General features: G+C 43.5%; 2 protein-coding genes, 1 long non-coding RNA gene and 1 pseudogene across 3 annotated transcripts; 2 read left to right on the forward strand and 2 right to left on the reverse strand.

The window, feature by feature from the left end:
• Positions 1 to 27,348: 27,348 nt before the first annotated feature.
• Positions 27,349 to 49,211, reverse strand: LOC118562407 (annotated as a pseudogene).
• Positions 49,212 to 49,219: 8 nt separating this feature from the next.
• On the reverse strand, positions 49,220 to 50,759 carry LOC118562421. Its single transcript, XR_004930612.1, has 3 exons — positions 50,722 to 50,759; positions 50,128 to 50,320; positions 49,220 to 49,258 (listed from the first exon to the last, which is right to left on the reverse strand). It is a non-coding gene; the product is annotated as an uncharacterized LOC118562421 (long non-coding RNA).
• A 2,582-nt stretch (positions 50,760 to 53,341) lies between these two features.
• On the forward strand, positions 53,342 to 56,200 carry LOC118562423. The gene is given in 3 exon segments (XM_036134796.1): positions 53,342 to 53,356; positions 53,524 to 56,138; positions 56,140 to 56,200. Coding segments are annotated over 3 exon segments (2,691 nt in total).
• A 330-nt stretch (positions 56,201 to 56,530) lies between these two features.
• On the forward strand, positions 56,531 to 59,909 carry LOC118562404. The gene has a single exon (XM_036134778.1). The coding sequence runs from the start codon at positions 56,539 to 56,541 to the stop codon at positions 59,791 to 59,793; it is 3,255 nt and encodes a 1,084-aa protein (XP_035990671.1). The 5' UTR covers positions 56,531 to 56,538; the 3' UTR covers positions 59,794 to 59,909.
• The last annotated feature ends 1,039 nt before the right edge of the window (positions 59,910 to 60,948 follow it).

A 60,948-nucleotide genomic window follows, 5' to 3' on the forward strand; every position in this document is an offset into this window, starting at 1 on the left:
TGTACATAAAACGGTTTAGGAGTAGCGACGATGTAGAAAAGTGCCTCATTTGGGGAGATTGAAGTCTGATCCTGTTTTAGCATTTTCCCAAAACACTACTCCCGAACAAATTGTTCCTGCGGCAAAACCGTAACAGTTATCCACAAAATTCCTTTTTTATGAGTGCCAGAAGGGTCGGGACATTCATGTGTGAAAGTCTCGTGCCTGTACATGAAACGGTTTAGGAGTAGTGACGATGTAAATACATGTGATGTTTTGGATTTCCAGGTGTCATTTTTGAAAACTGCTCCATAGGAAATGAATGGGGAAGGTTTCGGGTTAGTGTCGCTCTGAGGTGATTTGCGAAAAATCTATAAATCCCACACCAATGATGGTTACATTTTCCGAATCCAGACAAAAATTCCTACGTTTTGATGTATAATTTATGTGGATAGGTTGAAAATTGAGCGAGTGAGAAGAAGTTGTTCGGAGAAGAAGAATTTGTTGAATTTCTAGAGTGCGCACTCTAAACGAGGCTCCTTGACGACCATAGCAACGCATGTTATTTGCTGAATTTCTTGAAAAACCAAAATTATTTTAAAGACGTACTATACGAAAATGGTGAAAGATATGAAAAAGCTGAAACATACCATAATAGCCAAAAGATATCACTACATTTCAAAAGTTGAATGACGTTTCTAGCTGAAAGTAGGCTGAAGCAGTAAGATGTCAAAAAGCTGAAATATTTGAAGAATTTGAAGGATTCTCCATTCAATTTCAATGAGAGCAAAAAACGTACAAAAAGTTAAATATTTTAAATATTATAAAGGTTATAATTACAAAAAGTCTTAGCAGTAATGTCCTGAAGGAGCTGAACGTTTTGATACCAGAATGGTTGAAATCGGTTGAAAAATGCGGAACTAGTTAGAAGTCGAAAAACGTACGGAATAATAATAATAACTAGAAAAGGCTGTTCCTGCGAAACAGCAGTGAGAATGCTAATCTGCAGAATGATTTAGCAGAATATGCAGAAAACATTGAAATCAGATTTGAAGAATTTGAAAAAATGTAAAAATTTGAAGGGATTTGAAGAATTTGAAAAAGTTTGAAGAATTGAAAGAAATAGAAGAATTTGAAGGAATTTGAAGTTTGAAAAATTTGAAGAAATTTAAAGAATTTGAAGAATTTGAAACATTTGAAGAAATTTGGAGAATTTGAAAAAGTTTGAAGGAATTTGAAAAATTTGAAGAATTTGAAGAAATTTGAAATATTTGAAAATTTTCAAAAAATTTGAAGGAATTTGAAAAATTTGAAGAATTTGACAAACTTGAAGAATTTAAAAATTTTGAAGAAATTTGGAGAATTTGAACAAATTTGAAGGAATTTGAAAAATTTTAAAAATTTAAAAAAATTTAAGAATTTGAAGATTAAGAACAACTAAAAAAATTCTGAAGAAATTTAGCAAGGCGCCTGCCTCGTGGTACCGTCAAAAATACTAACGGGGAGTAACACTGCGAATTTCAACTTCCTACGGTCTTCACAGCACCCACAGTGCCCTTCGAAAGGTGCCATGTTAAGTCAATGGACCTCCTAGAAGCCTCTGGCTAAAAGGGTTGTCATGGAGGCTCCCTCACAGCTGTAGCCCTCTATTTGTCTTTAAAGGCAGAACAACCCCGGCTAAGCAGCAGTTGGTAGGACCTTTCTAAAGCTACTTCTGGTTAGCAACATGCTAACCGTTAGCCGCTAGCATGGTTGTGTTCAGTATCACCGGGTGATTGTACTCTGTCAGTTTGGTCCAAATCCTGTGGTGGGAAGTGCCTCAAAAAGGGGTGCCAATACTTAATGTCACCAAACGTCACCAAAGTTCATGGGTCAGATTGGCCTCCTTTAGCAACTCAGCCTCACCACATCTGGGCCAAGAACTCAACATTTGACCAAAATGGTCAGTAGCGCCATTTCCCACATGTGGGGGGTGCTGTATTGGCCAATTGGGTCGTGTCTGGGCATCATGCCAGGTCCTGTTGGAAGCAAAGGCCCAATAGGAAAGCATGTGACATCCAAAATGGGATAGAAAAATGACACATGGCTGAAAGTCACTTGAAAATTTTAAAATGTTAAGAGGAAGTGACTGTGCGAATTTCAGGCTCCTACATTAATCACAGCCACTGCAGTGGATGTTGAAAGTTGCTATTCTATCCGAATGGAGCGTGTCCCTCTGGCCCCCAGAGTTTCGTCGTCATGGAAACTCACTGACACAGCTGCAGCGGCCAGTCTCCCGAAGTGCAGAGACTTTGTCAGACTCTGCCTCATTGAAATAGAATGGAGAACTTTGCCTCAAACAACGCTCCATATCTCCTGTTCTGTAAATGGTAGAGACATAATTTTTTCAGCGTTTAGTTCGTAACGGATAGGAGAACAAGAAAAACTATCGGTTTTTGCTAGAAATATTTTAATTTAGGCGTAAAAAATTATGATATAAAGAGGATTTTTATGAAATTTGAGAAATCCTCTACAAACGGTCCCGAACAAATCGCTGTAGCTGAAAAAGTATAAGAGATATCAAAATAATTCTTTCACTCTGAGTATCAGCAGGCTTTTGAGGACTATGGAGTTCATTTTTAGGTTTGTACAAAAATCGGTGTAGGCACAGCGACGATGTAAAAAGTGGATGATGTGGAAGAATGAAGCTCCAAAGCGTTTTAAGGATTTTGCACATTCGCTACTCCCGAACAAATTGTTCCTGCAGAAAAACCGTAACAGTTATCCACAAAATTCCTTTTTTGTGAGTGCCAGAAGGGTTGGGACATTCATGTGTGAAAGTCTCATACCTGTACATAAAACGGTTTAGGAGTAGCGACGATGTAGAAAAGTGCCTCATTTGGGGAGATTGAAGTCTGATTCTGTTTTAGCATTTTCCCAAAACGCTACTCCCGAACAAATTGTTCCTGCGGCAAAACCGTAACATTTATCGACAAAATTTCTCTTTTGTGAGCGCCAGAAGGGTCTGGACATGAATGTGTGAAAGTCTCGTGCCTGTACATGAAACGGTTTAGGAGTAGTGACGATGTAAATACATGTGATGTTTTGGATTTCCAGGTGTCATTTTTGAAAACCGCTCCATAGGAAATGAATGGGGAAGGTTTTGGGTTAGTGTCGCTCTGAGGTGATTTGTGAAAAATCTATAAATGCTACACCAATGAGGGTTACATTTCCTGAATCCAGACAAAAATTCCTACGTTTTGATGTATAATTTATGTGGATAGGTTGAAAATTGAGCGAGTGAGAAGAAGTTGTTCGGAGAAGAAGAATTTGTTGAATTTCTAGAGTGCGCACTCTAACAGAGGCTCCTTGACAACCATAGCAACGCATGTTATTTGCTGAATTTCTTGAAAAGCCAAAATTATTTTAAGGAGGTACTATATGAAAATGGTAAAAGATATGAAAAAGCTGAACTATACCATAATAGCTGAAAGATATCACTACATTTTAAAAGTTGAATGGCGTTTCTAGCTGAAAGTAGGCTGAAGCAGTAAGCTGTCAAAAAGCTGAAATATTTGAAGAATTTGAAGGATTCTCCATTCATTTGAATGAGAGCAAAAAACTCACAAAAAGTTGAATATTTTAAATATTATAAAAGTTATAATTACCAAAAGTCATAGCAGTAATGTCCTGAAGGAGCTGAACGTTTTGATACCAGAATGGTTGAAATCGGTTGAAAAATGCGGAACGAGTTAGGCGTCGAAAAACGTACGGAATAATAATAAAAAGTAAAGAAAAACAGGAAAACAATAAGTGAGAATGCTGTATAGCATTCTCACTTGACTAGAAAAAGCTGTTCCTGCGTAACAGCGAGTGAGAATGCTAATCTGCAGAATGATTGAGCAGAAGATGCAGAAAACATTGAAATCAGATTTGAAGAATTTGAAAAAATTTGAAGGAATTTGAAAAATGTGAAGAATTTGAAGAATTTGAAAAATTTTAAGAAATTTTAAGAATTTTAAGATTAAGAACAATTAGAAGAATTGGAAGAATTTGAAGAATGTGAAGCATTTGAAGGAATTTGAAGCAATTTGCATTGATTTACAATTGGAGCAACCAAAAACGCACAAAAAGTGAAATATTTTTAAAAGTGTAAAAGTTAGCATAACCATGAGATATAGCAGTCATGCCAGAAACGAGCCGGACATTTTGATACCACAATTGTTGAAATTGGTTGGGAAAAAAAATCATTGTCTTAACAGGGATTCGAACCTGGCCCCTCAGAGTGAAAGGCAAATGTCTTAACCATTGTACTAAACAGTACACATACAAATATAGCCAACATCTGAAGCCTTCAAACAGTTTGGACTACCTGAACAGTCTGAACAACAAGGAAAAAGGGGAAATATTTGAAGAATTTGAAGTATTTGAAGAATATGAAGAATGTGAAGAATTTGAAGGAATTTGAAGGATTTGAAGGATTTAAAGGACTTAGAAGAAGTTGAAGGAATTTGCATTGATTTCAATGGGAGCAACCAAAAACGCACAAAAAAGTGAAATATTTTAAAAAGTATAAAAGTTAGCATAACCATGAGTCATAGCAGGCATGCCAGGAACGAGCTGAACGTTTTGACACCAAAATTGTTGAAATTGGTTAAAAAAATGTTTTTTTGTTCTAGTGGGGATTCGAACCTGGCCCCTCAGAGTGAAAGGCAAGCATCTTAACCATTGTACTAAACAGTACACATACTAATATAGCCAACATCTGAAGCCTTCAAACAGTTTGGACTACCTGAACAGTTTGAACAACGAGAAATATTTGAAAAATTTGAAGAATTTGAAGTATTTGAAGAATTTGAAGAATTTGAAGTATTTGAAGAATTTGAAGAATGTGAAGAATTTGAAGGAATTTGAAGGATTTAAAGGAATTTGAAGAAGTTGAAGGAATTTGCATTGATTTCAATGGGAACAGCCAAAAAAACGCACAAAAAGTGAAATATTTTAAAAAGTGTAAAGGTTAGCATAACCATGAGTCATAGCAGGCATGCCAGGAACGAGCCGAACGTTTTGACACCAAAATTGTTGAAATTGGTTGAAGTATGTGGGAGTAGTTACACGCCGACGGAATAATAATAATAATAATAAAGAAAAACAGGAAAACAATAAGTGAGAATGCTGTATAGCATTCTCACTGATAAAAATACAGAAAAACAGGAAAACAATAAGTGAGAATGCTGTATAGCATTCTCACTTGATAATGTACATGGGTGTCAGGTTGCTGCGGCGGCTCTCTCCCTCACAGGCGGCTGACGACTGGGCGGTGCTGAGCGCAGGTGTTCAACATCAGTGCGGCTGCGGGGACGGCTTTAAAAGGAAGCGGCTGACTGCACCTCTTCGCCAGAGTGTTAACCATACGTGGTAGGAGCTCACGGCCTGCGTTTCACAAACGTCTCCTCCTTTGACTAAAGCCTGTCTTTGTGCCTCAGGTGGAAAGCTCCAAATCCCGCTACGGAGTCCCTTGGGGAACTGTCCAGTCCTGAAGCTGAGCTGACCTCTCTCTGTCCAGCTCCGCTCTCCTGTCATCTCAATAAACTGAAGATCACGCCGACCCCTGCACTTAACCGGCGCCCAGCAGTCAGCCGTCACCCCCGATCCGCAGTCCGATCACCGGAACCCAGCCAGCCCTCCACCTGTCAGCAGCCCCAGGAGCAACAGCCCCAAAGCTCCGCTGCTCATACCAGCAGCCTCCGCCCCCAAAGCTCCGCATCCTCCGCTCACTCTCCTCGGCGGTACGTCCTTCGCTCAGTGGTAAGAACCCGGTCACGTATTAGAGGGACCCTACGTTTTCTGCGGCTCTGAAGGAATCCCCGCGATCGTTTTTCATTAATTTAATAAACTTTGTTAACCGTCCTCCTGCCTATTCTGTGTGTTCTGCATGTGGGTCAAGAGACTAGGAACCATGACAATGTTTAAGGATGTTGATGATTATGATGACATGATTAATGCAGAATTTCGGTTACTGCAGAGCTATAGAGAGATAAATGGAGCTATAAATAAATGTGGAATGGCCACACCTGCGAGGGATGAAATGCATTATTGAATGTTGAAATATCTGAATATATCAAGTAAACAGATGGTATTAAGGTTGTATAATAAAGTATGGTCAGATGGTTTATTAACAGAGCAGTGAAAGGAGGCAATTGTAGTCCCAATCTGTAAGTGGTAAAGACCCCTGCTTTTTAGCTCAGCTTTTTGTTAAAGTTCATAGTTCAGAGAAGTTTAGTGGTGAAGAGGGAAGACAATAACAAATAATATACATGTGTTTGAAGATGTTGATTATGATTATTGCAGAATTTGTTACTGGAGATGTATAGAGCTATAAATAAATGAAAATTAGATTGAATTGGGAACAACATGTAACCTGAGGAGAACTTAAAATGGGTTGAAAGGAATTTCACACATCCACGCAGAGACAGCCTCTAACAGCAGGATGCCCTGCTATAGAGACTTTTCTGGAGACGCTGGAGGAGTGGGTGGCTGGGGAGACTAGCCACCATGCGGGCCACATGGAGATCGAACCTTACAAGCTGAGTAAATATGCTTTCTGTGAAACTCATCTGCCGTCGCTTCAATGGAGCGACAAGAGGGGGGAAATTCTCGTTGTCCTCTGTGGAGCGGAGGACCTGACTTGCATTGGAGGACTGAGCGAATCAGAGTTAAGTCTGCAGTCTTACACTCTGCCTCAAACGCTGGAATAAAGAACCTGTCCATGCCAAAACCTGCTTTGTTTTGCTTCCTCGGGACTCCAGTCGGAGCAGTCAGCAGAGTACCTATGTGTGGCAGTATGCCCTGTGGGCTCTGAACCCACCACACAAGTGCCTGAATCTGATTGGTTGTGGCTCTGTCTGTATATAAAGGCCCTCTCTCACCTGGCGGACATGATGTTTTCCTTCCGGTTCAGACCTTGGTGTTTGCTGGTGCTGCATATTGGTGGTGGACTCTCCGGATGGTGGTACTCTTTCTGGTTTGGTGCACGATTTTCTTTTATTCTTGTTTGCTGTGTTTCTTTTGTAGGTCACTACCCTGATTTGCACTGCCATCTTTGAGTTGTGCAAAACTGTTATTTCAATGTGAGTGGTTTTAAAGTAGTATGTTTTCTCAAATAAAATAAACAATTGGGTGAGATTGTCTCAAGCCTCATCTGCAGCGGGCCTGTGTGCCATAATGGTAACTTTATGTAGAGTTATTGCAACCTTATATTTATTAAATTAGTGGTCTTAAATTTAAATTGCCCATTTGGATCACACTGGTACTGCCACACATGTTCCCAAGCTGAGAGCAAAATCTGGACTTAAATCACCTGCTGCATACCGGGGACTCTACTACGACCCGGGGCCTGCTCAGACTGCGTTTTGGCTAGCTCAGAGCCGCATGTCTGCTGCTGAAATGACCAACGTTTTCCTGGAGTACTGCTTTCCCCTGGATGGCCAAAGTGAACCAGACTCACACCGAGGCACCGACAGGTTTGGCAGAGAAATAAACAGGGAAAGTTAAATGGTTTATTTAGAAGGTTTACATAATACACTCTCACCGTTAGCCTCGTTAGCATTATTTGAACTATGTGATTGCTGATGTAACTTGAGTGTGTTTTTATGGTTTTAACAAACGTCATCTCCACAAGGGTTTTGTACACTGATGGGATATCGATGTTTGTGTTATCCAGTCCACTCATTATGACTAAAATAAAGGCAAAGCTTTTTAAAGTTGCCGCCGAATGTCCGCTAGCATAATGCTATTAGCTTCTGGTAACTTCCTCTTCCCGGGTGTATGACTACAATTAATTTCAAATGTAAGGTTTGTTTTTTGCTTCGCTCCACCATGCTTCTGTATACTCCTAAATAACTCCCTGACTCACTCCCTAAAGGCTCTTTTTTTTCTTGTTCAACAGTTCTTTCAGGTCACTGGTGATCCAGGGTTTGTTATTAGGGAAGCATGTCACTGTTCTGGTGGGGATGATGCTGTCCATACATAAGTTCATATAGTCAGTCACACACTCAGTTATGGCATTTATGTCCTCTTCATGTGGCAAGCAAAGAGAAACCCAATTGGTAGTTTTTAAAACAACCCTGTAGGGCTCAATTAGTTTCCTAAGACCACTTTCTCACAGCCCTTATTGTTGCAGGTAGTCTCTTGACAAGTGGTTTGTAATCTGAGCAGATTGGGCTGCGGCGAGAACTCCATGTGTTTTTGCCCTGCCATTCACTATATGCACGCGCGAAAACAACAACAAAGAACCGGGTGTTAACGTCAAATAAACATGCAAGCATATCGAGTTTTTTTTATTATTTATTTATTTTATTTTTTTAATGTTGGCGAGGCGGTAGCGTGAGTTTGGCGAGGCGGCCGCCAAGATAGCACTGCGGGAAACCCTGATGTTCATACTTTCACTGTGTTATTCATTGTTTGTAGTGCCATTTTTTCCACTTTTCGTTGCGTTCGCCTGTCTGCTAAGCTCAAAACAACCGCGCCTGGCTTGACGGAGAAACCAGAACAGCTGAGCATCTTTACGACAGTGCACTTTTTTTTCGCCCTCCGGGGAGAGCCTCGCTGGAAAATCAACCCCGGTTGCATAGTATACCTTTAAAGGCAGTAGATATCTGATCATGGTGTTTCTACCTGGAATATAGATGTCTTCTTTCCATTTTCTGACACATGCCTTTCTCCAGCTGTAAATGGATGAGAGGTGGGTTCACCCTGGACAGGTTGCCAGTCTATCGCAGGGCAACACAGTGACAGAGGACAAACAACCATTTACGCACACACTTACACTTAAGGACAATGTAGACAGAACAATTATCCTAATGGTCATATTTTTGGACTGTGGGAGGAAGCCAGAGTACCTGGAGAGAATCCACGCACCCACATGGAGAACATGCAGACTCCCTCCAGGGTCAGACTTGAACCCATGACCTTCTTGCTGCAAGGCAGCAGTGCTACCCATTTTATTTACAGATGACTCAGCAAGGAGGAGGCAGTATTTTTAAATACAGATTTACTGTAGTAAATTCTATTAAATGAAGACACAGAACACGACTCAGACTAAGTCCTCAAAAGATAGGGAGCATGTTGCTGTTCCAAAGAAAAAAAGTAATATGAAAGATTTGACATGGCATGGGAACGCCACAGTGATTATGCAGGAGCTGAAACAACATGGAGTCATTGATGAGGGCGATGGAAGCTCAACAGCAGGTTAAGTCGTTACAATATTTTAAGTTTGTTCCATTTCAAAGTGAGGAAACGAGGACAGGGCTTGTCTCAGGGCTGTGAGCAGAGTCCTGAGCGGCTGAAGTCATTCTTCCAGCTGCCGCGTAAACATCAGTCTTTTAGCTCGTAAGGCGGCTCTTAGTTTGTTAGCTGGTTAATGACAGGAGCTTGTTTACATGCCCAACTTTCCCTGATTGGATTGAAACGTGTTCGGATTAAAAGGAAAGAAAGTATTCTGAAAGCACCGTTTATATGGGCTTAAAATCATAATTTCATCATGACGTGTTCATTGCACCAAGATTTATTCGTAGTAGAAACTCTCTGACGTTAGCAGAGTGGTTGAATTTTCATAAAACAACCGCAGAAGTTCTATACTTCTTCATGCAGGAAAAAAACAACAATAAAGATGAGTTCAAACTTTCAGGATGAAAGCTGAAGACGTCTCCCTCTGCTGCTGTTCCTGCATCCGTCTTTAAGGCTCCAAGCCCACTTCCTGCTGGTGGTTCTGCCCGTACGCTCTGTGTTCCCTCATCATGTTCAGGTTCCTCTAGTTGGGTCAACTAACCTCCTTCACTCTGCTGAAGACTAACAAAACTCAGTTTTTACCTGTTTTATTTTCTATGATGAAATGTGACTCTGCATGCCGTGCTGGCCTTTAAATGTTTCATTCTGAGGTTCTGGACTAGTCCAAAAAGAAAACCTATTTCTATTTATGTAAACATGAAGTAATATACTGAGGAAAAATAGTCTTTTTCTGTAAGAACCGGGCTCCTGGTGGTTTGAAGAGCTTCAGTGGGTTCATGAAGCAGAGCCGTATGGGGAGACTCTGCAGGTGATGATCTGTGGAGCAGAACCAAGAGCCTTCAGACCAACAAACCACCTCCTGATCAGCCCTCTTCCTCAGCTGGAGCTTCAGCTTCTGGCTCATTCCTGGAGTTTTTTGTTTTTTTTTACCAAAATCTGTTATTTTTATGAGACAAATCGCGCCCGAGAACCTTTTCTGGTGTGATGAGCAGTGGCTCAGAGGAGTAAGAAGTGAGCTACAGAGTCACAGGTTGCAGGTTCACCTCCTGGACTAGACCACTTCTACCTCCATTTTCCCTCTATTGGAAGCAAAAAGCAGCAAGATGCCCTCTGGAGTTGAACCTGCAACCTTTAGGTAACAGGATACCAACCAGCATGTCTTCTTATTCCCTGAGCTACTCGCTCATCTACCAAAATATCCACGTTTCTCGTATTTGACTTAAATTTCGGGGTGTTTCTGCAAAAAGAGGCATCGACATCCCAGAAAGGGGCGTCGACATCCCAAACCTTCGTCTCCTCCTGGAAAACAGCCCAGCAGGTCCAACCAGAACTCAGCAGCTGGGTTCTGCTCCACAGCTTCTGCTCTGACTTCACTTCAGAAGCAAGTTTCTCCTCAGAACATGAAAAACTGTTTTTTTTTCCCATTTCTCCCAGTCTGTCCGCACATGCTGGAAATGTTCCATGTTTTAAAATGATCAGTTTAACTCTTAAAATCTTTCCATCCAGTACATTGAGTTTGAAGCCTGAGAAGGTCCAACACTGCCTGGAGCTCAGATTCTGGTCCAGTTCATGAAATACAGATAAAATAGGTGGATATTTGCTAAATATCGAAGAGCTATTCACCTGGTGAGGAAACAGACGTGTTAAAGAGGAATAAAAGTCTAATTTAAGTCAAGTTACAATAGTTATGCATTTAAAGAAAGTTTAACTTTCTTTAAATTAGCACTAAAACAAGGGTTATGAAACTTTTCAGATAACAACAGATAGATAGATAGATAGATAGATAGATAGATAGATAGATAGATAGATAGATAGATAGATAGATAGATATGAGAATCAAGTTATAATAGTAAGAGATTACAATCATAAAATTAAAATAAAATTTAAATGTCGGTTTCACAAATAGGGAAATATTTAATCTTTTTAGCACATCATCAGGAAATCATCTCACATCCCACTCTGGAAACCCTGCTCTAAACAGGTCCAGTTTCTGATACATTTGCATCAACATAATGCAAATATAAAATAAAGTCCTGGAAGCCAGAAAACTTTTAAAACCGTTTATCTTTAGCTAAAATAATAATAATAGTAGTTGTTGTAATAGTAATAATAAAATTGAAAGACATGCAGTTAGTTTTCCATTATTTTATTAGATTTTTCTCCAGTGTACATAAATATATCTCACTGAGGCGTGGCTCCATAAATACACATGAAGAAGAAGAAGCAGAACAAACACGGTACATTCAGAAAGCTGCAGCAACACAAACAGAACGTCACACGACTCAAGGAGCTGCAGCTCAGAGCCGCTCTCATCGTCCGTGGCCTCCTGCTGCAGCGCTGTGCTTTATCACCACCAACCCATGGAGAGGCTGGTTCTGACCCGAGGACTGGAACGCTGCACAGCTTGTTCTGCTGGCTTTGGGAACCCAGACAAAGAGGAACACAGGAGAACGTCTGCAGGGCTCTTCAGAAACAACCCAAGGTAAAAACCTCGGGGTCCTGAGAGGAACAAGCCCCCCCCCCACACACTGTACCCAGCCTGTGTGGTTACTCGGTCCCAGTCACCAAAACATGCAGACATCTCACTGATTCTCTGCTGGTGTCCTCGTTTCCCAGTGAAGCAACTAAAGAGTCCCCAGGTTTTAGTCCTGCTGACTTAGTGTTTGGACATTCACCTGCTGCTCCACTTAAAGCCCTGAAGAGGAAGTTTTAATTCTGACTACTGGATCAAATCAAAGGGTTGCTCCATGTGCTTCCTCCATCCAGATCGGGTCAGGTCAAAGGTCAGACTGTCAAACAGGAAGAAAAGGCCTCCACTTCCTTTTATAGGGCGGGGCAAAGCAGGCTCTAGTAGCAGGGCTGGATTTCTGGGTAACTGAGGCCAGAACACGTCTCTACAGTCTGTCTGTCCATCTGATCCATGAAGAAACTGAAGCTGACATCAGGGGACACCAGAATCACAGCTTTGTCATCAGAACCTTCACAGTGGAGCAGCTGCTCTTTAGACCAGGCTCTCAGGAGAAACCTGTCTCTGATGGTTTTACTCTGAATGGAGATCAAGAAATGTTGGCTTTTGTTCTTCATTTGGTTGTCTGAGAACTTTACACTTTGAAACCATCATGTCCAACAATTTATCAGCAACCAGAACTTACCAGAACCATTTCAGCTTAACTTTGGTTTCATGTTGTAGTGACCGTCCAACAGGTCAACACTTGTTTCAAGCTTTTTATCGTTGCTTTTCCTTGTTAGCTTGTTAGTCTTCAGGAGCCTTCAGAGAAATGAGCCTACAGACCACACAGAATACTTTCTACAGACTGAGCTGTTTGATCACACAGCTGAAACACTTTCCCTCTATGACCAGTCTTTGTTTTCACTAAGTCACTTCACAGCGTTACAGTAAAGTGTAAAGTTGCAGGAGGTCTCACATTTAGTGCACATTATTTTACACATTTTATCAGGAGAAACATGAATGAATAATACATGTTAATCTAAACAGACTCTGCAGCCTGTGGAGGAAAATAAAGAAGGTGCTTAAAGTCTGTGCAGGGTCCCACCTCAGTTACTGTCTGCAATAACTACCCCGTCCACTAGAGGGAGCACTGATACTTCCACCAGCTCTGCTTCAAAGTTAAACAGGAAATAACTGCATTCACTGATTTTATCAGACTGTCCTATCTGTAAAACAACAAAATAAAGCTATTATTCAACTTGGTTTATTCTTTACCTATTGGTTAACTTAGCTTTTTGTCTCTGTTCTTGTTATTAAGAATTAGAATATTTATTAAAAAAAAAACAATGATAAACATATTTTAATTGGATTAAATTGGATAAAGCTTGGGATCAAAGCCTGAGAAGACATTAAGAGCCCAAGTGTGAAAATCAAAAGTCCAGAAAAAAGACAGTTGACCTGACAGCTCAGGATGATGGAATCAAGGACTGAGAACATCTAGAGTCTCCATTCAGTTCATCAACTGACCAAGACCTGATAATAATGAGTCTTTAGCATCAATTATGTTTAGTTACTTTAACAACTTTAGACATTTCTCTATTGCTTTAATGAAATTCAAGTTGACTTTAGTTGGTAAAGTTTAAAGCAAATTCCTATTAGCTGCTAAACGTCCAGATATCAGCTCCATTTATCAGATTGAGCCGATAGATCAGAGATCATGAGTGAGAGGCTTTAGGATACAGCAGAAAGACGTCTGGTTGGATAGCTCAGGGTGTTTGCTCAGATATCAGCACTATGGAGGTCATGAGATCAAGACAGATGAGCTCCTTGTTTTAAATAAACCCAAAACTGAACAATTTGAGAGAAATTTAAACAAGATAGGAAAGAGTTAAACCAGTGTCAGTCAGTAGCTCAGTGTGATAGACTGTAGGCTGGTAATCTAGAAGGTCTGAGTTCAATTTACTATCAGGCTCCTTATTGTTATGAAGAACCTTAGAGTCTGTATTTTGATGAGTCCAGGATTCTGAATGAAAACTTTAAAAGCACCAAGAGAAGAACACTGAGAGGGGAGTGGACCTGATGGTGCAGTGGAACTGTCTGTGACCAGAAGATACCAGAGGTGGAGGTCCTGGGTTCAACTCCTGCCTGTGCTGTGACCTGGAGAGGTAAGTATGTCTCAGTGTAGGGAGTGGGTGAGGGGGCCGTGTCCCCTCCCCGGCTTCTCAGGAGGTTCATGACGGGGGTTATGCTCTTTGCAGAGCTGACTTTTTACTGCTGACACACATCCACTGCTTATGCTTCCTCACTTGCTGCTCAACTTGGACACCAGTAACTTTAAACCTGAAACTGGATCAACCTGACTGGGAATGTGGAGTTACATCAGGAGAACAAGAGGAGAACCTTTGGATCTGAGGAGGACCTGCTGCTTTACTTCTTCAGCTTCTGGATCTTCTCAATCAAAATACTTTCAAAGCTTGATTCAAATCTCATTTTCTTACATGGAAACTCTAAAACAGATCATCCACATTGGTTCAACAGCAGCATCTGGTCTGAGCTTCAGCAACAACTTCCAAAACATCTCAGCATCAACATCTGAGTCCAACATGCTAAATTCAGCTGACCTGCTCAAAGAAGTTCAACAAACCTTCAGAAACTCAACATCACAACTGAACCAGAGTTTCTGAACACAGTCAAACATCTCCAAGCAGGTCAAAGCAGTTAGCATGTTCTACTCCACATGCTAGCACCAACATGTTGTGAAAGCTCCTCAGCAAACAGACCAACCAGCAAAGCTGAGCTAGAAGAACCTTGGATCTGAATGGCCTCTATTAGTGTTTCAATGCAACAAACTGTGATCTGAATCCAACCTCTGAACCAGTCTGACTGAGCCGATCCAGAAGCTGGAGAACCAAAGCAGCAGCTTCAGGTCTCCTCACATCTAAACCTTCTCCTCTTCTCTCACCATCTGAACTCCACATTCAGTCACATTAACACAGTTACAGGTTTAAAGTCACCGCTTGAGCTCAAAGTGCACTTACCCAAAGGGTTGCTCCATGTGCTTCCTTCATCCAGACCGGGTCAGGTCAAAGGTCAGACTGTCAAACAGGAAGTAAAGGCCTCCACTTCCTTTTATAGGGCGGGGCAAAGCAGGCTCTAGTAGCAGGGCTGGATTTCTGGGTAACTGAGGCCAGAACACGTCTCTACAGTCTGTCTGTCCATCTGATCCATGAAGAAACTGAAGCTGACATCAGGGGACACCAGAATCACAGCTTTGTCATCGGAACCTTCACAGTGGAGCAGCTGCTCTTTAGACCAGGGTCTCAGGAGAAACCTGTCTCTGATGGTTTTACTCTGAATGGAGATCAAGAAATGTTGGCTTTTGTTCTTCATTTGCTTGTCTGAGAACTTTACAGTTTGAAATCATCATGTCCAACAATTCATCAGCAACCAGAACTTACCAGAACCATTTCAGCTTAACTTTGGTTTCATGTTGTAGTGACCATCCAACAGGTCAACTCTTGTTTCAAGCTTTTTATCGTTGCTTTTCCTTGTTAGCTTGTTAGTCTTCAGGAGCCTTCAGAGAAATGAGCCTACAGACCACACAGAATACTTTCTACAGACTGAGCTGTTTGATCACACAGCTGAAACACTTTCCCTCTATGACCAGTCTTTGTTTTCACTAAGTCACTTCACAGCGTTAGAGTTTAAGTAATCTGAGCTAAACAAGTGTAAAGTTGTACCCAAAAGTATTGTTTCTATGTATATCTTATTACATTAGGGAGATGTTTAACTTTCAGGAAAAAAAACTTTCTTTCATCTCAGGCATTAGTTTCCTTTTGGTTTTGATAATTATTTCAAGATGTTGTCACTCTAATTCCTCAACCCTGTTATAGAAACTTTGAAGGCTCTCTGAATATTATTATAAAATAAAGTGGGATAGAAATCAACATTTTCACATAGATAAAATGTCCCCCATACTAATTCAATCATTTTAAACTGAAAGATGACATAAAATCACACATTTGTGTCCTCTTATTTACTGAAATGTGACTAATCGGAGGAAGCACTCTTGTCATTTTTCATTAAAAATGTTTTTAACCTAAGAATTGTAATCAAAATAAATTTTATATGATAGCTCTTAATATCTTAGATAAAAGTCAACAGACATTAAATAATTTTTTCAACATTGAAATTTATTTTTTTAATGAAATTGTAGGTGTGACGGGGTTGAGACCAGCATAACAGGGTTGAAGATGGTAACGGGGTTAAAGGGACAAATACAATTTTACATATTTACTTCAATGTACAGCACTTTCTCTTGGTATTATACTGTATTTAATTTGGAACCATAGCAAGGGCACCAGATATAAACTGCTGTTGAATTGAGCTTTATTGACCTAAAGTAAAAAAACAGCATATTACCAACAGTAAAACATTAAGTGAAATGATTAAATGCAACATAATGTGAACTGTGTGTGTAGGCATAAAAAAGTCTCATGGGAGATGTGCTAAAAGTAACCTCTTCCTAATTCCTAACATACAGTTACACTTGTAATTTGATATATTTATATTAATAACAACAATGATCAGACAGTGAAGGATTTTAATGTTCCTGTATCAGTGTGTGTCTGTATATATGCATGAATGTGCCTTTTGTTTCATTAAGTTCATATTGTGAGTCGGTTCCACACCTCTTTAAAGACTTCCACATGGCGCTTTGTAACGTTTGTGGGGGTGGAATAAGTTCAAGGACTTCATCAAACAGGTACCAGTGAAGATCATCCTGATATGGCCAGAAGAACCGCTTTGACCCAATACCATGCATACATTTGACCTGGACACGTGTCTCTTGTATGTTTAGAATGATTCCTGGATACAAATCATCATCTTATCTGAGAATACACCATTTACCAATCAGCTCTGAACTTTCCCACCGCTTTGTTTTCCTGTATTTCCCTCACCAGCTGGCTGTGATGCAGCCATTTCCATCTTCGGTCTGAAACTGAAACACTGGCTGTTGAAGCAAATGCAGATAAACTGCTGACGTGTTGAACTCATGCAACTTGCATCCAGAAGCATCAGTTCTCCTGGAGCCAGAGTAATGACCTGGTGGATTCTCATGGTTCCAGGAACAGCCGGTATCTTTGGCATTTCTCCATTGCTTCTTCAACATCTTTTCACAAAGAAGAGTTTAACTCTTGTGTTTGCTTCAGACAAGGTCCTGAATAACTCTTCTGCATCTAGGATGTCACGGCCTTTTGCCGCCATCTTGTCAGCTGCTCTTTTTAAGGCTCCCCCAGCACCATCTGCTCCTTTTCCATTGACATTGTTAGGAAGATGTTCTGATGTTAATACAAACAGGATTCAAACTTGGCAACAGTAAAAGGTCAGGCTGTCTTTTTCATACCCTAACTAAATCTTGATCTGACCAATCTACCATACCAGGTCTGAGATGGTACCATGTAGGGAGTGTTTGCTACCCTGTAGTCCTGCAGCTCGGTCCATTAGTGGCCTGGCTGGCCAGAACCACGCTGACCTCCACTTAAGGTAAAAAATTAACTGGTTTATTTTGTGCACAGGCTGCAGACACCATCATCCCAGCTCTGCTTCAGGAGAAGCTCTCCCAGCTGAATGTGCCTGACTCCACCTGCAGGTGGATCACAGACTTCCTGTCTGACAGGAAGCAGCACGTGAAGCTGGGAGAGAAACTCATCTGCACTTTGGGCTCTAAAATCAGAGAGAAGAGAAAAAAGGAGTCAGTTCCAGTTGCACTGAGCAGCTGAGCAGATTAGTAGATTGTTGGTTCCTGTAAAAACTAGACATCCATGGAGAAATCAGCAGACAGATCCACATGAATAAAGCTAGAAAGTCAGATCAAGGAGAAAGGCAATGGTTTAATCCAGAACACCAGACACTAGCCTTAACCAGCATAGCAGTCATTTTAACACCAAACATTAAAAGAGGCCAAAAGCTTCAATTTTAGCACATTTGGAAAGGTTTGCCACATGAAAGTGAAGCATAAATGCCAATTGTCCATGTGGTCAGCTGTCTTTAGTCTGAAATGTAGAATCCTAAAATGCTGTAAACTGAATAGTGGAATGAAGTGAAAAAAGCCGAGGTAAAAAAGGAGGCGGTGGAACGAAGCACATCTAGCATCAAAATCTGAGTCACATCTAAATGACTGAGAGATTTAACAAGGACTCATCCAGGAGGTCCCAGAGGAAGCAGAACAACATGTGAAGCTCTGCAGGACTCACTGCCTCAGTTAAGGTCAGAGGTCAGCATTCAACAATTAGAGAGAAAGTGGAAAAATGGCCTCCATGGGAGAGGTCCAAGACCAGAACCACTGCTGAGCCACAAGAAGCCAAAGAGCCAAAAACATCTGGATGATCATCAAGACTTTTGGGGAAATATTCTGGGACTGATGAGACAAACTGGACCTTTCTGGAAGGTGTGGGTCCGTTCCATCTGCTGAAGAACTAGGACAGCGTTTCAGAAGCACAACATCAGGCCTACAGTCAAACATGAAGGTGGCAGTGTGATGGTCTGGGTGCTTCTGCTTCTTCTGGACCTGGAGGACCTGCTAGAACTGAAGGAAGCATGAATTCTGCTCTTTGACAGAAAATCCTGGAGAAGAAAGTCCTGCAAGCAGTTCTGGACCTTAGACTCAAGCTGACTGAGGTTCTGCAGCAGAACAATGATCCAAAGCTCAGCAGCAAAGCCAGGGATGAAGGTTGTGGAGTGGCCTAGTGAAAGTCTGGAGCTAAAGCTGACTGAGATGCTGTGGCCTGACCTTAAACAGGCCGTTCATGCTGGAAAAGCCTCCAATGTGTCTGAATGAAAAAGTTCTGCAAAGCAGAGCGGGTCCAACACTGGTCCAGCTGATAGAAAAGACTGATTAGCAGTTATCAGAACCACTTGATGGCAGCTGCTGCCGCCAAGGCTTGAAGCAGAAGAAATACAAGAATGACTTTAAAACGACTTTCTGGATCTACTCAGGTTCTTTTTGTCTGACATTAAAATTCATTTGATGATCTGAAAAGTTTCCATGTGACAAAAACTAGAAGAAATCCAACAAATTCTTTAGATTTCTGTTGAAAACGTCTGAAGACTGAGAGCAAAGTGGAAGCAAAGTCAGATTGCTGGTTTGTTGCTCAAAGGTTGGCAGTAAAGCAGATGATTCTGATTAGTGCGGATGAAGCCTCCAGCTGTCTGCCCTTCATCCTGCTCCATGCTGCCATCACACAGGAACAAGACACCAAAGATCATGTGAACTCCTTGGCTGGAGGCAGAGACTCATCCCTAACCTGGAGGCAACAAAATACAGCAAGTCCTTTCTGTCAACTTTGAATTGACAGCTTGATGGATTCAAAATCTGGCCCAGATCAAATCCATCATTTCTGAGCCTAATTTATGACCTTCTGAGCCTTTTCTCCCTGATGCTCCCCCACATCTAACTGCAGCCCTAACCGTGACCTTAGTGGCTTTTCTGGGCATTTTAGGAGACACATGGAGACAAAGTAGCTCATCATGGTGAAGTGGAGCAAAAGGAAACTAGTTGTTTGTTTCTACGTGGGAAAGTTTTGGAGAATCTCTTTCTGCTGCCGTTCTAAAGGCTTTACAGGAGGAATCTGATCTGCTGGCTTTCAGTCCACAAACACATCAACTAACTTCTTGGTGATCTCTTTAGTTTTCAGCTTTAAAGTTGACTCAAAGCTGTTAAAGCTGAAGAACATTTGCTCTGATGCAGCAATGGAGAAAATCCAAGCTTTTCTTCTTGGGCTGTTTCAAACTAATGAGTCTTCAAAGAAATCTGCAGCACATTTCATCTTCACTTTTATTAGATGGAGTTATTGAGGGGGAAAAAGTTTCCACTAATGAGCCTGGATGTGCTGCTTTGTGTTGATCTGCCAAATCAAATGGCAGTAAAATCAGCAGAGTTTGTGGTGGTCAGCTGCTAAAAGGACTTTAATGGGGGGTGAATACTTTAGCCTGTAGGGGCCTGTAGTGGAAGTCAGTTTGCTAGCAGGACTCTGCAGCAGCTGATGGATGTTGAGCAGCTGGTGTGTGGATGAAAACCCAGAGAAAATGAATGTGCTCAGCTTTGAGGCTGTGAAAACTTTGCTAGCAGCAGAAGCTGCTGCATTTTAGGAAGAGAAGAGCTGCAGCTCTAGCAGCCCTAATGTCAGAGAAAAGTCCATCTTTAATGCAGCAACTAGAAATCTCTGCTGGTGGGAGTCAGAGGAAGCTGCAAGCTGGCAGCTTGTAGAATGGCCAGCAAAGCAACATGGAGGGAGGCTCTGAGAAATGTTTCCATCCTTCAGCTTTTCTAGCCCACTTCCAGCAGCTCAACATGAAGCCAGATGGAGATTTGGCCAAAGAGCCGAGCGCTTGTCATTGTTGATCATTTAGAGATCAGACTGTGAGGACATGACAGAGCTGCAGTCATCAGAGCCCAGCAGAAAGCAGCAGAAGCCAGAGAAGAAGCAGCAGCCATGCTTGTGTTGTGGATCAAGGTAGCGTGCTCCATGTTTGGCTCATTAAAGCAGAAGCTTCACAAGCAGACAATGGGCCACTACTGCACTTTACAAGTTTACAGTCCTAGCAGAGTTTCCTTTAAAGACCTTTGGCTTCCAGGCGCTTCTTTCTGGAGGAGTGGCACCCTGGAGTGGGTGGGCTCAGGAAGCCCACTGCAGCTTGGTGACTAGAAGCCACTTTCTAGCAGTGACTTCTGTGCTGCTGCTGGCTTGGCCTCTAACTTTTTCATCTGCAAATCTGAACAAGGATCAGATGTGCGCTGAGTCTGGACTCACATCTTGACTGAGAACGCTGCAAATGCTGCAAGAAGTAGAAAGTCACCTTCTGCATGTGGAAAAGTTGGAGCCTTTAGCATGCAGAAGTTTGAAGAATCAGTCTTTGTTCCCAGAAAGCCGTAGTGGAGCAAAAACACACAAAGACAATGAGTGCAGAAGAGCAGCTGCAAAAAGGCCTCAAAGAAAGTGAAAAGAAGAAAAGAGCAGCAGCAGCAGGAGTCCGGGTGGCCAGCAGAGCAGCACAGCCACAATTTTCCATCTCAAGCCATGAACTTTAAAGCCAGATAGGATCATGTTTAGCTTTGAAGGGCTCCACAAGCCATCAGAATCAAAGCAGAAGCAGAAGCAGGAGCTCAGCTACTTTTAGCTACTTTGTAGACGGCATTCTGGGAGAAAGAAGAGTTTTCATCCACTTTTTTCCACTCTTGCTGCTCATGTGCATTAATGCGCCACCATGAGAGACGAGGGGAAGCTTCTGCTTCTGCTGCTCACACGCTGCACTCTGGACTCCCCAGCAGAAGAGAAAACAGACTCTGCAATAGTTAGAAAAGCACTTCTCACTAACTTTGCAGCTGCACACCTTGCAGAGGGAAAAAGGCAGGAAAAAAGAGGCAAAGCAGCCACTTGTTCCATCCTCTGATGATTAGAAATGAAAGCAGGAAAATCTGCAAAGTGCTTCTTTAGGATCCTGTTCTACGGCTGCAGCTTCTAGCTGCTAAATATCTGCAGACACTTTGGCTTCAGCAGCTTGTGGAGAGCAGCTCTAAAGGAAACTTTCTCACTATGGGGGCTTTATTTTCTGCTGGAACTTTGCTGCTTTTAGCAGCTTTCTGTCCTCCAACACTTGATGCTCAGACCAGAAGCTTAGCTCTGCTTGCTCCCAGCTCAGAGGATGAAGGACGTTTGAAGGTGAAGACGTGACTTTATGGACATGTTGATGCAAATCAAGGACTATTGTGAATGAAGGAGGAGGAGATGGCTGGTCTTGATGACTCAGCATTTCTTGGATCCTTGAAGGGAGAAGAGCAGCAGTCTGTGGAAGATGTTCAATGTGCTCTAAGCAGACAGAGAAATGTTCTCTTCTAGATGTGGCTGACTAGAGGCAGCCTTCAAGAGCCACTCCCCGACTGAAGCCTGCAGCTTTCCTTTCTGCCTAGCGCTCTCTGTGCTCCTCAGCCTTGGCTCTCTCTCTCAGACTAAACACAATCAGGAGGGATTGAAGACTTTTGGCAGGCTGGCAGCACAGAAACTTTTGGAACTTTTCTATCTGAGCAACACATGATTGATTTGCTCCTTTAAATAGTCACAGTCATGCTGGGCTCTGGGAGGTCAAAGGTCAGCTAGGTGCCAGCAGGGAAATCCTGATGGCCAAGTTGCTGAATCTTTGCAGCTTTTCCATCTTTTTCTTTTTCTGCCTGCGTTCAGTTCAGATGATCTTTTAGTTGCTTCCTGCAGAGATGTGAACGTTCCACCATGATTCCTGTCTGATTCCAGCAGAGCAGCAACACACATGATGGTTTAAAGCCAAACTGAAGAGGCAGATGCAGACAGGAAGGATTGCTGGCTGCAGTTAGTTGGTGTGGACAGCAGGTGGCGCTGCTGCATGGCCCACAGAGGGAGAGCAGCAGCGCCACCTGCAGGGACACATGAAGAGCAGCCTGAAGCTGAGCTGGGAGACATGAAGCTTTAACATCTGCTGAACTCTTCAGCTCCTCTTTCCCTCACATCTGCCCTGAAGCAGCTTTAAGGTGGAAAACTGCTGCAGCTGGAGGAGATTCAGCAAAACCAACATGTTGCTTTGCTTTCTGGGCCACAAGCTCCACAGGAGGCTTGGCAGCATCAAGGTGGATGCAAGAAGAAGAAGAAGAAGTGAGAGCAGCAGCAGCAATCACCTCCACACAGGCTCTGCTTCCTTGCTGAACATCTCCAAGCAACACGTTTCCTCAGCTGTGCTGTTAGGATGCTGCTCTGAAACATCTCAGGAGGACAGGACACTTGGAGACACTTTGGAGAGGAGATCTCCTGGAATCAGACTCACCTAAAGCTGCTGAGAGCCTCAACATCTCCAGATCCTCAGCAGACTGAGCTGAGCTGCTGACCAGTCTGCTGAGCAGAACTTTACTGGACCTGCAGCTCTGACTGGGATCTTCTTCCACTTTGGCTTTCAGCACAAACATCAGCAGAAGATTCCCAGAAATCACACATGAAATCAATCTTTTCTGGGACTCCAAGCTGGGAGAAAGTGAAGCTGACTGTGGCAACATTTGCTGAACACTTGCAGATGATTTCAGGGAGAAAATGATCCCCGTAGAACCAGGACTGAATGTTTTACAGCGTAGAAAGAAAGAAAGATTAGAGTCCAGCTAAACATGGATGGAGCCTTTTCATTAGCAATTTTTCACCTAGCATAAGAGCAGCTAAACAACTGCTAACACACTTCTATCACTGTTTAACAACCTTTAAATGCTCCATAGATGATTATTTTACAACAAGAAGCATCAAACTGTCACTTATTATGCTTCAAATCCACTTATTGAAGACAGAAAACCAAACTTCATAGCTTCTCCCACGGAATGCGAACAAAAAGAGCGATGGAGAGCGTGGGAAACCCTTCACAGACTATAATGGTACGATCCGTTAATTTGTCTTTTTAAACTCAGAACTAACACTCAGAACAACAATCCATCAACTCAATAGGTTCACCAGGAAAGATAATTATTTACATTTTTATTCGCAACACCTTAAATTTGAACAGAAATAATAATTTAGAAACAGGAAGTTACCTGCTGTTTTTCAACGGATCTGTCGTCTTTTCAAAATAAAAGCTGCAAGTGCTCATATAGTTTCCTACCGGAATAGCTTTTCACTCGACAATCTAGTGTAATAACATCACACTGCTACATTATGGATGTGGAGAACTGTTCAATAATGTTTAAATAGTATAATAATATCATTATTTCCTGGTGGTTTGTGTAAAAGTACTTTGGAGCTAGTAGAGTCACGTGTGACATAAACACAGAGACTCAAGTTCATGCCAGCTGACCAAATCTACCTTGTTATAGTGTTACTGTGAAGTTTAATTAATACTCACCTGTTGTGTCTTACCTCGTGTGTGTAGGTGACAGAACGTCTCTCTCAGAGAAGCAAACCAGTTTTTTCCCCCAAAGTAAAATCACAAAAAAGTTACGTAGCGTGAATTGCATAAGGAATTTGAATCTGATTACTAGTTTGTAAAAAGTAACATGTTTGTTTGATCTTCATTAAAAAGTAGACACAATAGAGTAACGCCCTACTAAGTAACGCGTTGCTGGCATCATTCTCCATCGCTGCTCTTGAATCGACCCAACCTTTTCTAAACACAATTAAATCAAACACAATTACAATAAACAATTTTCCAACAATTTTAAAACCAATAAACAACCCCCCCTTTTGTCATCAGCACCTCACCATTCACCTCATCATCATCATCTTCCCATTCATCTCACAGAACTTTGGTAAGCCTTCGCTGCACTTCTCTTCTATTGCTTATCTTGCTGTTCTCTGTTCTTAGTTATCAATTCAAGTTTCTCTGCTTTCTGGGCATACAGACGTACTGGCCTCCACCTCGGCTATTTTTGGGGGGAACATCCCTATTCTCATACACCTGCTTATACATATTGAAGTATAATTCAGCATGAATGTTTCCTGCCAAGGTCTGAGCGCCAAACTCTTAAAATATTGTATCAATAAATTCTTCTAATTGTCTCTTCTTTCTGTGTGAATTTTTCAGATTGAAATAACTGCACTCATTCTTAGTCTGTCATCAATCTCCCAAAGGCAGCTGCAATGTGCTGCAGTGCTGCGCACCGATGGCAGGACACTATGTGGAGGAATGCAGGCAGATGGAAAGAATAGCAATGAGCTTCTCTGTTCATGTGAACATCTTTAATATAATAGAAGAAAAATGGAAGCAGGACCTGTGGCAGCCTGGACAGGTTATCGTTTCATTTTCTGAATGCAGTCTCAGTCAGAAACGGCTCCACATGATCTCTGCAGAGACCCAGGAAACTGTTTTAATGGAAAACGTCTGCTGTTTGACCTTTTCCTTTATTAAAGACATCATTTGGTATTATAAAAACAAAAGAAAACGACTGTTTTGTCAACAGAAGTTTAGCACAAACTCTTTATTTTATTTTTAATTTTCTGAGTTTAATCAGGAAATATTCCAGCTGCTAAATCCAATGAACAAAGGCAGTGAAAAGCTATTTTTCTCATTATTCTAGCGGTTGGTGGATCAGTGACGGTCCTCATGTCAGACCAACAGCCTCCGTGGACTAAAGAGTTCCTCTGGTGTCCAAAGTCCAACCAGCGTCTTCATCAGCTCTTCATCCACAAACTGCTGCCTGACAGCCTGGAGCTGAACAAAGATCACCGCAGCTGCTGCTTTGCCTCAGAAGGAAAGAAGGGAAGATTCTGGGCAGATGTGGACTTGGTAATAGTTCACAGCTTCATAGTCACTTCCCACATCAGTTCATAGGCCACATAGTTGCATACTTGAAGAAGTGGGACAGAGGCCTTGATGGTAGCAGCATGTTTGTGAGGATGATGAAGATGGAGAAGAAGATCTGCTGTCACATCCTGATGGCTCCAAACCAACTGAAGGGAGAAAATATTGTCATATTTCTGCTGTCATTGCTGTCATTAGTCCTCATTGCCTCTAAATGATGTTTCTGATAGAGAACAAACTGATTTCTGCATTCAAAGATGTTCAGTGTTGGGATCCTGAGTTTCTTTGACATAATCTGGATTTTGTTCCAGTTCTAATAGCTTGACTGACGACCTCTGTTTTCTCCATTGATCAGGACTGTAGCAACTTCAAAGCTGCAAATTTACTCTGATCCAGAACCAGCAAAGCAAACGTGACGTAACTGGTGGATCTGGAGCTGCTGCTGCCATGAAATACCATTAATGTTGTTGAACTGGTGGAGAAAGGTGCGTTCATTAATCTGAGCAGAAGTCATTACCTGTGGTTAAAGATGGAAAACCCTCAGATGCTGTTTAGAAATGCTGAATTCTCTGGTATTTTCATATTTTCTCATGTATTTATCAGTTTTTTCTTCTTGAAACAGGCTTGCAGATCCAGAATGTGTCATCAGTGAGCTGCTGAAAAGATGTCAGGACAAAAACATTCATCTGCATTTCATAGACGACGCTGCGTGGGAACTTTTCTCACAGATGCATGTGAGCATCTTCCTGAATGTTTGACTCAATATTTCTGTTCATATTAATAACTTACTGTATTTTGTTGATTAGAAAACCAGAGATGCTCTTCCTAAAAGTTTCTCCATGGCTGTAGCGGCATTTCATGTTTACGGACATAAACTGCTGGCTCAGCTTATTTTTTATTTGCTGGGACTAAAACTATTTAGCGAAATTGTAGAAGATGTTTCATCCTAGGTACATACCTGCACATGAAGAAATGATTCACTCCATTCTTTGTGCCACAGTTTCCAACAATGTGCTCCGAGCTTTTCTCTTCATCTCAGATCATGTAGAGAACACGGAGGCTGCCTGGATCTGGCCTAACAGTTTAGATCCATTTAAGGTTCTGCTAATGTGGCTCCATAGAAAGCTGAAGCCGCTCAGCAGCGCCACCTGCTGGTTTCCTATCCTGATGGAGACAGAATGAAGGCTGGAAACCAGAGGAAACCTCCAGAGAACAAATGTTTCAGAACAAATGAACCGAGAAATGTTCCTCTAAGGTTCCCACGTTTCCATCAGATGAATGGTCTCTAAAGCTGCTCTGACTGAACCACACTGACGGTCCAGCTTTTCATTTCCACTCAGGGATTTTTAGTGGGAATCAAGTGAGACACCACCTGCTGATCTTTGGTTCTAATAGATGTTTTAAAGCTAGAAACTGAACCAAAGGATCCAGATAACGTGTTAAACTTCTGCTTTTAAACTCAGTTCTGACTAAATCTAGTAATCCCTGTTTGATGCATGAATCATTTTAATAATTCCTCATTTTAACCCAACTTTAACTTTAAAATTCAACACATCTAAAAAATGATTTCCTATCTTTCTGCCCGTCTGCTGGGATGCCAGATGTCGTCTTTCTCAGGTTCTAAAGTTATTTATGTAACAAGGAGAGAATCTGAGGATCCAGGTTCTGTAGAGCAGCTTCTGGTTCTGGTCCGTCTGAAATGTCCAGGAAACGAGAAAAAAAGGAAATGATTCATGTTTGAATTTCTGATTAAAAGAGAAAATCAATTTTCCTCCTCCAACATCTACAGTGGACTTAATGAGGAGCTGCAGGTGAAGGTTTTACCCCCACAGTCCCTAAACAGGATTAAAATCTATGTTCTGACCTCAGCAGAGCAGAGCTGCATGATGAGCCTCAGATCCAACAGAACCAGAACCGTTCTGCAGGAAGAACAGAGAAAATCCTCCAAAGAAGATCTGAAAGTCTCTGAGCTGCTGCAGAAAGTGTTTCCATGCTCACCAAAGAAGAAGCTGGTGCAGATCAAACTTTATCTTTACTCACTTTTAGATTTTACCTTCAGAAAGAAGGAAATAAAAAGATTTGATCTAAAATCATGAAGAAAAGCTTCATCCTCTGATTGAAGAAACCATCATTTACTCACTGAGCTGTTTGCAGCAACAGATAAAAGGACCAGAGCTGCCAAAAAATTTGAAGAAAACATCTAAAATATGCTGAAAAACCTGCAGAAACTACATCACAATGAAGCAAACATGCAGCCTGAAAACTTTAGAGTTGAGCTTTATTTTAGATTTCTGGGTTACAGGCTGAAAATGAAGCAGAGAGAGAAAAAAATCAACTTTGCAGTTTCATCAGATTCAGATCAAAACTCCATGAAGCCACTAAATGCAGCTTAGTTTTCATTTGATCCTCATTGGTCCACAGAGACAAACAATATCAGACACTAAATGACAGACATGATCAGATAAACAGGATCAACATCTCTAAGGTCAGAGTTCTTCATCGGGATCCAGTCAGAGTCTCTTTAACTCAAACTGCTGCAGCTTCAACCTCTGGATCATCAGGACAGCTCAGCAATTGCTCCCCAGGCACCGCACAGTGGCAGCCCACTGCTCCCCAATGGGGATGGGTTAAGATGCAGAAGTGAATTTCTCCATTGTGAGATCAATTAAGTTCAATTATTATTATTTTCTCCTCCACTAAGATAATCAGATCCTCCACCTCCTGGAGAGAGAAGAAGGAGCAACAGAGGAGATCAGTGAGTGTTTCAGCCTCTGGAAGCTGAACATGAACATCTGTTCCTGAAAAAATCAGCTGACTAAGAAACATGGAGGCTGTCCCTGAACACATCTGGATGAAACTAGTGAGAGAAGGACACATGTCCAGATGAGCTGAGTGGACTTCAGCAGAGCTTCTACTCTGTAGAAAGACCACATGGTGACTAAATGTAATGATGGGCTGTGAAATCCGTGATTTGCTGGCTGCAGTCAGACTGATCTCAGAGCTGTGACTAAGATGAAACTGATCAGCTGTTTGCTGTTGAAATAAGAGAACAAAGAGTCTGAGATCAGATCTGATGCTCCACAGCTTGATGAATGAGGACCACTGTCTCTAGACATGGTGGAAGGCTGTCAGCTGGAATCCAGGTGCATTTCATGGAGACATGAACACAACAACAACAGTCATCTTCACATGGACACAAAGACAGGAACACAACAAGCTGCTGGCTCCCCTGATTGGCTCATTGTTGTCTTTGTGTCCAATCAGGAAGCCTGTCACCATTCTCCTCCCTCTGAGAAGCTGCAACTTTACTGGAAACACTTTGCTTTGGTACCAACTGGGTTCAGAACAGTTCTGCTGACAGCAGCTGGACTCACTCCAACCATCTACTTACAGAGTTTTCAGTTTGTAGTCTGGACTCTTTACAAGATCCTGCAGCTGCTGAACATCTGACTCCTTTAGGTTGTTTCCTCTCAGGTCCAGTTCTGTCAGATGGGACTGGTTGGACTTCAGCGCCAATACCAGATGATCACAGCTGATCTTTGACAAACTGCAGAAATACAAGCTGAATAAAGAATCAAAGATGTGAGCTGAAGCCACCAGGATGCAGGTTCTAACAGTCCAACAGAACCAGTTAAAGAACTCTCATTAATATTAATGACAACAAACTGCTGCTTCAATAAAGACCTGCTGAGTTCAGCTCTTCAACAATCAACAATATCAGAACTTTCAATAGTTAAAACTTGTTTAGCAGTTTTTACAGTCCTGGCTCTCATTTAGAAACTTTGTTTGGAATCCGTACTAAAAGTGAACGCCAAGAAAAAGAAAATGGAGTATGGCAAAAATATTCAGATGAATCAAACCATGCTGAGGCACAGCAGCAGCCATTTTCCTTTCTAGATCCCAGCTGTAGCGATACATTTGGTACCAGGTTCTGGCTCAGGTTCTGCCCTCTACACGCCCAGATTCAAGCAGAAACGGTCAATGCAAAGCACCTCATGAATGTTAATGTGTAGAAAATGTGTCAGCTGATCATTTTTTCATCATGGTGACGCAGCAGCCACGGAGAAAAAGCAAAGAAACGTTGGGAAAATTTCCCAGAGAGGCGTTTATTAAATGTGGAAATCAGAGGTAAAAGGTCAGATGTTGTCCACATTAAAACAAGTTGTTAAGAAGCTGTTAAAATAAGTTGTTAAAAAGTAAACCACGCTGTGCTCTGTGTTTAAATCCCCCTGTGGCTGTGGGTTCAGATCCACATTCAGAGGAGAGAGGTTCCCCCCCGCCCCCCCATTATTACCCCCACCCCCCCTAAAAAGGTGAGCACTGCCTGGGTGTGAGCAGAAAGCCTCCTTCTCTGCTCTCTGGGGGTTGGAGAGCTGCCTTTCACCTCCTCACAGGGAGGTGGACCCACTTTCCCCTGTGTGGAACAGCACAATGCATGCTGGGAGTCAGAAGCAGGATATTGTCCAGTCCTCATTATTGGCCAGGAAATCTTTGATCCCTGAAAGCGTGTTTCCTCAATTCTCCATCTGCACGGTCTTCCAGCAGTGCCAATGCATCCAGCCAGCAGCATTACGCACGAGTGTGTTTGACTGTTTGCATTAATTAAAGTGATTGCTGCTCACCTGGTCACAAAAATCTGTGCAACACGTCACCCTAGTGATGATTGGAGAGAGGAATGTGAAGGTAGAAAACCCAGAGAAGATGTTAGCAGACTTTGATTTAAGATTTAAGATGGCTTATGGGCATTTAGATTTATCTGAAATGTCCCAGATGGATTTAAGAGTCACCAGCAGCAGAATGAATAATACTGAGGTTTTAATGCTTCTGATCAAGATGATCTCTGATTAAAGTCTGATATGGAGTGAAAGTGAACGTCTGAGAGGAATCCTCATGCAGGTTGGCTGCAATTCACCAATTCACCATCTGCGTCTCCAGTTTCCCCGTCTCCAAAATGAGCGTACGCCTGGGTCAGAGCTGGCATTTTCCCCTAAATTCATTTTTAAAGATCCTAACTTCTGGTGGAAAGTGGCATACGCACATTTCAGCTCCATTTAGTGTCAGCAAGCTTTCTAAATGACTGCCCTGCTGACTTCAGCTCTTCACCTCTGTCAGCTCCACCAGCATCTCCATCAATACAAACTCAGCTTCTGCAGCCAAATTATTCAAGTTTCACAGAGAACAAACAAGTCAGCAGCAACTGTGGAGCAAATATGAACAAATGGAGATTAATGCAGATAAATGATCTATTTTAATGATTCCACAGCCATAAAAACATGATGTGATGGAGAATATTTAATGTAAACTGACTTTAGGAGCTGAAGCTCCCAGAAGCAGAAACTGGCACTGTTACATGTTGTGTCTGAGTGTTTTAGTCAGTAAAACCCTTCCAGAGCTTCTAAAAGTGCTGAAGCATCAATCAGGGATTATAGATTTGTTCCTGTCAGACAGATTCCAGGAGCTGAAATTCACTTTTCTAAACTGCTTGAATCCCCTCTGAGCCGCTTCACATGAGGGGCATTTCTACACACTGGGGGTCCCAATGATGTCCGCTTCTGACCTGAGATCAGAGCTCAGACTCAGTTACACAGAGAGACAACATTAAAAAAAGTCCAAGAACAAACTCAGCAAAGATTTATTACAATAGAAGATCTGAACGTTGTTTTCAGCTGAATTACATCCACTTATTCAAGTATTTTAAAATCGTCCTGTAGAAAATGGAGAAAAACCTGATAAAGGTTTAAATAGATTAAAAACCTTCAAATAAATGAAACATTAGTATTTTATTCTTCCTCAGTTCTGGATGAAAGCCGCAACTCTAAACTGAAATTCAGCTCATTGTTTCATGTTTTCTGCTGATTATTAAATAAATCCTGAAGGGAAGTTAGAAAGAGAAAGAAACTTTAAGTGGAGCAAAGCAGTGAAGAAGAAAGCAGACTTTACCATGAAGATCCTCAGTGTGGATCAGTAGAATATCAGCCAGATGTCTGCAGTTTAGTGTCAACACAACTTTCACATCACAAATATCAGAACTAAAACATGGAGTCTGACCTCAGTTTCTGTAGTTTGCAGAGGGGAGTCTGGAGGAAACCACAGAGCTCCTTCACTCCACAATCTTTCAGGTCGTTTCCGCTCAGGTCCAGTTCTGTCAGATTGGACGGGATGGACTTCAGCGCCGATCCCAGATGATCACAGCTGATCTCTGACAAACTGCAGCTCTGCAATCTGAATAAAGAATAAAAGATGTGAGCTGAAGCCACCAGGATGCAGGTTAAAACCGAAACATGAACAAATAAATGATAAAATGTAGAAAATGAATGTCCCTCAATGTAAAAGTCCCAGAAACATGATGAACTGATGTCTGATATGTGATCCATTAGAACTGATTTAAAGAGTTAAAGCCAGCAGAACCAGAACATGTTATCATGACATGTGAAGCTCCAGATCAAGGTGTGGTTCTCAGCAGTGGCGGCTGGTGATGAAGATGTTCTGGGGTTAGGACTGGGGGGGCACTAGAGCTTGGCGATTACCAGCCAACAATAAACTCTACTTGAACATAAATCCATCCATGATCACTTGCTGCTGCTGGATATTTAAGTCTGATGGCTCTTGCGTCTGTTTAAAATGCTGCTGTCTTCTAGTCTGGCTCAGGGTTCTGCTAGAACAGTGGTTCTCAGAGCCAGAATGTTCTAAACATGGATCATTTAACAGAGTTTCAGCTCACATTGTTCTGGATTTATCTTCAAGCTAAAGCAGCAGCCTGCATGGAGGCTTTTATCTAAGGAAACATGGCGTCTGTTTAAAGTTCTACTCCTTCAGTCCCTGATCACTGAACATTGGTCCCATGTTCTGCTGCTGGGCTCACATGTTCTCCATCATACTGGCTCAGTTGTTCTCAGTGGGTCCCTGAGTGTCTGGTGGCTCATTCTGAGAACTAAAACCTACCATGAGGAGACTTTCTCCACCTGTGGCCCTCAGCTGTGGATCAGCCTTCCTGAAGACCTGAGGGCAGCTCAGAGCTTTGGACTAAATAATAATCATCTGCATTTTTCAGCACATCTTTGGAAACCAATGAAATGTGTCCTCTGCATTTAACCCGTCCCTCAGGGAGCAGTGGGCTGCCACTGGGTGGCGCTCCGGAGCATTCTGGCTCTAAGGGTCTTGCTCAGGGACCCAGGGCAGGAGCCTGTGGGATTTCAACCAGCAAACTTGCAGTGCAAACATGGGACTACAGATCTATGCATGGTATTAGGTTTTAGCACTAAATACTGAACACTGGAATAATGAGGCACAGACTAAATCCCCATTTGACACAAGTTATAAAGTGTTAACAATACCCCCCCCCCCTTTATTTAGGAAAATAGAAAGGTGAATAAAATAAATGTACTTTAGGACCTTTAAATAAAGACAAGTAACAAGCACTTCTCTGCATACAACAGCAAAATAAAAACCCTCAGGGTGTCAATCTGTGATCCCAGTACAATAATATTTGCTTAAATGCTTATTAATTAAAGCTAAAGTCGGTAAAACCCAAGCTAACCCTATGTTGCAGGCCTGTTTCTATGCTTGTGAACATGGAGACCAAACTCAGTGGTGGCTTCTCTCAAAGAGCAAATAATAAACTAAAAAGGAACCTTGGTCCAGATGAATAATAACGCTAACAGAAATGCTCTGCTCTGTGACCACTGTGAGGGACAGAGCCAACCAGACCCCATGGACTCCTTTCCTGGCCTGATCCTGGATCCTGGTTTCTTGGAGCAACGTGGACCTCTGCTCCCTTTAGTCCTCCTCTCCAGTGGAAAAAACTCTCCTCCCACAGTCACGGCTCCCACTCCAATACTGGTCCACCAGCAGGGTCCACGGGTTCAAAGTGATTTTACCAAAATCATCTGCAAATAAAGATTTCCCTTTACTACCATCTATCTAATCAGAAATGTCATTTATCATAATATTAAAAAGAATTGGGCTATACACACTGCCTTGTGGGCTACCATTCTCAACAATATATCTAGTAGAGAAATCAGCCCCAACTCTAACTTCTATCTCTCTACCAAACAGAAAATCTAAAACCCACTTAGAAATCTGACCACTTATGCCAAGTTTTTCTAATTTAATCAATAATCCCTCTTTCCATAACATCTTATACACCTTTTCTATGTCAAGGAACACAGCTATCACTATTTCTTTATTTCTTTGAGCTTTCCTTACTTCTGACTCCAGGCACAGAACCGCATCCAAAGTATTTCTCCCTTTACCAAAACCACTTTGAAAAGGACAGAATAAATGTTTACTTTGTAGAAAAGATGATATTCTGTTACAATTCTCTCCATTGTTTTCCCTAATTGAGATGTACAAGCTATAGGCCTATAGTTTGAAGGCTCTGCTGCATTTTTACCTGCTTCAACACAGGAATTATAACTGACTGTTTCCATGCTGCAGGAATAATCCCTGTCTCCCACATCAGATTAAACAGTTTTAAAATAACAGTCAGAGATCTATCATTTAAATGTTTAAGCATTATATAACAAACTGCATCTTTTCCTGGTGTCTTCCTAACTAGAGCTTGTGTGTCTTTGCCCTGGATGAGCAGAGGCGTCCACTCCTAGAGGAGGATCCTCCTTCAGGCTCAGGGAGAACAACAGCGGACACTGAGCATTCTCTGGTGTGGAGAACAGGTCCACTGCTGGCCTGCAGAACCTGCTCCAGATCTGAGAGATCAGGTGGTGATGGAGGGTCTAATCTCCCTCTGGACATGATGTGCGCTCCTCTGTTCAGGACAGCGGGGATGTAAACTGCTCTGATGGAGAGCAGATTGGTGCGTTTCCAGCACAGCAGCCGTCTGGCCACCTTCAGCAGCTGAGCTGAGCCACCCCCCCTTTATGCCGCTGCTGTGACCCTGTTGTCGGTGTGGATCAGAAGCTGCTGGTCCCGCAGCAGAGGAGCAAAATGCTGAGTCAGCTTCAGCACCTTTATGTGGAGAGACATGTGGTCTGGCCACTTCTCTGCCACTACCTGGGACAGACACCTTCCTCCCAGCCTGACAGCGTCTGTGAACACCGGGACGTGTGACGTAGGTCTGCTGAGGGGAACTCCCTCTGACTCAGTTTTACCAAATTAGGCAGGCTTCCAACCAATTAGGCTTTTGAACACAAAAGCCTAAGTTTTATTCCAATTAGCTGGAACAAAAATAGCTTATGGGCAGATTGTAAAAAATTTGGGAAGCTTTTCACAACATTTGTTAGGCTTTTAGAAAGAATTACTAACAAAATATATCAAAATAGTCGTCAAGGTCGGATAGGAAACCAAAACAATTTAATAAAATGCCATCTCCTTCAACTCATACTGATGAATTTATTTTTTAAGTAAGTAGAATCTGTCAATCTGACATCATCACTGAATAGTAGTTGTAATGAATAATATTGATTGTTATAATAAAACATGAAAATAATAATGGTTAATCAAGTGTTTGGTCAGTGTAAACGCCCAAGAGGGGTTGAGTTCTACTTATCAACTTGAAAATATTTCATGACTGCGTGTAAAAAAAATGTTTGATTGAGCTATGCTGAGAGAAATTAAGTTTATATTAAAATAGATAAACTCATGTTGGGAAGCAATTTATTTATTTATTTATTTATTTATTTACGGTTGATATATCATGATTCTTAAAGAGATCTTTTGTGTTATTTGGTTGTCTGATTGCATATTTTGTTCGGAGCCCGTATGCACAGTTTTTTTCAATGCTTCAGCGCAGTTGTGTACCAATGGCGTATTCTTATGTGTTTAATAGTTCTTATGTGTTTAATAGTTCTGTGCTTTTAACGTGAGAGAGTTTGAGATTTGGGCTTGTTTTTTTCTTTTAAGTTGGTCAATGGGCAGGTTTTATGTTGGGTTTCGGTTACTGGAAACTAACAGTGAGATAGGGTAACCTATAGCGCTGTGTCTTGACTCAAAGTCCAGCATAAGCTACATGCTTATTAACATGAGCAATGGTGTAGAAGAGGTTCTGCAATTACAGCAGCTAGGGAGCACAAGGAGCAGAACAAAGCAGAGTTCCCTTCTGTCTGCAAGTAACCCAAGTTTCTTCAGTTTGGCAGTTAACCTGCTTGGTTCTGCTACTTGTGCTCCTAGCTACCTAGCTAACCCTCCTAGCTGTCGTAGCTAACCCTCCTAGCATCAATGTCTACTCCACTTTAGACTTCAGTGCTGACATTTCAAACAGAAATTATTCACACTGCTTCCAGCTCGCTCTTGTTTGGTTCGTTGTCACTTCTTGTAATTGTTTGGTAATCAGACCAAATTTTCATCCCGCTCTACCGACACCGATGGTGACCACAGGCAAACAGCGCGGCGGCGGCGACTGAAGGCTATGACTCAGTGTCCCGCCCCACTCCGGCTGTGATTGGCTAGCCTGTTGCCTTCAGTCGTTGATGTGATTGGTTAAATTGTATGACTGACACACCAAAGATAGTACTAATAGGAGGATGGCCACTCCGAGGTATAAAACAACAAAACAAAAAAATACAGCTTCCAGTCCTGGGCAGGCACGGCCCCCCAATGCCCGCCCATGCCGCCAGGTCTGCCAGTTTTGTCAGCTATGGAGCCAGAGCTCTGGTCTGCACCGCCGCTTCCTCTCTGGACCGAGCCAGCAAGAGCTGGTGGTCCACATAAAAGAGAACGTGCGTGGAACCAGAGAGGAACCTAACAGCAGGCAGTTGTAGTGACAGGGAATCCCCTGGAAGGAGAAGCGCAGATACTTCCCGTGTTTGGGGATGATGGAACATGGAAGTAGTCCTTCAGATCTATGGAGGAGAACCAGTGGTTCTGGTGAACGTTCTCCAGCAGCTGTCTGATTGTCAGCATGTGGAACCGTCTCTCTGTGATCAGAACCAGTACATAAAGGGAATAGAACCCCGTGGAGAACCCTGGAAATGATGTCTTTATCCAGGAGTTCCTGCAGTTCTGACAGGAGAGCAGCACTCTGCTCTGGAGACGCTAGAACCGTCTCCATAACTCCTCTGAACTGTGGAGGAGAGAGGAGGTGCAGCGTGGAGCCTCTGCTGATCAGTCTGTGAGGAGGAGAGAAGGAGGAAAGAAGGAAAGAGATGGAGGAGAGAGGGAGAGGAGGAGAGAAGAGGAGAAGGAGAGAGAAGGAGGAGGAGAGAGGGAGGAGATGAGAGGAGGAGAGAAGAGGAGAAGGAGAGAGAAGGAGGAGAAGGAGAGAGAAGGAGAATATGAGGAGAGGAGGAGGAGAGAAGGAAAATATAAGGAGAGGAGGAGAGAAGGAGAAGAGAGGGAGGAGAGAAGAAGGAGAGAAGGAGAAGAGAAGGAGAAGAGAAGGAGAAGAGAGAGAGGAGAGAAGGAGAGAAGGAGGAGAGAAGGAGAAGAGGAGAACGAGGAGAGAAGGAGGAAAGAAGGAAGAGAGGAGGAGGAGAAAGGGGGAGGAGTAGAGAAGGAGGAGGAGAGAAGAAGGACAGGAGGACAAGGAGGAGAGAAGGAGGAGAGAAGGAGGAGAGAGGAGAAGAGGAGAGAAGGAGGAGAGAGGGAGGAGGAGAGGAGGAGGAGAGAGGGAGAGGAGGAGGAGAGGGGGAGGAGGAGACAGGGTGGAAAGAGGGAGGAGAGGAGAGGGAGGAGAGAAGGAGGAGAGGAGGAAGAGGAAGAGGAAAGGAGAGGAAGAGGAAGAGGAGGAGAGGAGAAGATAAGGAAGAGAGAAGAAGGAGAGGAAGACAGGAGTAGAGAAGGAGGAGAGAAAGAAGAGAGAGGGATGAGATGAGGAGAGAGGGAGGAGAGAAAAAGGAGAGGAGAGGAGGAGAGAAGGAGGAGTGGAGGAGAGAGGAGGTGCAGCGTGGAGCCTCTGCTGATCAGTCTGAGGAGGAGAGAGGGAGAGAGAAGGAGGAGAGAGGGAGGAGAGGAGAGAAGGAGGAGAGAAGGAGGAGAGAGGAGAGAAGGAGAAGAGGAGGAGGGAAGGAGGAGAGAACCAGGGGAGGAGGAGGCTGATGGAGGAGGAGATAAGGAGAGGAGGCGGCTGATGGAGGAGGAGAAGGCTGATGGAGGAGGAGAAGGCTGATGGAGGAGGAGGCTGATGGAGGAGGGGGAGGCTGATGGAGGAGGAGGAGGCTGATGGAGGCGGTTGATGGAAGACTCGGCTGATGGTGGAGGAGGCTGATGAAGGAGGAGGAGGCTGATGGAGGAGGCTGATGGTGGAGGAGGCTGATGAAGGAGGAGGAGGCTGATGGAAGACTCGGCTGATGGGGGAGGAGGCTGATGGAGGAGCAGAGGGAGGGTCCAGGAGCCGTGGAGCTCCTGAACTCCTGACGCTGGCCACGGTGGTCCAAGCAGCCGGCAGACCAGCGAGGGACGTCGGCCCGGAGCAAGGCCTCCCCAGGTCCTGAAGCGTCTCTGACTCCTCGGCGTTCTTCTGGATCTTCTCCAGCGCCGATTTAAAGTGAGAAGCCAACAGAGCATCCGGGCTGATGGGGCTCCCAGCACCTCCTTTTTCACATCCTGGGAGGAGGAGGATGGAGGAGAACAGCTGGAGCCAGATGTTCCTCTGGATCAGGGTCTGCCAGGCAGAAATGGTCTGCAGACTAATAGAAATGATGATTCTTCAGTTTTTCTTTGCTTTCCATTTTGGTGCTCAAACTTGTTGGCTTGTTGCTGAACGGTACTGCTGAGTCCAGAGAGCGTCTGCTGCAGTAGAGCTTTTTACTTTTCAATATTGTGGTGTAGTTTTAATAGCCACACTGCTGGCTCCTGTTGTGGGAGGTTTGGGTGGAGTATTAAACAATAGTAACTGAGTTCCCATCTTTACTAAATGACTAGACAGTGGTATAACGTTCCAGCACTTTTATTGAGAAACAGAGCAGAGATTCACATAGTTGGAAAGTAATCGCACCCCACGGTTCCGCTGCAGTCTCTGTCTGCCCTGTGTCTGTCTGTGTCGCTTTTCGGGCTTCCCCTAATACTGCACCGTGGCCTTCCCATGAGACAAAACAAAGACAGTCTATCGTAAACAATCAGTATCCCTCAGCAGCTGCAGCATTTGGCCTTGCAATCAGAAAACAGTGGATCTTATACACAGACATCAGGTCTCCAGGCCTCCTCTGTCCGAGTGGTGTGAGGCCATAGTGACTTCAGAATAATAATTCTTATAACATTCCTCTCTTTTTTTTTTTTTTTTTTTTTTTTTTTGATGATGGCGTCGTCAGCATCAAGACAAAACAAGATGACCCACCACTTGAAAATGTGAACAAAACACAGAGGAACCATTTCTGTAAACTCGTAAAGTGGGACCCAAAGGGTTCCCGTGTTGGAACCGGGTAGTGCTGGAACTTTTAGTACAGATCAACATGAATGCTTCATAGAGCTTTAACACACAAGATCAAAGGTTTAGCTTTCATCTACAATTTAGGATTCATCTAATTAGGTAAGGACTGTTTTAGGTACCTATGCGCACATTATTTTAAAATTACATTAGACTATGGTAAGCTAAACCCTGTTCAGTAACCAAGGTCGAATCCGTCTACTCTGACCCACCCTGAATACCCTCCTACTCCTTTCTCCACTCACCCCTACGATGGACAATAATCCAGCACTCCAAACTTACAACACCAGGAGCAAAGGCAGGAGAGGTTCAGTGCGGGCAGGGGAAACGCCAGAAAAAGCTACCCCTAGGGGGCAGTAAAAACTGGCAAGCCCCCTCCCAGGGAAATCTGCTCTCGGCCAATCTGAGCCTGAAAACCCTGTATTGAATCTAAGTCTTATCATTACCAGCTAATATTAAAGGATCTTTAGAGCCAATCCGATCCTGGTTCTTCCTATATCAAATCAAAAGGTGCATAAACCATAGATCCTTGTGTGTCTGAAGCAAACAGTTTCCATTTTTTACCATAAAACCATATTGATCAACATGATGTAACATTAAAGTGTAGATCTCATAACACAAAAAAATCAAACATGTGAGTCAGTGGAACAGAGCAGTTAAACAAACAGCAACACAATATGAGAAGAGTTCTAAACGTCAAGAACGCAAAGTTAAGAAAGCCTTCAGGCCATTCAGGCACAAGGCAGAAATTAATCTAATCGCGCTTAGGGTCTCTTCAGGCAACTCCTCCCGTTGAAGAATAAGGAATCAGAGTTCTCTGGCTTCTTCATCCCCAGTCCTCTTCTGGTTCCTCCACGCAGGCTGGACGATTGAGCTGGATGGTAATAAGTGTTCAGTTCTGGATGGGCACTGAGCATTTTATTTTGCATTTCTCTCTAATAAAACACTTTGTGAAGATGGTCTGCAGACACGAGTCCTTGTTCCCACTAGAGAACAGAAACAAGGTGTAATTAGTGTTCTTATCAAAACCCCTTTCATGTGTCATTTATTAAAACATTCTTCAAGCACTTTCACATTCAAGATATTTCTGTGCACAATTATTTAGCTCTCAGAATTCTGCAATTCAATTATTAGTTAAAAGAGTAATCTTTAAGTTCAAATGTATCTGCAGTAAATTCATAATAATTCTTAACAGAATGCTTTTAATGTGTGTCTTAACTGTTGTTGTCTGACAGTTGAAGTTCTCTGCAACATAATTTCATCAACATATTCGTTTCATGACATTTCCCATTTATTTTGAAAACCCAACTGAGAAAAAGAAAGCCTTTCCATGTGAAAGCCTTTTCCCTCTCTCCCTCTTTTTTCTTTTTTTTAAGTGAGGTGCTGTTCTGCACAGAAAAGACAAAATATTTATACCATGCTGTTACTGTTCAAGGATGCCATGGTTCTACAAACAAAGCAATGAGAGAGAACAGGAGCTTTTGAAAACGCTCTAACATTGTAGAACAACTAAAGCTACTTAAGCAAATCAGAATTAGTTCCCAAATTAATCCTAAAATAAAGTAAACCATACATGTGATTATTTATTTTCTTAAACTGAGGATTAAGGACTTTTATTAAGAAGTTCTTGGGTGAACGCGTCTCTGCATTCCTATTTGCCTAGGCCTCTGCAATCTGATCTATGATCTATGTATTCTGAGTGCCTGGTCAGGAAGGGTTAAGGTTCTCTGAAGCTTTCTGTTTTCAGCAACCCTGAAAACCCAGAACCCTTTACAGTCAGTGTTAGGTGTCAGGTAACCTGTGGGACCACCTTGTCGTCCCTCTGGTTCCACCAGCTGTGTCAAGTCCACAGCAGCTCGTCCTGGGTGCCATGCCCCAGGGGTCTCCACACCCCCCTGTGTGGAACGTCTCTCATTGTAAGGATCTCACCTTATGTCCCGTTCAAAACAGGAGTTCCAATGTGGGGTGTCTTTGCTGCTTTAATGTTCCTCAGAGAAAACCTTCATTCATTGATATCACCTTCAAGCTGTTACCCTTTTATCATCACAGCCCCCCAACCATCCTGACCAGATCCAAAATGTCCCCATAATTTAATCTAATTAAATTAATCTTACTTATTTTCTGTATGTAAGACAATAACCATTAAATTATCCTGATCTAAAAGCCCTCAGGTTAACAGGTTAACTGGTTAAAAAGACTTTTGAGTTATTTGTGTTCTAGTTGAAAGATATTAAATCTCCATAAATATTGTAACCATTGTACCCTGATGCTTTAATCCTAAATTTACCCATGTTAGTTAGTAGGATGTGTCATTATGCTAATTTTATTGCAACATTACCCATTTTAGCCAGTAACCTTTTCTTTGCGTTTTATTGATGCCTGCCAGATTGGCAGAAATCAGCTTGCTCTAAGATGTTCATTAAATGAAATGCTATTTAAAAGTTCAGATTACTCTACGTATATAGTGAAAACAAATTAATTCATTTATTTATTTAACTGTTGATATAATACCCACTTAATTTATTAAGTTGCTCCATGATTCCATCAAGGTGCTTCTTTAAAAGTTTTCACCTTTACATAATCTTTATGTGTTTTGTAATGTGTGTTTTGTTTTAATTGTGTACAACAAAATCTGAAGTGAAATGCATGAAGTCGTGTCTGCAGAACTCATCTGTGTTTGTTGTCGAAGGTTGTCCGATGCCTCAGTCATAGTCCTTCAATGTCCATTTTCAGTCCAATGTCTAAATTCAGCAGCCCAACATTCTCGTTCTCATCAAGAGTCCATCCTCCAGTCCTCACGCCTGCAAACAGAATGAATTCTGCCAGCATTTTTTGCCAAAGAAAACGCTCCATAGGTTGAAAAGAAATTACAGCAAAGCAGTCACAAACATTTTAACTACAGTGTTCCCTCTAACATGACAAACATAAAAGAAACAAAAGGATAAAAAATAAATCAAACTTTGTCTCTGACAAAATAAAACTCAAAACTGGATCAGGCTGAAGTCAATGACATCACCTTTAGTCCTTGTCCCAAGGATCAGCCCCCATGGCACTGCGGCACTGTTTCTGCATTCTCTCGCATCTGAGAATGTCTAAAATGAGACTAAATCTCTATGTTAGCACATTCCTATCATATTGACCAGGTTTCTTTGCAAAGAAAAAGAAGCAGAAAGATAGAGCTGTTAATAGCAGAAAGCAACAAACATCTTTAAGACACCACCTTTCCTGCTGGAAGATCTGGCATAACTTGGTTAAAACCAAGTATAATTTAGTGTCCAAATCTGATTATAACTCCTTTAATCTGAAAGCAATAACTCAGAGAAAAACAAGAGTGTTAATAGCATGCAGTTAAAACCCTGGTCCCCTTAGTGTCCCTTTAACGTGATGTTTTCCCTTTTTTTCTCTGATCCTGGGAAGGTTTCTATTCTTCCCCTTTCCTTTGAAACTCTGTTCAAAACACCTCCAAAAGAAAGAAAACAAAAAAACGAAAGAAATGAACCAAAAAAACTAAAACAAAATTGTTTTCCAAGGAGCACAATTATGTCTTTTCCAATATGTCATAGGTTTTTTTTTTTGACTTATTACAAACATTTTTGATATATTTCTGGTCCTTTGACCATGTGTATTTGCTGTTAGTAATAATTTTATTCATATATACCTTTTCAATCTAAATTGGTCAAGTGTGAAACTTTAAAACAATGATTTTTCCCTTTTAGTTTTTGAGCTTTTAGTGTTTCTCTATAAATGATAAGAGTTTTCCCCATAATTCCGCACATTGAGAAGGCTACCCAAAACAAACCAAGATTAGAATTAAAATTTAACCCTTCAGAAGCTGGCTTTATTTTATTTTTTCCCTCTGACATAGTTTTCGGGCCCCAGGCCAGAACACACAGACCCAGCCTCGCCATAAACATTCAGATGTTTAAATCATGGTCAGATTTGTTTATCATATCTATTGTCCTTCTCAGGTTATACTGTCCCTCTGAGGATCGCCTCAGCTCAGCATTACTAATAACATCAGATGATTTCGTAACTGATGACGCGTGTAACGTGGCCTTCTGATATTTTGACGCTTCTCAAAATTTCTCATTAGTTGCATTCAAATTCCAAGTAAAAAATAAATAAAATAAATGAATAGAAAAACCTTAGAAAAGCAACCATATTTAGTTCCATACAGTTTGTTCAAAGCACAGTTTTCCCTCATCTATTTAAATCAAAAATCTTGTATATCTAAACTTCTTTCAACTGGACTGGTTTGTGATGAATCATTATTATTATAAGTAATGAGATCTCAGTAATTTTAAATTACTTTAGGGCTAAAAAACAAGTTATAGGATCTCAGCCTAAATTTGTAAAACAGTAAACTTAACAAGCTTATGTAACGCTTATTTCCAATTTCTAACAAAGCTGAAATATTTCCATTCAAGCCATGTTAATCTCTCCGTGTATCAATTTAATTTGGTCCTGATATTTAATGTTAAAAAACAAACTTTGTTATTTAAATCTCTCTTTTACTGTACCTCTATTGTTAACATAGTCCATGCTTAAAATGTCATTTGAATTACGGAGCTGCAGTTCTCCCAAAACAAATGAACATTCTGAAACCATGAACATTACTTTTACCCCGAATTAATTCACACAGATGAACGTTTAGTTACATAGATACATACACACGTACAGTTACATACAAACGATGACATTCAGACAGACAAACACGTGCAGGCCTGCCTTTTCACCATCTTAAATAGTTCTATGTTTTTCATAATTTTTAAACGTCAACGCCGAAAGATGTTTTCAACGCGTTAAGTTCCCGCTTAGTTTAAAAGGTGGAGAGCGTGCGCTGGTTATGACCCCCCGATGCTTCGTCCACACGCGGTTTTACGCTTCAGCCCCGCAAGGATACAACTCTGTGTCTCGCAGACACTTGGACACTTACCCATTTTTGAAAGTTATACGTCACTATTAGCAGTTCAGAACAGTTTTATCCACAACGGAAGTGCCTAATCGGTCCCCACGTAAACGCTTCCCCGGTGCAACGCCTTTTTAGTTTCGTTTCCGTTTCCTTGTTTTTATCGCTTTTCTTTTTTTCTCTTAATTTTATTTTTATTATTTAGTAGCAGTACTGCAATAACATAAAATAATAGTAATAATAATAATCCCTATGTGAGAAATCTGCATGTTTAATCAAATTATTTCAAATCATTTATGCATGTCATGCGTCTGGGCCCCTACGTTTTTCAGCATGAAATCGAACGTCTCACCCTGGGGCTAGGCTTGACCCTGAAAAACCTCTGCCTTTCCCCCATTACACTGACTCTTCTGCATCCAGACTTTTTTTTTTTGTTTGTTTTTATTTATTTTATCCTTTTTTTGTTTTTTATTATTATTTTTTACGTCCTTAGCACGATCGACCAACTAAATGAAAGGCCTCACATCCGATGGTCGCCTTTTTGGTATAATGGTCGGGGTCCCCACTTATCAAAGCTGCGAACGTCTTCGCAACAGTCAAGGACTTAAGCATCCCTGCCGCTTTCATCCACAACAGAAGTGGACAGCCTCTTGCACAAACCCAAGACAAGAGGACTTTAATGGACCAGCTGCAAACTGCTCAGCCGGTCACCTGTTCTCCAGGTGAAAATCACTCTGCCACTCCTCCCCCCTTGTGGGAAAGTCCGTATTTCAGCTGAAAACGTATTCTAATTAAATTTTGAATTTTAGTTTAATGTTTAAACCTTAGTCACCGTTCGGTATTGTGAACCCTGTTTTATTTGCCTTAAGGATTAAATATAATTCATTATTTCTACCGGCTTTTACTTTTACTGCCTTTTAGGTTTACAGTTTTTAATTTTAAAATTTCTTGAGGTATACTTTAAAATGGGGTTTAAAATTTAAAAGCTTGCAAGCATTTTTTGACCAATTGCGTTTGTTTTTAAAAGAGCTGGAAAATAATCCCCTTACCGTCTCATGAAAGAAAGGTTTGGATCTTCGCGCCGACGCCCAGAGACGCTCCGAGACCAGGAGCTCCTCCACATCCCTTGAAAATCCATTCGGGGTACCAGAGGCCGGATAACCTCTCCGGGCCGGCCAAAGCAGCTCCTGTCCTCGGACTCCCTCGCTCGTCGGTCGGAGATCCTGTTCGTGACGCCAAATTGTTGTGGGAGGTTTGGGTGGAGTATTAAACAATAGTAACTGAGTTCCCATCTTTACTAAATGACGAGACGGTGGTATAACGTTCCAGCACTTTTATTGAGAAACAGAGCAGAGATTCACATAGTTGGAAAGTAATCGCACCCCACGGTTCCGCTGCAGTCTCTGTCTGCCCTGTCTCTGTCTGTGTCGCTTTTCGGGCTTCCCCTAATACTGCACCGTGGCCTTCCCATGAGACAAAACAAAGACAGTCTATCGTAAACAATCAGTATCCCTCAGCAGCTGCAGCATTTGGCCTTGCAATCAGAAAACAGTGGATCTTATACACAGACATCAGGTCTCCAGGCCTCCTCTGTCCGAGTGGTGTGAGGCCATAGTGACTTCAGAATAATAATTCTTATAACACTCCTGGTTCTGGTTCTGTCTGATTGAGCTGTCAGACTGAAGAGGACGGTTCCTCTCTGACCCGCACCAACAGAACAGCAGCTTCAGGACAAAGCTGAGCTGCTGGAACCTGCTGGTGCCGTCCATCCAACCATTTTCCACCAGGCTTATCCCTGCTGGGGTCCTGAGGGCTGCTGGTGTCTATCTGCAGCTGTCAGTGGCTGAGAGGCGGGGTTCACCTGGACAGGTAAGCAGCCTATCACAGGACAACACAGAGACAGACAGGACAACCAACCATTCACACACACACTCAAACCTAAGGAGAATTTAGAGAGGCCAGTTAAGCTAACGGTCATGTTTTAGGACTGTGGGAGGAAGCCGGAGTACCCAGAGAGAACCCAAGCATGCACAGGGAGAACATGCAACCTGCTGGTGCCGTCGCTTTGATTTAGTTTACATTTTCTCTCTTTGTTTTTCTCAAACATTAATTTTTTTTAGATAATACTATTTTATTATTTTTATCTTACTGTTTATGTGTATGAATGTGATCCTGGAACTACTCTGGAGGAACAAAAATTAATGTTTCATGTAAAGATGTGACAAAGAAATTAAAAATAAAGCTAAATGATCTGATCTTGTTATCTAAATCTTTCCCAAATCCAATTAAAACATCTCCACCAATGATTGACATAATTTGACTTATTTTCCTAATTTTTGTTCTTCAGTCCAAAACATTTTAAGTGTGAAATGTTCAATATTGAAAATATCAAATAAGAAAATAAATAATTGACAAGGCAAAACATTTGGACAGCAGGTTGTCTGTAAAGAAAAAATGTCAGAACAAAATTATTAATTAAAATAAGTTTTAAAGTAGCAGTAAAGATAAAACCTACATCAGCTTCTTTACTTTACAGAATGGAGTCTCCAGGATCTTACAGAGACGCTTCATCTCAGAGTCTCCAAAGGTTCTTCCTCCATAGATCTGATCTATTTCCAGGTCAGTCAGGGAGAGGTTGGACTTCAGAGCTGAGGCCACAACTTCACATTCAGTCGGTGAGAGCCTACAGCCCACTAGTCTGTGATGAGAGAAAGAATCAGATCAGTTGTAGTTAAATCAGACTAATAAACACTGACAGATAAAAGATGATGACTAAACAGTGATGTCATCATCAGATGAACATCTGCTCTTCACATCAATGTCCTGTTTGACCCACACAGAGAATTTTCAGTCTCTTCAGGTCTTGGTTCTACTGCAGAGCTGCTGTGTCTCTGCTTTGGTTAAAAGCTTCATTTAACCACAAAGATGAAGAAAGATCATCTAGAGTAAAACAACAGAACTGACTAAATCTATCTGGATGTCCATGGTAGCATTTGGTCGTCTCCTCTATGTCAATCATCACCAGATTATCTCTAGACATATGTGAGTCTAGTGATAATACACTATGGTTGTTTTGGCTTCATCTCACTTCCAAATCATCTCTAACTATACATACAAGTGACGCCTCTTCCTTTTACTGGAAGTGACCAAACTGGGTAAAATTACTGGTAGTGTATCAAAAAGAAAACAGGAGGCTCCAGTTTTCATTTAGTAAAGAGAGTCATGACTTAATGTAACAGATAACGGCGTAACGTTACTTCCAATAGAAAACAGTGTGTTACTACAACTGCATCAATAAAGCAGCTTTTCTTCAGAGCATGCTCTCCGCTGCAGGAGTTTACCAGTGGCTGACTTAGTTTAGCACTTTACTTCTTCAGTGGTATAATAGCTGAAGTACATTCAACCTGCTGCCGTCTGCAGTGGAGGGAGCCCTATTTCATTTACTACAAAGTCTGTTTTAGTTTGATATATTGCTGCAAGAGAATATTTTGTTACAACCATTTATAGCTGGTTGCAGCTTGTTAATGGGCAATAATTATCAAGTTCAAAAACATTTGGTTTATTTTATTGTTCAACAGGCTGCTGCTGCTTATCCTTTAGCCCTGCAAACCATCCTTCCACCCCTCCACCCCCACCACTTTGCCCCAACCAAGAGACACAAGGGTTGAAGATGTCAGTGACAGTCGTAGACACTGGGAGACAAACATCGTTGTGGACTGTTTCAGAGAACAATGAAAGCTAACCTATTACTTAGAGGTTAGGAACTGAACAGCAGACAAACCAAGGCTGTTCAACCATGCCACTCATCTGGGCTGTTTTTCACACAATATTTCCGATGTTCTCTGATTTATTTAGTTTTTACAAAGAAGTCATTTAGGGGCCAGATTACCATCACCAACGGACCAGAAGTGGCCTACAGACCATCAGTTCATTAGCCCTGACCCAAAGAGTGATTTTCTAAAGAGGTGAATTGTGGGTAACAGCCCAATGAGAGAAGAGCTGTTTAAAGTTTAAAATGTGTCTCTGGATGATTGAATCTTTCTAAAAGATCAAAATCTTTAAATATAAAAAGCTGCAGCAGAGCTGACCTCAATGAGCTGAAGATTTAGAAATCTGATGGTTAAAATAGTCCAAAGTATGAAGGAAGTAGTTAAAGGTCCAAAAACGTCCAGAACCGACTGAATAATGAAGAATAAACAGGACGGCAATAATGCTGAATCAGCATCAGTCAGTGAAGACATCTGGACTCACCGAGCCTTTCTGCAGTTCCTCACAGCTGGAACCAGTCTCTGTCGTCCTGATTCTGATGTGTTGTACTTCTCCAGGTCCAACTCATTCAGAATCTCCTCTGACATCTGCAGCATGTAGGCCAGAGCTGAGCACTGGATCTCTGAGAGCTTCTCTGATCTGTTCTCTGATTTCAGGAACTGTTGGATCTCCTGATAAACTGAGAGGTCCTTCATCTCCATCAGACAGTGGAAGATGTTGATGCTTCTGTCAGGAGAAATATAATCAGTGTTCATCTCCTTCAGGTTGGTGATGACTCTCTGGATGGTTCCTGGACTGTTCTCTGTCTAACCCAGCAGGCCTCCTAAGAGTCTCTGGTTGGACTCCACAGAGAGGCCATGAAGGAAGCGAGCAAACAGGTCCAGGTGGCCATTTTCACTGAGGAGGGATTTATCCATGATTCTCCTCAGGAACTCATCCAGAGATGTTTTATTGTATTTATCTCCCAGGAAGTTCTTCACCACCTGTGTGTTCCTGCTGGTGAATCAGTGGAACATGTAGACTGCAGCCAGAAACTCCTGAATGCTCAGATGAACAAAGCAGTAGACTGCTTTCTGGAAGATCACGCTCTCTCTCTTGAAGATCTCTGTACAAACTCCTGAGTACACCGAGGCCTCTGTGACATCCAGACCACACTGCTGCAGGTCTTCTTGGTAGAACATGATGTTTCCTTTCTCCAGATGTTCCAACGCCAGCCTCCCTAGCTTCAGGAGAACTTCTCTATCAGCCTCCATCAGCTCCTGTGGACTCCTCCCATGTCCTTCGTGGTACTTGTTCTTCTTCCTCCTGGTCTGGACCAGCAGGAAGTGAGAGTACATGTCAGTCATGGTCTTGGGCAGCTCTCCTTTCTGCTCTGTGGTCAACATGTTCTCCAGAACCATAGCAGTGATCCAGCAGAAGACTGGGATTCCACACATGATGTGGAGGCTCCTGGAGGTCTTGATGTGGGAGATGATTCTGCTGGACAGCTCTTCATCACTGAACCTCCTCCTGAAGTACTCCTCCTTCTGGGCGTCGGTGAAGCCTCGTACCTCTGTTACCCCGGCAACACACGAAGGAGGGATCTGATTGGCCGCTGCAGGTCTGGAGGTGATCCAGACCAGAGCCGAGGGAAGCAGGTTCCCCTTGATGAGGTTTGTCAGCAGAACGTCGACTGAAGACTTCTGTGTGACGTCAGAAACCAGCCGACTGTGGTTGAAGTTCAGAGAAAGTCTGCTTTCATCCAGGCCGTCAAAGATGAAGAGAAGTTTGTGGCGAGCCAGCTGCTCTGCTGGGAGCTTCTGGAGGGTTGGATGGAAAACATGGAGCAGCGTGAGAAGACTGTGCTGCTCACCTCTGATCAGGTTCAGCTCCCTGAACGACAGCAGAACCACAACACCGACATCTTGGTTCTCCAATCCCTCGGCCCAGTCCAGAGTGAACTTCTGCACTGAGAAGGTTTTTCCAACACCAGCGACGCCGTTGGTCAGAACCACTCTGATGGCTCCATGTTGGTCAGGTGAGGCTTTAAAGATGTCGTGGCACCTGATTGGAGAGTTATGGAGGTTCTGGATCCTGGAAGCTCTCTCCAGCTGCTTCACCTCATGTTGTGTATTAACTTCTTCACTCTGTCCCTCTGTGATGTAGAGATCAGTGTAGATCCTGTTGAGGAGGGCTCTACTTCCTGGTTCATCACTTCCTTCAGTCACATGTTCACATCTCCTCCTTAGACTGATCTTATGTTCCTCTAGAACCTCCTGCAGACCAACATCTGCTGGAACAGAGAAGAGACAACTGAAGGAAAAACCTGATTTAGTGATGAAGTTGGAGCAGAAACATCTGGAACATCAGGAGTTGTCATCATTAGAAGGTCTCTTGGTTCACATGATGTGATGCTAACCAATGGGATCCATCCTTAGAAGCAGAACCTTGTTAGATGGTCAGACAGCAGAGTTGTGCCTCTGCTTTGTGGCCAGTATCTGTTCACATTCAGGATCTGATTCACAAAGCAGATCAGATGAATAAATGCTGAGAGAAACATGCAGCAGCTTTCAGCAACATGAACTCTTTAGCATCAGGTCACCATTGTCCTCGTTTCTCTGTTTCTATCTGACCTTCTCCCACAAACACAGCAGCTACAGAAGAGGCAGAGAGACAGAAAATGGTTCCTGGCAGCATTTTCAGCCTTAATAAAGGAAATCTCGAGGCAATGCTCTAATCTGCCAGAGAAACAGCTCCTTGGATCAGGTAGTGTTCACATTTCAGATGCTTTTCTCCCTCAGAGACTGGATTGGATGTTTTTAGAGAATAATTACAGATTAGAAATGACATGGGACTGATTTGGTGCTTTAGAAGTAAACAGCAGATAGAAATATCCCATGTTTCTACAAATATATCTGCTGTAATCTGGGATCTATTGTCAGAGGAAATAAAGGTTTCTGTCTCTCAGACTTTCCTTTCCTCTTTCTGTAAAGCAGCAGAGCAACAGGTCATTTTTTCCACCTTTTTGTTTCCATCACAATGAGCTGCAGCTTTAAGGAGATGTTCAGTTTTAATGCATTTAGCACAAAGGGCTGAAAACAGAAGCACTTCAAAGCAAACCCAATAGGTTGTTGGGTTGAACACAGACGTTATATTTACAGCAGCTGGAAATCCAGAGATTCAGGGGAAATAATCGATCCCAGAAAGACTTTAAACACTGAGATTCCCAAATGCCAACTAGAGACGAGGAATTAGTCCAACAGAGACGATAGAAGGAAGTTCTGATTGGAGATGTTCAGTCTCACTTGGAGCACAGCTGCTCTGATTGGCTGCCAGCAGTCCAGGTCCTGGTCTGAAGAAGTAAAACAAAAGTAATCACACCCCTTCTCCTTCCTTTAGATCTTAACATAAATGGTCTTCCTGATTCATGCTTTACTTACGAGTTTATAAAACTCTAAGGTCCATTTTTAAACAAATGAATGAATCTGCTTCTAAACATATATTTACACATTTACATGCCAACAATTCCCCCTACAGCCAATGTGACTAAGACCATTGTACATGTGTGTATAACCAGGCCCAATATTTCTGCAGTGAATACTACTGGTTTATTGACTAACAGCTGATGATTATGGAGCTTTAAGTTAAAGTTCTAAACTAATTTACTTTCACTTTATAAACTGAAGACTAAGTAAATATTATGTTTCATATCTCTGTGGAATCACAAGGATCAGTTAGAAACTGGGTTCTTACTCTGAGTCTGAGGGTCCAGGTTCTTCACTGAAGTCTGGAGGTTTTCCTTTGGACCCATCACACCTGATAGACGGACAGCTGGATCCTGGAGGTTCTGCTCTGTTCTCCATCTCCTGGACTTCAGTCAGCCTGAGAGAGAAACCAGAACCAGTCAGTTCCCAGTGGTTCAGGTCCAATAAAAGTCCTGTAAAGCAGAAAGTTTACTCCATCTGGATTTACCTACGTACGGTTTTATACATCTGACGTTTTCTTTGTGCCACAACTTTCTAATTGCCAACTTTAACATAACTTGACTCTTTTGTTCATGACAACCAAGCTGTCAGCTTCTGTGGCCACGTGTGCTGCTGAGCAGGAGTCTGCTTCATTTAAAGCTCCACTAAGCAGCTTCCAGGATAAGATAAGGAACCAAGCGGGCTCCCTGCAGGGAAACCTGGAGAAACAGCTGTTTCCCTGAGCAGGATGGAGGCTCTCCTTAGCTCAACAAGGTTTGGAAGAGATCAATCAGTGAATCTGACTCAGAACTGCAGGCTAAATGAAACAGAATGACATCAGAGGTCATTTTATTTAGAAATTAAAACATTACTAAATTATGCCACATTCAGTAAAACTGAGCGTTGTGTTGCACTTTGTAGACGGACCCTAAGGCCAGTCAGGCCATCGACTGCACATTTATTAGTTTATTTCAAGCATGATCAAAACATTAAATAATAAACCTTCTCTATAACTTATGGCAAAACTGATTCTTTATGAAGTTACCAGTGGCTTTCTATCATTTTTCACACTTAAGACCCTTTTCCATTACAAGCCCCAGACTTTGGGTTAACCCAGGAAACCAAAGTGTGGGGCTTTGAGTTTTCATGTTTCCATTTAGTAAAGTCCAGTTATGTAAAACGGGTGATGATGTCTGAGGAAGTTGTAAGGATAACTGACATCCATTTTAATTAATAACAGTAATTATTTCTTCTCACCCGTTCATCACCACAGCTGCGTTTTATCATTGGCTAGAAAGAAAAACAGTTTGACCAGCGACCGGTTGGGCCTGAAACAGAGACTCCTCCCATTCCCTGGTGTGACTGACTTTAGCTCAAAGTTGGTACCACTGGAAAAGCAGCATTAATTCACTCAGACCATTAATCTGCACTGTAGAGTGGGTGGCCTGCAGCCCCATGGCCCGGTCCGTTTCAGAGAGCCACTGGTGAACCTCCTCAGGGCCTTTCCTCGTCTCTTTAGCCTCCAGCCTGTCAGCCTCTGTGCAGGACTGCAGCCTCTTCTCACTGCAAGCAGGGCGCCTGCAGCTGCAAGGGGCGCCAGTTACTCAGAAAAGTGATATAATAGATGATGGAAACCACTACGTGGCACAGATTAGTATTATTCTCTTCTTTAACTACTTCTGCTGCCCCTATGGGTCAGTGAAAAAAATGCTGCCCCGGGCGGTGCCAGAAAAAGGCTACTGACCACAGGACGCCCATCTGTGGTTAGCAAATAGTAAAACAGTTCACAGTGTACCAACTTATGCGGGTTTACCATGTGTGGTAAACTACATTTTTCATAAATTAAGGATAGAAAATCCATAGCTTTGTAAACTAGTCAACTCCTGCTCCTTACTCCCCCCTTGTGGTGGACGGTTTTTCTGGCTCCAGCCAACCCCGTTCCCTCAACAAGCCCCGAGTACTGGGTCAGCTGAGGGACCAAAGCCCCAGAAAGTGAAATTAGTTGGTAAATGTGAATGGAAAAGCTACCAGGGATCTGAAAGCTCCAGGCTTTTCAGTGGCAATAGAATAGAGGCTATACATACAAACATACACATGAATATATACACAGCTAAACAAACATCGTTCTCATTTATTATATACAACGGACTGAAACACATGAGCCATAAATTAGTCAGGGCCTCCTTAATTAAACACAGTTTTAGCTAAATATAGAAATGCTGGACATTTCTACACTGAGTCTCATCCACAGTTTCACTCCACAGATGGAAACAAAAAGTTTCCAGAGTTCTTCTAACACTAAGAATCTTTAGATTTCCATATGAGATCATAGCCTCCAAATATATCTAAAAACCTCTTTTTTATCAGTTCCTCCACATTTTCTGCTGACTTTTGCTTAAGATTTTATTTAGCAGACCAGGTCCAACTCTGACAGAAACAGAAATGATTACAGGCCTGTATTGAACACAGGGACTGGAAAGTGTCCACAGAGGACGCTGATCTGGAAGACTTCCCATCATCTGTGTTGTCCTATAGTCACTTCTGCACTGATGCAGTCCTACCCACAGAGACAGTCAGAGTTTTTCCTAAACAGAAACCATGTGTGGACGATGCAGGCTGAAGGCAGGAAGCGCGGTTCCTGTATCCACAGAGCATGACCTGCAGTGTGGATGCAGATCAGGAGACAGACTGGCCTACAGCAGGGCTAGAAGTGAACTGAAGAAATGCACCTTAAGAGTCAAAGAAGGGAGAAATTTAGAATAAAATGATTTTACCTTTAATTCTGACAGTTTCTTCTTTTTGTTCTTCAGAGACTAAATGGAGCCTGAGCTTCTCTTCCTGCTACGAGGAAACAGGAGAACCAGTAAGTGCTTAGCCTGCCCCTCCCAGACCCATTTACAGGAAATCAGATGGTTTCTCTGATGGTTTGGACCATAGACATAATATAAGTAGACGACCCATTGGACGCTGCCGGCCGCTAGGCTGACGTGCCTACAGGGCGGCCATCTTGGGTCAGACCACAGATCAGACAGCTGCTATCAAAATGAACAGGAGGCAGCTCAGATCTAATTTTAATCAGTGAATCAGAGAGAGGGCAAGGAAGCGAGCAGCTTTCATCGCCAATCCCTTTGGCTTTACCAAACGACTCCTTGGGGACAAGCGCAGTGGCCGGCTTGAGTGCTCCATAGAGCAAGTAAATCAGTTCCTCCAGGACACTGTGAGTGATCCGTTGAGAGACCAGGAGCTGGAGCCTAACAAAGCTCTAATCAGCCCAGATCCCCCTACAACGGAGTTCAACCTGAAGGAGCCAAGCCTAAAGGAGGTTGAGGAGGTCGTCAAGGCAGCCCGCTCTGCATCAGCACCAGGCCCCAGTGGAACCCCTTACCTGGTCTACAAGCGTTGCCCAGGGATTCGTCGGCACCTGTGGAGGATCATGAAGGTGATCTGGAGAAGGGGAAAAGTGGCCAACCAGTGGAGGCATGCTGAAGGAGTTTGGATCCCCAAAGAGGAGAACTCACAAGACATCAGTCAGTTTAGATCCATCTCACTGTTGAGCGTGGAAGGGAAGGTGTTCTTCAGCATCGTCTCAAGAAGACTGACAGAGTTCCTCCTCAAGAACAGCTACATTGACCCATCTGTACAGAAGGGAGGGATCTCGACTCCTGGCTGCTTGGAACACACTGGGGTCGTCACACAACTCATCAGAGAGGCCCATGAGAATAAAGGCGACCTAGCTGTGTTGTGGTTGGACCTGGCCAACGCCTATGGGTCCATACCACACAAGTTGGTTGAGCTTGCTCTCCACCTCCACCATGTTCCCAGTAAGATCAAGGACCTGATCCTGGATTACTACAATGATTTCAGGATGAGAGTTACTTCTGGGTCAGAGACTTCGGACTGGCATCGTATTGGGAAGGGGATAATTACAGGCTGCACCATCTCTGTTGTCCTCTTCTCTTTAGCCATGAACATGGTGGTAAAGTCAGCTGAGGTGGAATGTAGAGGGCCCCTGACCAAGTCAGGTGTGCGACAGCCTCCCATCAGAGCCTACATGGATGACCTGACCGTAACTACTGCGTCAGTACCAGGGTGCAGGTGGATCCTGCATGGCCTCGAAAAGCTTATCTCCTGGACAAGGATGAGTTTTAACCCCTCCAAGTCAAGATCCATGGTCCTGAAGAAGGGGAAGGTGATGGACAAGTTCCGGTTCTCCATCTCAGGAACTGTCATCCCAACCATCACAGAGCAACCCGTGAAGAGCTTGGGGAAACTCTTCGACTCCACCCTGAAGGACTCAGTAGCCATCCAGAAGGCCAGCTTGGAACTTGGAGCCTGGCTTACCAAGGTAGACAAGTCTGGCCTACCCGGTAGGTTTAAAGCCTGGATCTACCAGCACTCAATCCTGCCCCGCATCCTCTGGCCTCTGCTGATTTATGCAGTCCCAATGACAGCAGTGGAGTCCCTAGAGAGGAAGATCAGCAGCTTTCTTCGAAAGTGGCTGGGACTTCCTCGCAGCCTCACCAGCGCTGCCCTGTATGGGACGAGTAACATCCTGCAGCTTCCTCTCAGTGGCCTCACAGAAGAATTCATGGTGGCACGCACCAGAGAAGCGCTGCAGTACAGGGACTCGAAGGACGGCAAAGTTTCAGCAGCTGGCATAGAGGTGAGAACAGGAAGGAAGTGGAAGGCCAGGGAAGCGTTGGAGCTGGCAGAGTCGCGCCTTCGACAGAAGGCACTAGTGGGAACTGTGGCAACAGGCAGAGCAGGCCTGGGATACTTCCCAAAGACCCTCATAAGCCAGTCACGAAGGAAGGAAAGGCACCACCTGATCCAGGAGGAAGTCAGAGCAGGTGTGGAGGAAGAGCGTGTGAGTAGGGCCGTAGGACTACGGCAACAGGGGGCCTGGACAAGGTGGGAGAGCGCTTTACAGCGAAGGATTACCTGGACAAACATCTTGCAGCCAGATTTCCAGCGGGTTCGCTTCCTGGTCCAGGCTGTCTACGATGCCCTGCCAAGCCCAGCAAACCTCCATGTGTGGGGAAAAAGTGAGACCCCTTCCTGCCCGCTATGCTCTGGTAGAGGCTCTTTAGAACACCTCCTTAGCGGCTGCCCGAAGGCTCTGGCTGATGGTCGCTATCGCTGGCGCCATGACCAGGTGCTCAAGGCAGTCGCTGAGAGCGTAGCCTCAGCCATCAACTCCAGCAACAAACAACAGGCTCCAAAGAAGGCAATCTCCTTTGTCAGAGCTGGAGAAAAACCCAGAGCAAACCAACGGGCTACAATAGGCCTGCTTTACACAGCATCTGACTGGCAGCTGCAGGTCGACCTGGGTAAACAACTAAGGTTCCCCCAGCACATCGCAACAACAACCCTCCGCCCAGATATGATCATGACCTCTCAGTCATCAAAACATCTGATCATACTGGAACTGACAGTGCCCTGGGAAGAAAACATTGAGGAAGCCAATGAGAGGAAGAGAGCTAAATACCAGGAACTGGTGGAGGAGTGCAGGGGGGCAGGCTGGAAGACATTCTATGAGCCTATAGAGGTAGGCTGCAGGGGTTTTGCAGGGAGGTCCCTGTGCAAGGTCCTCAGCCGCCTGGGCATCGTAGGAGCGTCTAAGAAGAGGGCCATCAAATCCGCAAGTGAAGCCGCTGAAAAGGCCACTAGGTGGCTTTGGATAAGGAGGGCAGATCCGTGGGCAGCTACTGGGACGCAAGTCGGGGCCTGATCACCCCCGGCTGGGTCGCCTGGGTGAGGGTGTATGATGTTGCGAGACCCGAAACACCCAATGACCCCAGGATACATCACTGATGATGCGTCCCAGTGCATCCATGAGGTGTATCTTGTATAGTTATCATCTGGCACAGCCAGTGACTCCTAGGAATAGACTAGGTGACAGCCAAGAAGAGTTTGGCCGACTACTGGAGAGACAGTGGACAGCACGGAAAGACGGCACTCGGGGCAGGTTGGGGTAGCATCCCAACCTGTATCTTTCGCGAGAGAGAACCCAAATCAAGCTACGGAAAGCCCTACAGTAAGATACCCCCAGGAGATCCCGAGAGGGGGGGAGGATGAGATCTCCAACCGGACGGACCACACGGTGATGACCCAGGCAAACGGACAAACGACGAATGTGACATGCATTTGCGGAAAGCTGTGCAAGAACCACCGAGGCCTGAAGATCCATCAGGCTAAAATGAAATGCCTGGACAGAGACAATGAGGTACAACGCTCAGGTCTTGTACCTGGTGAGACGCAGGAGGAGCCCGGCCAGGAGGCAACCCACAGAGCCCAGTCCCTCCACGTACCTCAGACTCTCAACCCTAGCAGAGTAATTCCACAGCAGCGGATTAAGTGGCCCCCAGCCAGCAGGAGGAGCGAGTGGCAGCAGTTCGATGAGGATGTGTCCAACATCATCCAGGCCACAGCCAAAGGAGACGTGGACAGCCGCCTTACATCGATGACCACTGTCATTGTCAGCTACGCCCGGGAAAGATTTGGACAGGTGGACAAAGGAAAATCGAAATCCACTCCCTACACAATGAGCCGCAGAGCCACCCGGATACACCATCTACGCCAGGAGCTTCGCACCCTGAAGAAGCAGTACAAGGCTGCTACGGAGGAGGAGAAACAACCCTTGGCGGAACTGAAGAACATCCTGTGCAAGAAGCTGATGACGCTTCGTAGAGCAGAGTGGCATCGGAGAAGGGGTAGAGAGAGGGCAAGGAAGCGAGCAGCTTTCATCGCCAATCCCTTTGGCTTTACCAAACGACTCCTTGGGGACAAGCGCAGTGGCCGGCTTGAGTGCTCCATAGAGCAAGTAAATCAGTTCCTCCAGGACACTGTGAGTGATCCGTTGAGAGACCAGGAGCTGGAGCCTAACAAAGCTCTAATCAGCCCAGATCCCCCTACAACGGAGTTCAACCTGAAGGAGCCAAGCCTAAAGGAGGTTGAGGAGGTCGTCAAGGCAGCCCGCTCTGCATCAGCACCAGGCCCCAGTGGAACCCCTTACCTGGTCTACAAGCGTTGCCCAGGGATTCGTCGGCACCTGTGGAGGATCATGAAGGTGATCTGGAGAAGGGGAAAAGTGGCCAACCAGTGGAGGCATGCTGAAGGAGTTTGGATCCCCAAAGAGGAGAACTCACAAGACATCAGTCAGTTTAGATCCATCTCACTGTTGAGCGTGGAAGGGAAGGTGTTCTTCAGCATCGTCTCAAGAAGACTGACAGAGTTCCTCCTCAAGAACAGCTACATTGACCCATCTGTACAGAAGGGAGGGATCTCGACTCCTGGCTGCTTGGAACACACTGGGGTCGTCACACAACTCATCAGAGAGGCCCATGAGAATAAAGGCGACCTAGCTGTGTTGTGGTTGGACCTGGCCAACGCCTATGGGTCCATACCACACAAGTTGGTTGAGCTTGCTCTCCACCTCCACCATGTTCCCAGTAAGATCAAGGACCTGATCCTGGATTACTACAATGATTTCAGGATGAGAGTTACTTCTGGGTCAGAGACTTCGGACTGGCATCGTATTGGGAAGGGGATAATTACAGGCTGCACCATCTCTGTTGTCCTCTTCTCTTTAGCCATGAACATGGTGGTAAAGTCAGCTGAGGTGGAATGTAGAGGGCCCCTGACCAAGTCAGGTGTGCGACAGCCTCCCATCAGAGCCTACATGGATGACCTGACCGTAACTACTGCGTCAGTACCAGGGTGCAGGTGGATCCTGCATGGCCTCGAAAAGCTTATCTCCTGGGCAAGGATGAGTTTTAACCCCTCCAAGTCAAGATCCATGGTCCTGAAGAAGGGGAAGGTGATGGACAAGTTCCGGTTCTCCATCTCAGGAACTGTCATCCCAACCATCACAGAGCAACCCGTGAAGAGCTTGGGGAAACTCTTCGACTCCACCCTGAAGGACTCAGTAGCCATCCAGAAGGCCAGCTTGGAACTTGGAGCCTGGCTTACCAAGGTAGACAAGTCTGGCCTACCCGGTAGGTTTAAAGCCTGGATCTACCAGCACTCAATCCTGCCCCGCATCCTCTGGCCTCTGCTGATTTATGCAGTCCCAATGACAGCAGTGGAGTCCCTAGAGAGGAAGATCAGCAGCTTTCTTCGAAAGTGGCTGGGACTTCCTCGCAGCCTCACCAGCGCTGCCCTGTATGGGACGAGTAACATCCTGCAGCTTCCTCTCAGTGGCCTCACAGAAGAATTCATGGTGGCACGCACCAGAGAAGCGCTGCAGTACAGGGACTCGAAGGACGGCAAAGTTTCAGCAGCTGGCATAGAGGTGAGAACAGGAAGGAAGTGGAAGGCCAGGGAAGCGTTGGAGCTGGCAGAGTCGCGCCTTCGACAGAAGGCACTAGTGGGAACTGTGGCAACAGGCAGAGCAGGCCTGGGATACTTCCCAAAGACCCTCATAAGCCAGTCACGAAGGAAGGAAAGGCACCACCTGATCCAGGAGGAAGTCAGAGCAGGTGTGGAGGAAGAGCGTGTGAGTAGGGCCGTAGGACTACGGCAACAGGGGGCCTGGACAAGGTGGGAGAGCGCTTTACAGCGAAGGATTACCTGGACAAACATCTTGCAGCCAGATTTCCAGCGGGTTCGCTTCCTGGTCCAGGCTGTCTACGATGCCCTGCCAAGCCCAGCAAACCTCCATGTGTGGGGAAAAAGTGAGACCCCTTCCTGCCCGCTATGCTCTGGTAGAGGCTCTTTAGAACACCTCCTTAGCGGCTGCCCGAAGGCTCTGGCTGATGGTCGCTATCGCTGGCGCCATGACCAGGTGCTCAAGGCAGTCGCTGAGAGCGTAGCCTCAGCCATCAACTCCAGCAACAAACAACAGGCTCCAAAGAAGGCAATCTCCTTTGTCAGAGCTGGAGAAAAACCCAGAGCAAACCAACGGGCTACAATAGGCCTGCTTTACACAGCATCTGACTGGCAGCTGCAGGTCGACCTGGGTAAACAACTAAGGTTCCCCCAGCACATCGCAACAACAACCCTCCGCCCAGATATGATCATGACCTCTCAGTCATCAAAACATCTGATCATACTGGAACTGACAGTGCCCTGGGAAGAAAACATTGAGGAAGCCAATGAGAGGAAGAGAGCTAAATACCAGGAACTGGTGGAGGAGTGCAGGGGGGCAGGCTGGAAGACATTCTATGAGCCTATAGAGGTAGGCTGCAGGGGTTTTGCAGGGAGGTCCCTGTGCAAGGTCCTCAGCCGCCTGGGCATCGTAGGAGCGTCTAAGAAGAGGGCCATCAAATCCGCAAGTGAAGCCGCTGAAAAGGCCACTAGGTGGCTTTGGATAAGGAGGGCAGATCCGTGGGCAGCTACTGGGACGCAAGTCGGGGCCTGATCACCCCCGGCTGGGTCGCCTGGGTGAGGGTGTATGATGTTGCGAGACCCGAAACACCCAATGACCCCAGGATACATCACTGATGATGCGTCCCAGTGCATCCATGAGGTGTATCTTGTATAGTAATCACATGATCACAGTGATCGTGACCTTTCAGACAGATTACACATATTCATTCAGAACCAAAACTATTTAAACTGAAGTCAAACTGAATGAAAAATGTACACGCACTTACATATTTTGCAGTTACATATTAATCTAATATACACACAAATTATACACACATAAATCACTCTTTCTTCCAATATATATATATATATATATATATATATATATATATATATATATATATATATAAAATATATATATATACAGACACTGATCTACAGACTACAGCACTTATCTACATAGTATCAAAACTATATACAGACAAGTGAGAGCAAAGGTGCTCATAACAACATTTAAAAATGATATAATATAAACGGCCATCTGGAGAAAAAAAAATCAACAAAAACCCTAATAACGCATCTTAGAATCAAATACATTACAAAATCATAGCAAAACCAAAATTACTGTATAATATTTTACCCCCCTCTCCCATAAATCATGTCTATCCAGTAATTTAAGACCATTTTGTTTGTTTTTGGTGTTTAATGTAGTTTTCTCTGCTTCCATCCCTGCTACCCATTAGCACATATTGTGTTTATGCCGGGAAAACTGTAACTGTAAAGCATGAGGATTATCTATTATAAAATCTTACTTATGGACGGTAATTCCCCAGGATCTGGTAGTGTTCTTTTATTTGCGCACCCATAAGCGGAGTAAAAGTCGGGCTTCCTGGGACGTAGCTCTGGAAGTTTGCTTACTTTCAATACAAAATCGAAATTATTTATTAAGTTAGACAATCATTTAATTCAATCAACTGGTCCCATGTAGCCCCTAAAGGGGTAACGTTTCAGTCAGTTGATTTATCTGGAAATTGGGTGAGAATTCACCGGATTCAGAGTGTCTGAAAACATGAAGTACATTTTCCTGAATTGACTTGTATTCTCTCTGAGCGCAGCTTGGTCTGACCTAAGATGGCCGCTCTGTCGGCACGCCTCTCACCCGACGACGCGGCGTCTACGTATTCATGTCTGTGGGAAACACCGGCAG

Source organism: Fundulus heteroclitus, unplaced genomic scaffold (genome assembly GCF_011125445.2).
Source record: "Fundulus heteroclitus isolate FHET01 unplaced genomic scaffold, MU-UCD_Fhet_4.1 scaffold_91, whole genome shotgun sequence".
In the NCBI taxonomy this organism is placed as follows: Eukaryota; Metazoa; Chordata; class Actinopteri; order Cyprinodontiformes; family Fundulidae; genus Fundulus; species Fundulus heteroclitus.

Bases quoted from the DNA above. Each gene is read 5' to 3' on its own strand.
- LOC118562404 (XM_036134778.1), top strand. From the start codon at position 56,539: ATGACCCAGGCAAACGGACAAACGACGAATGTGACATGCATTTGCGGA.